The sequence below is a fragment of the Moschus berezovskii genome, chromosome 21 (assembly GCF_049115385.1).
Source record: "Moschus berezovskii isolate FMDL1 chromosome 21, NW_MosBer_1.0, whole genome shotgun sequence".
Taxonomy (NCBI): domain Eukaryota; kingdom Metazoa; phylum Chordata; class Mammalia; order Artiodactyla; family Moschidae; genus Moschus; species Moschus berezovskii.
In genome coordinates this window covers 35,417,123-35,480,984 of record NC_142480.1, presented here as the reverse complement: position 1 = coordinate 35,480,984, position 63,862 = coordinate 35,417,123, and the positions used below count along the sequence as shown (strand labels likewise).

General features: G+C 52.0%; 2 protein-coding genes and 1 pseudogene across 3 annotated transcripts; all 3 read right to left on the bottom strand.

Moving 5' to 3' along the window:
• Window positions 1–3,274: 3,274 nt before the first annotated feature.
• On the bottom strand, window positions 3,275–26,796 carry LOXL1 (lysyl oxidase like 1). 2 transcript variants are annotated; one of them, XM_055418175.2, is made up of 7 exons: window positions 25,278–26,785; window positions 11,204–11,312; window positions 8,859–8,996; window positions 8,259–8,415; window positions 7,566–7,661; window positions 5,655–5,770; window positions 3,275–3,619 (listed from the first exon to the last, which is right to left on the bottom strand). In XM_055418175.2, the coding sequence occupies exons 1-7, from the start codon at window positions 26,419–26,421 to the stop codon at window positions 3,613–3,615; spliced, it is 1,767 nt and encodes a 588-aa protein (XP_055274150.2). In that variant the 5' UTR covers window positions 26,422–26,785; the 3' UTR covers window positions 3,275–3,612. The 2 variants fall into 2 exon arrangements, with proteins under 2 accessions (XP_055274150.2, XP_088685639.1); XM_088829513.1 differs by lacking the exon at window positions 8,859–8,996 and having other exon boundaries at window positions 25,278–26,796.
• A 13,938-nt stretch (window positions 26,797–40,734) lies between these two features.
• LOC129550129 (protein FAM204A-like) lies at window positions 40,735–41,772 on the bottom strand (annotated as a pseudogene).
• A 16,245-nt stretch (window positions 41,773–58,017) lies between these two features.
• LOC129550076 (mast cell protease 2-like) lies at window positions 58,018–59,127 on the bottom strand. Its single transcript, XM_088829710.1, has 3 exons — window positions 59,089–59,127; window positions 58,539–58,784; window positions 58,018–58,161 (listed from the first exon to the last, which is right to left on the bottom strand). The coding sequence occupies exons 1-3, from the start codon at window positions 59,125–59,127 to the stop codon at window positions 58,018–58,020; spliced, it is 429 nt and encodes a 142-aa protein (XP_088685836.1).
• Between the last annotated feature and the right edge of the window lie 4,735 nt (window positions 59,128–63,862).

The window sequence follows — 63,862 nt, the reverse complement described above, 5'->3', positions numbered from 1 at the left end:
TGAGGTCACAAAGAGTTTGACACGACTGAGCAACTAACACTCACACTTCGGTTGGCACCGTTGTCAGTGGCTAACAGTTCAGGAAGTTAAACGTCATCGTCATCACCATTAGTGGTCTTCTCCTGCTTGGTTCTTTTCTCTCTCCACCCTGGGAGGTACTTGTGCTCCCCCCACCTCAAGGTCCAGATCTGAGGGGGCTTCTGTGAACCAAGGCATACTGTGGGGTGATGGAAAGAAAGTGAAGTCGCTCAGTCGTGTCTGACTCTTTGCAACCCCATGGACCGTAACCTACCAGGATCCTCCCTCCATGGGATTTTCCAGGCAAGAGTACTGGAGTGGGGTGCCATTGCCTTCTCCAGGGCATCTTCCCCACCCAGGGATTGAACCTCCAGGTCTCCTGCATTGTAAGCAGACACTCTATCGTCTGAGCCACCAGGGAAGTCCTGGGATGATGGAAGTTTGTCCCAAATGGGAAGAGAAAAGGAGGGAGTAGTTAGGGAGGTTGTGGTGGAAGCAGGCAGAGGAAAAATGGCCAGACAGCTTCCCCCAGACTTGGGAGGTGGGGGCCTGTGGCTCTGCCAGTAGCAAGGACAATGTCCTGCTCCTGGTGATGCCCTGAGGGTGTGTGAACCTCAAGGGACGTGCTGAGTGGTGTCCTTGTGCCCAGGCTTTGCAGGAAGCAGAGATACCTGCCCTCGAGGATTCATTCATCAAGCCTGCGTGCAATGGCTAGAGGGGACTGAAGAACACAGGGCCCCTCTCTGATGTCCTGGGCCTTTTGAGGCTTCTAGCATGAGAATAAAATGACTCAGGGCATTGAATTTCCCACCTGGTAACCAGGGGCTCAAAGTGGATTAAATTAATTTTTTTTTAAAGAATGATTTCACTTAGCTAGGGCAAATGAGAACCAAACCCTGCTTCCCCTGTCCTCCATACCTTGAGTTTCTCTGTTGAAGCTTTTTTAGGACTGTCTCATTCTTAGAAAGTTCTGCTGCAATTTCCAGGGTGATGTGTGTCAGGTGAGCCCTTGGGTCCCGAGTCCTGGCTGCTCTCTTGACCTGAATCCTTGTGATTCCCCAGTGAAGCTTCCAGGGTGTGGGCAGTGCCTCTCATTCTCCTTAGCTGGCTGGTGCCCACCCTGCCCACAGGCATTGCCTGTAGGACTCAGTCTCGGGGACAGCAAGAAGTTTGTGGGGAGGTGGGGCTTCCCAACAAAGGCTGTAGTTGGGTGTGTACCCAACTTGGCCACCGTGAGGAGTAGCTGTGTTGGGACCATCCCTGGGCATGACCAGCAGGGCTCAGAGGTCTTGGAGGGTGGCTAAGGGGGCCTTGGTATCTTGAACATGAAGGGGAGATGCTTAGTGGGAGCTGGGGAGTGACACCCCTGCCCCAAGCTGGAAGGGCAGGTGTTGTTAACCTCACTCAGTCTGAAGCAGCAGGGCAAGCAGGAACCTTCCTCAGGAGGCTGGCTTCAGGGGCGGGCATCAGGTGTGGGGCCAGTGCAGATGCCGAGGGACTCCCAACGCAGAGAGGAGGGGCTTGGCATACAGGCATTGCCATGAACCAAGAGGGAACCCGTCTGGCACCCAGCCCCTTACCACCCAGCAAGCCCCACGCTGTTTTCTTGGAAGGCGGCTTCCAAGGAATAAGCTTTTTTTGGTTCAGGATTGAAGGTGGTTTGAGCCTTCTCCCCATCTGTTCCTCCTGCCACAGTCTCGCTCATCCCCACCCTTTAGCACCCCCCCAGTCCCCGTCCCCCAGGAGCACTGCGCCTCCCCAGGAGCCTCCCTTGAGCATCTGCTGAAGCCTGTGGCCTCAGACAGGCTCCTTCTCTAGGCTTCAGCTTTCTGACCCGGCAATTGGGGACTCTTGACTCTGCCTCTTGGGACCTTCTGACAGTCCGGAATTTGGTGACCTTGTCTGAATTCTCCTTGCCCTCCTGGGGGCACCTAGGAAGGAGAGCGGTGGGGCTGGAATCAGGACACAGTCTCGGCGGCACACAGGGGTACAGGTTGTGGCAGAATGGGACTCCTGGAAGGAAGGCTTCTGCCTGCATCCCTTCTCAGTCCTGCCGTCCATTTCTAGATGGAGAGCGGCAGGGCCACAGCCCTCACCCCGAGTTGGGAAAGAGTCGAACCCTAGCAAGACTTTGTGAGGGAAGGCGAGAGGGGCTGCAGCCGCATTCCACTCATCCTCTGCCTGGGCTAGTGAATGGCTCAAGGTCTCCAGTGGGCTGGGGCCAGGGCCTTCTGGAAGCACAGCATGGCTTCAGGAAGACTGCCCTCTCCACCCTGTCGAAGTGCCTACTTGCTCCGGGGGTCCTGAGATATGACCAGTGTGAGAGCCAAAAGGGGGGACCCCCTTCTCCTTGGAGGACTCTGAGTGCAGCAGGCGGGGGAGACCACAAGGACCTGGAGGCATGGTCTAACATCCTGCTGCTGGCCTGCAGGAATAGCTCATGGACTCGCCATGCCACACGTGGGCCAGGCAGGAAAGCATTCCCATTTTACTGACGGGGACACTGAGGCCCAGAGGTGTTGCAGGCCTTGCCCAAAGTCACATAGCCCTGGAACTCATAGCCCTGGTTCTTGGACCAAGTTTCTTTCCCTTTGTCACTACTGTCAGTGCCCTGGGAAGGAAGGGAGCTGGCAGGAGGCAGGTGGGTGCAAAGGTGATCCAGGGGCTTGTCGGGGGAGGAGCAGGGGCAGGCACTTCCGGCCTGGATCCAGGGTCCAGAAGCTCAGGGTACTGCTGCCAGGACAGGAGCGAAATGGCCACCGCCTCCATCAGCCTCTGCCAAGTAAACTCTTCTCCGTTCCTTTCCTGGGCTCCACCACTGCTCCCAGAGGCTGTCTCACTAGGTAGGGAATGCTTTCACATTGCGGGGTGCACCCCCTCAGCCCCTGTGAGCAGGAACTGTCTCTGACTCCAATGTGCACTCAGTTCCACCACAGGCTGGGCATTCAGTAGGCGCTCAAAATGCAAGAAGGGGGCAGGTGGCTGGTGGAGGGGGTGACTGTGTGAGAACAAGGGGCGGTGGGTGGTGGTGGAGGATGAGATGCCGGGGGCCGCTCCCCATGCAGAGGGCTTGGCGCCGAGAGACACCCTATGGGGCTTCCACCGGGGGCTCGAGGCCTCTCGGTCAAGCTGTGGTCCTGACAGGGTGGTGGCTGCCCTTTCCACATTCTGCTGCGAAGGATGGATCCCAAGCATGTCCCCTGAGCCCAACCCAGCTCTGGTCATCCCGGCTGGCAGGCCACATGCAGAAAACCACGGAGTAGAAAAACCTTGTTTTATTCAGCCCAGGCCTGGGCAACCTTACTCTGTGGTATGGCCAAAATATAAAAAATAAAAACCAACAACCAACAAAATAACGTGGTAGGGGAGAGTTAAGTACACGGTGGGGCCTGGCATCCGGAGTCCCTGTGGTTTCGGTCCCCGTTCGCTCCCTGAGGCGGGCAGGGAAGGATGCTCCTGCGCGTCCAGCTGCCCCTGCCTGTGAGTGGGGGCTGGGCCCCTCGGGCCGGGCCCGTCCTGGTGGGAGGCTGCCTGGGGAGCAGGGCCTGCTTTGGAAGGTGGGGAGGTGGGCCGGCTGTATACATCTCCCTGGGATCAGGATCTAAGGAAAGAAAGAGAGCAGGTCAGCGGCAGGCTGAGGGGCAGGGAGACCTCCCTCGACTGTCAGCCAGGCTCCCCCCCACCTCCCCAGCTGAGCGCTTCCCCTCCACTCCCCTCAGTCATGGGGGCTCAGGGAAATGGGCCTTGTACCCCCAGCTCTAAGAAGAAGGGTTTCGCGGGCTCCCACCCAGGGCGTGGTCATAGCAGCACACTGCCCCATGCCCTGAGCTCCAGACTGTTTTCTGGGCCATTAGCAGAGCTGCTACTGTCTGGAAATACTTTCTTACTTCTTCTAACTCAGTACTTTTGCGGGGGAAGGCCTCCTTTTCCCTCTTGAGAAACATGATTGAAACCCACAGGCGTCAGTCCCGTGGCCTTTCTGGGAACGCTGTCCAGCTTCCTGTGCGCTGGCCCAGCCGCCTGCCTGCGGTCAGGGTCGCGGAGACGCGCTAATGAGACCTGAGCCTCTCCAAGCACTTATGTAAAGGGCTCGGAAGGAAGGGCCTCGGCATTCCCGGTGCCCACAGGCCCTGGGGGAGCTGGAGAGGGTGTGGGGCAGCTGCTCTGTCCACCCTGCTGAGAGGCCCAGCTCACGGTGCCTCCCGGAAAACAGGGGGCTGTTTGGATGCTCCTTCCCCAGCAGCAGGAAGGACAAGAGGGCGTGTGGGCTCCCTGCCTCCCTTGCTCCCCGCTCAGCCCCCTTTCCTCTCGTATGGCTCCTGCCTCCTTCCCGCCCGCCCCTGCTACTCCTCCCCTCAACTGCTTCCCAGAAAACCTCTACTGTTTAGGTGACCCCTGGACTTGTAATGGCTGAAAGAGACAAGCCCTGAGGAGCAAGAAGGTGCTGGAAACCCAGGCCTGCCAAAGGGCTAGGTTGCCAGGGATGGGGCAGGAGTCGGTCGTTCCCAGGTCACTCCGTGACCTAGATAATTCTGATCTAATCCCACTAATGAGGAACAGAATCTCTGAATTGAACCAGAGGCTACTGTTCTCACAGTGCGGTGAGGGGCTGTGAACAGTTAGCTTAGTGGTAGCAGCCAAGGGTGAAGCGGCTATCTGTAAACACACACAGAGCCCTCACATACCAAGCCCTGACCCTGGCCACATGCTGAGCCTTAATCCTGGTCACACACTGAGCCCTAATCCCGGTCACACTCTGAGCCCTGACCCTGGTGACAGGCTAAGCCTCTCATATCTGTGAACCATTAATAAGCAGGCATGTTTGGGGAAAAATGCTTCTCTGGGCCTTGGAATCCCTGCCAGTTGTCCCCTAGCTGATGGACTACTGCTCTAGAAGACTATTCTTTTTTTCTTTATTTTTTAAATGGAAGAGAGTTGCTTTGACCTGATCAAGCATTTAAAATTCACACAGAGTGCAACTGCACTTCTTAATGAGTTTGTGAGCAGGCAGTCCCTAGTACTTCACATGAGGGATCAGGAGAGAGGCTGAGGGCAGCTGAGGGGCCACGCGCAGAAGGTCCGGGCACAGAGATTATCAGCTCCCTCCACAACGGGGCCCAGGGGCTGATGACCGATTAGAAGTGACTCCAGCCAGAATCGCTTCTAATCTGGGGCTGCTTCATTCAGTCCACCTGACAGGGACACTGAGGCTCACATAGCTGCCATTCAGTGAGCACCAGTGTAAGGGCTCTGAAACACGCAGAGACATCTGTCAGGCCTTTCAATCCGCCTCACAAGCCTGCGTGGGAAGTGTTGAAGAGAAAAGATCAGAGAGGTGAGGTGAGCTGCCTGAGGTCACAGAGGGAGGGAGTCACAGAACAAGCCCTGCACCTCCTCGATGCCTCCTGCTAGTCTCCAGCTGAGAGACGGGGCCACGCCCCAGATCAGTGCCTGCAGCCCGAGCGCCTCCCCCATCCTGAGCACTGAGCACAGACGAGCCGTCTCCTGCCCAGCCTGTGGGCTGGTCCAGCTGCAGCCATGCGTGGCCATCAAGGTGACCCACAGGGCAGGCATCCTCCGTGTTTCAGGTGGCCCTGCCTGCTCCTCGAGTAGGAGCGGGGTGGGCGAACACTTACTGGACAATTTTGCAGTTTGTTGTAGAAACGTAGCGACCTGTATAGTGGATGTTGCATCTCACTACGTTGTTGGTGAAGTCAGACTCCAAAACGATGTACTTTGGGTTCACATGTACCTGGAGAAGGAAGGGAACAGATGGAAAGGGATCTGATCAGGGGGCTGTGCTTCACCTGGTCGCCAAGGAAGGTGGAGAGGCAGACGGGCAGACACACAGGAGACGAAAGAGAGGGAGACGAGGAGATGGAGCCAGACCACGCCAGACCAAGAGACGCCCTGACGCAGAGACGGGAGAAGCGGCAGAGACACCGAGAGAGGAAGGAAGAGAAGCTCAGAGTCAAAGAAAGCGCCATCAGATCGCCCTTCTTGGAAGACAGGAGGCTTCCTCAGCCAGGGCTCAGGACAGGGGGCCCGGCACAGCGCGTTCAGAGCCACTGCCCCAGGGAGCCCAGCAGTGAGTGAGGGGCTGGGCAGGGATCCCTTGCCTGGTCTCCCTGACTACGAAGCCTGTACCCTTTCACCAAGCATGCCCATCTAGATGATCCACTGATGGCCTATCTGATGCCAGGTGGCATCTCCTGGCCTGGAGCCCAAGGCACCTGACACTCAACTGAGATGATGAACCAAGCATAACCTGGCTGAAGAGGAGCTGTTGGGACACGAGGAAGTCTTTAAAATGTTGGACTGACAGGGGAGGGCTTCATTAGGTTAGGCCACACCCAGCCTTATCTGCAGAACATTTAGGAAGCGATGCAGTGATGTTGTCTTTAAGTTACATTTCTTAGAGGCAGGAACTGGGCATTACATGTCTTGAATCCTTGGAACCTAGAACTCAGAAGGGCTTTTGTGTGAGTTTGTTAAGTGGATGAATGAGGGAAGAAAAAAGATACCCTAAACAATGCTGGCCCCTGGGTGAGGCTGAGCAGAGGCCTCACCAAGCCCAGTGAGAGGTGCTCAGGACGGGGCTGCAACCAACAGCTTCTGGGTTGCTGGGTTCTGAACGCAGCCGCCTAGCAACCCATCTTTGTGCAGGTTAAAGCTGCTTTCCAGGCCTACCTTCTCTGCTCTTCTTTTACTCCAGAGTAGAGAAGAGCCCAAGGAGCCCAGTACAGTGAGCCCCACCCTGGCTTTGCACCTGCAAGAAAGAGGCTAAGATCTGGCTTCCCCAGGTGAGGTTGTGATGACCTGGCCCCTGCCCAGCCTGCATGGAGGCACCACGCTGGGTTCTGTGCCCCTGACGTGCTTTTCTACTTGTGCCCCCAACCAAGGGGCACTGGGGTGACTGGACGTGGAGGAGGGGTTCAGGCCAGAGGGGATGAAGCCCTTGGCTTTGTAGGGGGTCCTGTGAGGAGCTGTGTCTCAGGGAAAGGCAGTGTCCTCTCCCAGATGGCACAGAGCCTGCCCTGCCCACATACAGGGGGATGGACTACATGGCTCTCCAAGTCCTCTATCACTTACGGAAGAGAGTCACCCCCTCCTCCAGCATTACCACACCTGGGCTGCAGTTTCCCTGCGTTTTTATGGGAAGAGGCTGTGTCTGTCTGAGATTAAGACCTTCAGACGTGAAGTGCAGACCTCAGGGGACAGCATTAGTTGCAGAGCAACAGGAGTGTGAAGGAGAAGCCTTAGCCGGGAGATACTGGCCTCCCCTTTCCCCTGCACCCTGGGTTCCAGCTTCAACTACTGCTTCCCAAACAGACTTAACTCTTTCACTTCTGTTCACTTGACCCAGAATCCCCCCGGCCTCCTAGACCCAACTCAGGTCCCTACTGCAGGAAGTCTACCATGATTGCCCCATTTAGAGTGCTCTTGACTGCCTATGAAATCTAACACCCAGAGGGTGTACACCAGAATGTGAAGCTTATGTCAGGGGTGGGGACATCAAGTTGGAGGACTGCCTCCAGGGGCCCTACCTTGAGGATGTAGTTCCCGGGCTGTACATCGGTGATGTCAATCCACTGGCAATCGATGTCTGCGTTGTATGTGTCATAGCAGCCTGGGCTCAGGCCCTAGGAGAGGGGACAGGAGCAGAGGTTGGGGTGCGGTGCACTCCTCAGAGAGCCACCCCATGCCCACTTCAGCAGCCTGGGGCCTCCTTGCTCTGTGCTTCGTCCTGACCCTGGGCCCCCGGGCCCCCGCCCCAGGTAGCTGCTCAGCATGGCTCTGCCCTGTACTAGGCTCACTGGGCAGATGGACCAGAGCAATGAGAGATGTAAGAGCCAGAAGGAGGGGTGAAATGAAGGTGGGGGGATGCTTGGGAGAGATGCATGGATGAATGGACAGAGAGGCAGGGAGGCAGGATAGATGGACGCTCTCTGGACAGAAAGATGGATTTGGGGGCCCGGTTAGGCAAATTAAGCCATCCAGACTTCCTTGGAATGTTCCTTTTCCTTCCATGAGCGGACACCCCTGGAAATGGAGGTGCAGGGCAGGCCCCGAGGAACCCTGTGGTGGCCTCAGGACTGGTGAGAAGACTCTGGAGGAGCTGAGTGGCCAGGAGCCTTGGCACTAGCCCGTCTTCAGGGTGACCCAGCCTCCCATCTCCAGGCAGCTCTGCCCCATCCTCTGGAGCCCGACCCCGCCTCCCCAGCCCGACCTGACCTGACCTGTGTGTGAGAGGTGCAGGCATAGCGCTTGAGGTTGCCGAAGTCACAGGTGCTGTCCTCCAGGCAGAAGCTGGCCTTGTGACCCTCGGCCACCTTCTTGCCTGTGGCTGCGTCCAGCAGGTCGTAGTGGCTGAACTCGTCCATGCTGTGGTAGTGCCTGGGTTGGGAGAGGGAGCAGGAGAAGAGGGCTGAGTCGGCCCTGCCCAGCCTGCTCCCCTCCCGAGATGGTCCAGGTGACCCTGCCTCCTGACCAGCCTGGGCTTCTGGGCCTGTGTCCCACAGGCAGCATCTCTGGTGTCCCCGAGCCAGGCACCCTAGGAGGGCACCTCCTCAGGACCCCTCACTCCTCCCTGGGCTCCTACCTATAGTGGCCTCCCTTGGGCAATGCCCTGCATTCTAGATACTTCCATCTCCTATCCAGACCGATCCTTCAATGTCCCATTTTCCAGCCTAGCTTTTGCTAAGGCTCCACTGAAAAGTCCTTGTCCCAGTGACGGATTCTTGGCAGAAAACACCTCACGGGGCCCTCCCCCAGCACCGCCCCTGCCAGAGCACTCGTGGGGTGCAGGGTCCGGGCCCAGGAGAGGGGCGGCCGCTCACTGGTGGCAGCTGTGCCACTCCCAGGTGTGCCGCGGCCGGTTCGGGAGGAAGTCCGCCGTGCCCTGGTTCTTCACACGCTGGGGGAAACGCAGCAGCACGCGCACATCGTAGTCGGTGGCCTCCGGGGCGTAGGCTGTGCTGTGGGGACAGGTGGGGAGACCGGAGGGGGCTCAGGTACCAGCCAGAGACACCCCGCACGGGCCGTCTTGTCCCTGAAGGTTTTCAAAGCTGACCCCTGCGCTGCAGCCAAGGCTTAAGCTGCTGCCCCTCTCTCCTGGCCGCCTCCTCCCCTCTGCCATGCGGCTGGAAGCTGCCGGTGGGGACGCTCTAAAGCAAGGCCTGATAATGACCCTCTGAGGATCCCTGATGCCTGCTTATGACTCTCAGTTGGGGACAGTCCCTGAGCGTGGTGGCTCAGATGGTAAACAATCTGCCTGTAATGCCGGAGACCCAGGTTTGATCCCTGCGTTGGGAAGATGCCCTGGAGAAGGGAATGGCTACCCTCTCCAGTATTCTTGCCTGGAGAATCCCATGGATAGAGAAACCTGGTGGGTTACAGTCTATGGGGTCGCAAAGAGTAAGACACATCAAAATCTTCGGAGGGCTTTTTAAAAAACAAGCTTGTCCAAGATTCTGACTTCCCCCCTCCGCCTACACCCTGGGTTCTAGCTTCAAATACTGTTTCCCAAACAGACTTAACTCTTGCACTGATCTGTATTTTTGTCTGTTCTGTTCACTTGACCCAGAACCCAACCAGCCTCTTAGCCCCAACGCAGGTCCCCTCCTCCAGGAAGTCTGCTGGGATTGCCCCACTTAGGGGGTTCTTAACTGTCTGGGAGATCTAACAACACTGCCTCCAACACACCCTGAGCCGGGCCTGTGTGAGTAGGCCACCTCTCACTGATTGTGTGGCTTCAGGGCCAGCTATCTGACCTGTTTTGTTGGGGGAGCATTGGTTGCAGACTGCCTGCTCACAATTCACTTGCTGTCCCCCAGTTGCCAACTGAGATGGGCCTTGTGAGGAGGGAAGGGAAAAGAGAGAAAACTGGGAGGCAGCAGTGAGGGGACACATGCCCACACCCCCCGTAGGTAGGAAAAAGGGCTGACTGCAGGCTTCCCCCTCTTCAGCTGACTGCGGATAGCTGTCTTGGCCAGCCTCAGGGGCACTTCCCTAGCAATCATTAAGGGCTGGGCCCTGAGGCCAGAGGCAGGAGGTGGCCAGTCATGGGGATTAGCTCTCTGTGAGAAGATGTCTGGACACCAGGCGCTGCAGGCTTCTGTCTGCCAGGATGTAAGTCCCTTGGCCTTGTCTGAGGGAGACTTGGAATTTGTCTCTGTCTGCATTGGAACAGAACATCCTCCTTCCCTGTGTTCAGCTAAATCCTGCCCTTCTGTTGGGCTCGGCACACCGTGGGAACCCATTAGGGTCTGGGTTCTAGGCCCAGCTTGGCCACAAACCCGCGGTGAGACTTGGAGCGAGTCCCTGCGCTCGTCTGAGTCCCGCCTGCAGTCTGTGAACTGGCACAGGTCTGCGGCCCACGCTTTCGGCCATCTCCGAGGGCCCTGCCGCTCCAGGGCGTCGGTCCTGCTGCATTTTCTAGGTCTGTATCCCACGCCCAGCCTCCACGGACGCCTCAGCCCCTGCCAACCTCGCCTTCCTCTGGCCTCGCACAGCTCCGGCCTGCCAACCACCCCTTCCAGCTCTCCTCCAGCTCCTGTTGCTTGGGTCTGGGTGAACGGCTGCCTTCTTCAGCTAGATCAAAAGAGCCCGGACGGAGCCCCGGCGACCTCCTCCCCAGCCCGCCTAGGGGCCTAGGTGTGGGCACACGGGATGTTCCATGAAGATGGGAGTAATGGTTTGGTTTTGACTCAGAGTCCTCAACGCTCAGCCTCAGTGGACAGCCATGGAGACTGAGCTCCTGTTCTCTGTAGCACCAGCAGTACCACGGGGCTCTGTTCCCAGGTACGAGGCCTGAGTGGGCAGCCAGTTGAGGGGCTCACATGCGGTCCTGGACCTCTGCCAGCTCTCACACTGTGTGTGGCCAGTCTGTAAGCAGACAAGGAGCTTGCACCAACATGTAAATCAGCTACATCACTCATAGAGCCCTTATCTCTTCTGTCTCCTGCATTGGCAGGCAGGTTCTTTATCACTAGCGGGTGTGAAGATGAAATGTCATTAAGTTCCTTGCAGGGTGATGTATACATAAAAGCTGGATCTCCCCATTCCCTTCCCCACCTGAAACCCTGGGGGCAGACAAGGCCCACCAATGAGAAGGCCAGGGTGGTGCAGCCTGCAGGCAGGTTCTGCGTGACTCCCAGCGACTGTCCGCACTTCATCTCCTTACCTGGCCAGGCACTTCTCCTCCGCAGCACAGCGCAGGGAGTACAGGTGGGCTCTCTGGACGTAAGTGGACGCTTGCACGTAGTTGGGGTCTGGGACCAAGTCAGGGAGACCTGGAGTGAGGAGTGAGAGAGAGAGAGGAGGGAGCAAGAGCCTGGCACTGAGGAGGGTCAGGGTTAAAGCCCAGAGACCTCCCCAGCCCCAGATGTCCTTGGTCATTCTCAGTTCTCTACACTGGCTGTCACCTCCTCCTGGAAGCCTTCCAATATGTGTGTAAGTGAGCTGTGTTACATGAACCATTCTCTCTAGGCTCAGGTGTGGGGTCAGGGAGGTCAGGGAGTAGGGGCTCACCTCCAGAACCCCATACTGTGGGGACCACTGACCACTGGGAGAGTGGGGACTTCAGCAGGATTGGGGAGACTAGGGGGCAGATTCGGAGAACCAGAGAAGACAAGAGTGCTCTCGGCAGGGGGTGTAGCATGAACAAGGGCCTGGGGGCAGGACCGGTGAACCAAGCAATTTCCTGATGCAGACACTCCCCGTGGTGTCCTTATTTCCCAGGGCACCAGCCTCCAGACACTCTCTGCTCTTCTCTCCGCTGCAGCTGGCTTTCTTCATGAACTGCCAAGAGTGAGCCCTGGGTTTCCAGCCCTCAGTGGGTACCAGAGGCTCCTGGGCAGAACCAGGTGAATGGCGGTTGGCAGAAGTGAGGGTGGCCAGGAAGGGATGGGCTCACAGGAAAACACGTCCCTGGAACAGGCTGCTGACAGGGCAGGATTCTCGGCTTGGGCGCCCAGCCCGCCTTGCTCAGGATTCCTTTCATCCTGTCATTGGCCCCTAGAGCGGACCACACCTCGTCTGCAGCCTCTGGCCTCCAGTCTGAGGAGGGCCTGGGGCCCAGTGCCCAGGGGAAGTCTGGAGTCTTGTCCAGTCCCTGGATCACCTGTTCCTCCGGTCAGGCTGTAGCCAAGGGTCTGTCCATTCTGTTCCCCACCCCCACCCCCGTACATAACTTCATCCCAGTGAGTTATTAGGACTAAGAAGAAGCCGAACTCAGGTGTCCAGACCCTAGCCACACGGAATAAAGAATGAAAGATCTTGATGGTGGGTGTGTGGAAGGGGTGGGGTGGGAGGTGGGCAGGGGGACTCCAGAGCCCTGGGCTCCGTCCCAGCTCAGCCACCAGCTTAAAGGGGAATGGGCCTGGGCCTCCACGTCCCCTCCCTTCCTAGGTTGCTGGGCTTCTGGCAGATGAATGATAAAATGAAGCTGTAAGCTCTTCTTAGCTTCTTTCAAGCCCTCTGTTTTTGGGGGGCAGGCATGGTGAGGGGGCTTGAGTCATGCGGACAGGCTTCTAGCCCCTTCTTCTTGCTGCCAAAACCCTCTTGTCAGCTTGCAGGTCCAGAAGATGAGACAGAAGAGGGGGATGCTGGCTTCTGAGCCTTTCCCAGAGGTTTCTGCCTGCCTGTCACCCCTCACAAATACATCTCTGGGGCTCCCAGGCCTTACCCCTGCCCACCTAGGGCCCAGGCCTCAGGCAGGAGCAGCCAGTGTGATCTCACCTGCTTGGAATGAAGAGGAAGTGTGGAACACAGGGGTGGGTGGGGATGCGGTGGCTCTGGCTGATGGGGGCTGTCTTGGCCAGCCGCGGCCGTTACTCAAGCCCCTAGGAATGCTGCAGTCATTTCCCCAGGGAGCGTCAGGCCCCGAAAGCAAGGGCCACCTCCGTATCAAGCTGTTTCTCACTCTGGTCCATAGAAGCTTGTGGGTGGGGGAGAGGGGGCGGTGAACAGCCAGGAATGGCTCCCCTCCCATGACCAAAGAGCCTTTCCCTCAGCAACATGTGGTGGTGGGTCAGCCGGGCCTGAAGCTGCATGAGACCCACATTTGGCACCAGGCAGCCTGCCACCCCCACCCCAGGCCCGATTTCAATAAACACTGCACAGATGACTCTACAAAGCTTTCTGGCCCGACCCTTCCTCTCAGTCCAGGGAAGCTGGAAGAGCCAGCTAAGAGGCTGGGGGTACTCGGGGCTGGTGCACTCCTGGCCTCTGACTGTGCCTTGACTCTGATCACATACTGAATTCTGATCCTGGCCACACACTGAACCTTGCTCCTGGTTCTAGGCTGAGCAAAAGATGCCCATTTTCCTCTTACTGTTGAGGAAGCTCAGGTTCAGGCAGGTGCCTCCTGCTGCAGGAAGGCTTCTCTCATTGGCAGTGACATTTCAAGCTGCTCATGCTTCTGCCTCACTGCTGGATTTCATCATATTCACCTGTGTCTGCTCCCCTCCAGTCTGTACTCCAGAGGGCAGGGCTCAGTCCCCACTCACCCCCTCAGCATGCTTCAGGGCTGACTGACTGTTAAGCTCTCAGTCTCTGTCAGGCAAGTTTCTTTAATGATCAGTAGCTTCATACTTTACTGTTCCACTCATCCAAAGCGTGCTCCTCACCTTGTCTCCCTCAGGAAATCACGGCACACAGTGGTGCTGGGGGGAAGAGAGGCTCCGAGAGGGCAATGAATTTGCCCACAGTCACACAGCAAGTCAAGGAAGCCCCAGGAAGAGCTTCCAGGTCCCAACCTCTCCTTCTAGGGCTTTACGTGTTATTTCTTCTTTTTATAAAAATAATTTTTTTTTTTAAGTTATAATTTACACAGAGTCAAATGCACAGATCTTAGGCATACAGTTTGATAAGCTTTGACAAATGTACACAGGGTGTTAGAGCCACGACAATCATGCTATGGTCTGTTTCCATCATTCCTAAAAGTTCCTCCCTGCCCCTTCTCAGTATATCCTCCCTCCCTCCCTCCTCCCCAGGAAACCACCGCTCTGCTTTTTAATCATTTTAGATCAGTTATGCCTTTTTTTAGAACTTAAATGGAATCACCCTGATCATTATTTTATGTTGTTCTGCATCCCTTGACCATCACAGGGGTTCTGTAACTCCCCTAATTGGCTCCCCCTGGTCCGCCCTCCTCCACTGTCACACCTTCACTGCTGTGGGGGAAGCTACTGGAAAAGACAAGAGTCTAGGCTGGGTCCCCTCAACCCCCTTAAAACCCCCCACTGAGGTCTCTGGGAACAGCAGGCCCCCTCCCTCAGCTGGTATGTTTTCCCAGGAAGGAACAATGCCTCCTTCTCTGCTGCTCTCCCAGGAGGCATTCCATCAGCAGCCAGGCCTGCAGGCTTGGGCTTTCAGCCTCTCCATAGGGGCCTGGGTATGTGGGTGGGCTGTGTGATGTTGGAAGGGGGCTGAGGGAAGGCTTGAGTGGGCGCTTGTGGATGTAGGGGTAGGGGTTCCGGTTTATTACCTCTGGCTTGTGGGGTACATCCAGGCCCTCCAGACAGAGTGGCCAATGTTGCTTAAAGTCCAGTTCCAACCAGACTTGTGCTCACCTCTCTTCCCCACCATCCTAAGAAATGTGCACTTTAAAAGGAAGATCCTGGTCATCGAGTCATCAGAAGGCAGGGAGAACCTTCAGTCATGGGATGTAATTTTGTGGGGGTGGAGCTGGGATCTCTTATGCAGAATGTATGGAGTCAGCCAGCCTGTGGATCTGGCACTGGAGACACTGTAAAGTAGTGCAGTGGGAAGTTTCTCTGGAGACACTTGTTTTTGTAAGGGCAGAGAACTTTATAAACTTTTATACATGCAGAGAAATGAATTCTCATTTCATGTCACTGGTTTGTGCAAAGCCGTTCTCATAATTAAGTGTTTTTAACCTTCACCCTTACCCTGACCCTTAGACATGTCTTTGAACATCTGTGTCTCTGTATAAAATTGGAAGTGGGTATGCATCCGTGAGGTATACAATGACATTATCTTATGGGTCTCATTCTGTCTCTTGACTTCTGGTCAGTGCTAACTTTTAAGATATGTCAAGTTCATTGCCTGTCACTGTGACTGCGATTCCACAGTTTATACCCTCCATGACCGATCTAGCCAGTCTCCTGGGGATGGGGTTGACCCCTCAAAGGCTGGGCGATGGGCTTGCTCAGGCTACCCAGGGAGGCCCGGTCACCTTGATTGTCCTGCCGTCCTTGCCCAGGAGGTAGGCAGGAGCCTGACTTCGTACCCTACCTTCACAGGCCTTCTGCGAGGCCCTGGGTGGGTCTGGCCCCTGTCTATGCCTCACTGCTTCCATTAACACAAACTGACTGTTCTCCACCTCACTCAGGGCCAGCGGCCCCTGTGAACACTCTTCCCCAGAAACAGTGTGCTGGCCACAGGGGTTCAGGCTGCACAGTCTGGACTGGGATTGGGAGGACACGGAGTCAGAGGGCGAAGGCCCTTGGGATGGTCAAAGCTACGCTACTCATCTGGGGAGGGGCTGGGTGTGAGTGAACCCAGTCCCAAGGCCATTCTGCAGGCAGCCTCTGGTCTAGAGGAAGTCCCTTGGCCTTGGGGACCCCCTTGGACCCTCCAGGCTGGGAGGACACAGAGTGGAGGGACAAGCGCCAGCGCTCGGCATTCCCGCCCTGCCTCTGGGGTTTCCTCTCTGTGGGACCCAGGGCCCCTTCACACTGCCTCTTGGGGGTCTGATGTCCTCCCACCTCACCCGGGCTAGGCCTGGAGCTGCCAGCTGGCCCCCACACCAGCCTGTGGAAGGCTGAGGACTGTCTTCCTGCTCCCTGGCAGGACGCAGCTGGGGCCTTCTGGTGGGAGAGAGTCCAGGAGGCAATATCTGCCATCTCGCCCCGCGCCTCGTGTTCCAGGTCCCGGCCCTTCTTTAGGCTCAGTTTCCCCACGTGGATGGTGGGGAGATTAGAGTAACCGTCCCTTGAGAGCAGGTTTGATGGCTCCATAAACACTTGGAGATTAAAATATTTTTCAGGAGCTATTCAGGCCATTCCCCAGCTTTGGGCAAGAGCCCAGGACCTCTCACAACCTCTGCAGACGATATTCTAGCTGCCAGGAAATTCTCCCACCGTCTGACCTAAATCCTTCCTGCTTTAGGAGGAATCTGTTCCCTCCTGCTCAGCGGTTCCTGGCGGCCGCCCAGAGCGGCGGGTCTGAGGTTACATTCCCTCCACGTGCCTACACCTCACCTGTTTTCCTCTTGGCTTCCTCTTTCCTATGAGTTCCATAAACCTCGTCTCCTTTGAAATCCTTCTCCCCAGCTTCCTGCTCACACGAAGCAGCTGAAGGCAAATGGAATGCCAAAGAGCCCTAATCTCTCAAGCCTGGGGCTGGAGGATAAACAATGTCCAGCAGGAACCGGTCAGTGGGTTGTGAAATATGTACAGAGAGGGATGTTTTGGCCCAAGTGGCCCGACTCCAGAGCAGCCCCTCGGTGGGGAGAGCAGGAAGCTCAGAGAGCATGGCCTGGAATAAGGATGGGCCGGGAGGGCCTCCGGGGCGGGAGCTGGCAGCTCTGGGTCCTAGGAAATGATCATCTAATAATCAGGACATTAAACTGTCGGTGCCACACACCTGGGTGACCAGCAGGCAGGCAAGGTTCTGCAGGATCCACTGTGGCCCACCGTGAAGGGCAGTACAGTCCAGGCAAAGGAGCTAGGATGGTCACTGAGCCTAGCCCAGTGACTTCTGTGGCTCCCCATCACCTACAGAAACAAGGTCAGATTTCTCAGGGTGGCCGCCAAGGCCTTCTGTGGTCTGACCTTAACCTGACCTTCCAGAACTCTCAACCCTAAGGATCAGGAGGAAGCTTCTAGCACAACTGACCTTTTCTGCTCCTGACCTCTGACCCCACAGCGCCCTTGCCCTGGGATTCTCGCTACACAGATACACACACACACATATACCCTTATACGGGGTACGGTCTTGAGGCCCCAAAGCCTACCTCGCTAGCCGTCCTCTGCCACCACCCAGTGCCCCCCCTTCCTCCTTCTTCTAGCACCCATCTGCTGCCCCCACCAGACCGGGAGAGGCAGTCCAAGGGCAGCGATGGCCTCGCTACTCCGGGTGACTGTTCCAGACTCAAGAGGAGGGCAGGCGTGTTCGTTCAATTGAGCAGACTACCCAGAAGTAGCCGGGGCGGAGCTGGAGGAGGCCACCAGGGGAGGTGAGCTTACCTGCTGCCTCCTGCCGCCTCCTCACACCCCTGGATCACTCACACTCTTCCCAGCGTGAACACGCCCACCCACCCCACCCACAGGCTCCCTCTTGCAGGCCCTGCCTAGTGCCCTGCCCCCACCTCTAGAAGGCTCTGCAGATCCCGTGGTCTCCAGGGTTCCCTTGCTGCCCTTCAGACCCTTCTCAGTGACCTGAACTTTATATCTTTCTTAGAAAACCCATGGACGGCTCATCTCAGCTTATGGTGACTTCACCCTTTCAGCCGCACAGGACACAGCCCTTTCCCTTCATGCCTGACCCCTCTCTTTCTCTTACACCCCACATCTGATTCATCAGGAAAAGCTCATCAGCTCTATCTCCAAAATATATCCTGAAACTGACTGCCCCCCACCTCGCTGTTATCCCCCGGCCTGGCTGCTGCTATCTCAGCCTCAATCTCTGTACCAGCCTCCTCTCAGACTCCCCCTGTCTGCCTCCACGCAGTCCAATCCCAGCATAGCAGAGAGACCCTGCTTAAATGTCACTATAGTGGCTCCCCCATGAGTGGAGAGTCAAAGTCCTCACAGTACAGGACCTCCATGGTCTGGACCCTGTTACCTCTCTGACCTGCCTTCTATAAAGCCCCCACAGCCATGCCACGCTGCTCCAACCACGCTGGAACACACCTGAAAGTTCAGGGAATTCCTACCTCAGGGCCTTTGCACTGGCTGGCTCTTCTGTCTGGAATGCTCTACTGGCAGATAGCTGCATGGCTCACTTACTTGACTCCTTTAAGTCTTTGCTCAAACGTCACCTTCGAAACCCACCCTGACACCTTTGCAAGCTCTCCCAACACTTCAGAGCTCCCTGACTTTTCTCTTTCTCCACAGCACTTACCTTCTATTATTTATTATGTTCACCCATGAAGATACAAGATCTACAAGGACAGCAATTGTGTCTCTTTTCTTAACCTCATGAATGCGGTTAAGCGCTAGACCAGCACAGTGAAGGCACTCCACGAATATTTGTTGAATGGCTGCATTTCCTCATGAGATGGTGTCTGCTCTCCTCAGCCAGCCTTCTGTGGTCTGGCCTTAACCTGGCCTTCCAGATTTCTTAACCCTAAGGAGCAGAAGGCAGCTACTAGCACAGCTGACCTTTTCTGCCACTGACCTCTGACCCCACAGCACCCTTGCTGTGCAGGCACTCACGCACCCTTCATCGGGGCACAGGCTTGAGGTCCCAAGGCCTACTTTGTTAGCCCTCTGCCACCACCCAATGCCCCTCCCTTTTCCCTCTTCTACTGTCTGTCTGCTGCCACCCTGCTGTGGCCCAGGTCTCTCTGCACAGCGTGTTCTGAGACCTGGAGAGCTGGCAAGAGAAGGAAGTGGACCTGGACCATAGCATCCTGCCTGCCTGAGCTGAGGCCCTGGCGAGAACAGGGATGGGTTCAGGGTGCCCCTGAATTCCCTGGGCCCCAGCTTGGGGCCTGGCACCTGCACGCCCTCAGCGAGCCTGAGGACAAACACCAGCCTCCCACAAAGGGTCTGTTGGCACTGCCTATGGGAGCACATCCTTCATTATCACGTAGAGGCTGGGACTGACTCCAAAAGCCCTTTCTTTTCAGAAAGGATTAGCTTTGGGCCTGGAAAACCATGGTTGCCATTGGCCCACGACAGGGAGGAAGGGCGGCTTGTCTCCTGAAACTCAGGTGGCTGACGCTCCTCAGGCCTCGACTTCCCCCGAGCACCCTCCTGCTCTGGTGTCCTGATGCCCTTGCTCCATTTTCAGGTGATGCTGAGATGCCCGGGTTCTGGGTGCCCGTCAGTAAGGGGGAGAGGGACCCAGGTGCAGCCTGGGCCTGTAATCCTGAATCTAGACAGCAAGGCCCTCTGGCTCCAGCCGCCTGTGGGGAGGAGGCTGTTAGGTCAGGGCAGGGGAGGGACGGGACCAGCCTCTCCTTCCGGCCTCCCTCCCTCCCGAGCAGGCTGCTGCTCCGCAGGAATGCTGGGCACAGAATTGGAAGCAGGTGTGGGCTGCTCGGGCCGACCACCGGCTCCTCCCCGCCCTTCCTCTCCTGCCTTTCCAGCCACTGCCCTGGGGAGTTTTCCATGTGTTCTTGGCTCGGACAGGAGTCGCGTGGACTTGGGCTGGGACTACTGGGGAGAAGTGCCCCATCAGAGGTGAGATGCCCCTTCGGAGGTGAGAGGGAATTGAGATGGGGGCACCTAGAGTGGGAGAGAGGGGAGGGGGCGAAAGGCTAGAACCCCCTGTGCCGGCCCTGGCCAAGTGCGGCAGTAGACTGGTACCTCTCAGGCCCGAAGTGCCTTGCTGGGCCGCCATCCCAACAGGCTCTGTGGGGCCTGCGAACTCAAGGCAAAAAATCCAACTTTTTGTGTCTTACGGGGTTTAGATCTGAGAGATGAAGGTGGAGATACCCTTCCTTGAGGGGCAAGAGCAGAAGGGGAGGTTGGAGCGGTTTGGTGAGGGGAGTCAGCCTGGATCTGAGCTTGGCTGCTGATGAGTTCTGGGACCCTGGATGAGTTACCGAACTTCTCTAGCCTCAGCTGCCTCCTCTGTAAAGTGGGGATGATAATACCCCACAAGCTTGCTGGGAGGACTAAAGGAGGAAACAAAAATCTGGCATGGTGTCTGGGGCATACTGTGCATGCTCAGTTGCTTCATTCGTGTCTGACTCTTTTGTGACCCCATGGACTATAGCCTGCCAGGCTCCTCTGTGCATGGGATTCTCCAGGCAAGAATACTGGAGTGGGTTGCCATGCCCTCCTCCAGGGGATCTTCCCGACCCAGGGATCAAACCTGGGTCTCCTGCATTGCAGGAGGATTCTTTATTGTCCTAGCCACCAGGGAAGCCCTTGATACACGTTAAGAGTTCAGTAATATCAGCTGCAATTATAATCATTTAAAACGGGAGCTGTCTCTTCCTCCAGGGATAGTCCAGTTTGAGAGCAGGGGGAGAGATGTGACCCTCAACTGGCAGATATGAGAGGAGACAGGAAGTCTGCCTGCAAGGAGGCTGTCCCCAACACAACTTGTTTGTTCCGACACCAGTGACCTCCGATTGCCAAACAGGAGAGCAACAAGAGGACCCAGGCCCTCTGTCTGACCCTTTACCCCAACTTCCTCGGCCTGAGACTCCATTTCTTTCTGAAGGAGCAACTTGGGACAACTTCAGGGAAGGAAGAAGGCGTGCTGAGCTGTGATTCTGCCTAAACCAGCCACCAGTTAAAGCAATCGTGGGCAAGCTGCTTAACCTCCGAGGGCCTCAGTTTCCTCATCTGCAATATGGGAGTAATAGTAACAACAAGGGTTGTTATGAGGATTGTATGTGTGCTCAGTCGTGTCCTACTCTTTGCAACCCCATGGACTGTAGCCCGCCAGCCTCCTCTGTCCATGGGATTCTCCAGGCAAGAATACTGGAGTGAGCTGCCATTTCCTTCTCCAGGGGATCTTCCTGAACCCATGTCTCTTACGTCTCCTGCATTGGCAGGTGAATTCTTTACTACTAGTGCCACCTGGGAAGCCCGTTATGAGGATTAAACGGCTCTAACTGTAAATTTCCAAGAACAGAGTCAGGTGCTGTCCGCGTGCTAGTTAAACATTTTGGAGTCTGGACTGGAGATGATAGGGCTTCACGCTGACAGCACAGTGCGAAGGTGTCCTTTGCTTCTGAAGCTGTGCACACTCTTTCTCATCTCACTCCGTCACAACCAGTGCTCACTGCCCAGAGCACAGTAGGAGTCAAGTGTCTGCTAAATGACCAAACGCATGTGAGAGGTAAGCCTCAATACGTGAACCCAGGATGGGGAGTCATACAGACCCAAATTCTGGTTTCACTACTAACAGGTCATGTGATAATCAGCAAGTGAACCTGCCACCTTATCTATGAAATGGGATGGATTATCAGTATCTGGCTGGTGGGGTTGCTATGGGAATAAAGAGAGATGATGTACAAATATAAAGTGTCCAACATACGCTAGCAGATTTATTCCCCCTGGAGGTGGCTGGCGGAACTGGGGTCTGGCTCGCAGGTGGCTTGAGGGTGGGGTCCCCTCAGTGTCACGAAGACATGACAGGCTCAGTGTGAAGTCTTGGCTCCACTGCATCCAGCTGTGAGACCTCTCCGGGTCTCAATTTTCTCATCTGTGCCACTGGCCTATGATCCCCACATCTCTAGGAGGCTGTGGGGTGAATGAAACTGCACATTGAGGCCACTAAGCTCAGCGGGTGCTCCTCTGCAAATGGCTGGAGATGTGATCACCATTCCTGCCTGGGGGCTCTGACTCTTGATGTTTGCTGGGTGGAGGCCTGCCCTGTCTGCCCTTGCATCTCCTTCAGGCCTTGTGGAGGTGGGTGGGTGACTTGAGTCAGGAAGGAAGGTCCCAGAGGGGCAGGGAGCAGGGGGTGCAGCAGGGAGCCCAGGCTGCTCTCTTGGGCGCAGGAGGCTGGATGGAGAGAGGTGCCTCAGGTTCTGGAGCAATATGCTAAGGCATTTGCGATTTTGTGCTGAAGGCCTTGGGAGCCCCAGAACCTCATTGAGCAGGAGAGTAATGTGGTGAGCAATGCCAGGGTGTATCTGCCTCACATGTAGGATGGACTGGAAGAAACCAGGGAGAGGGCAGTCACAGCTCCAATTGGCTGTGTGACGATAGGGCTGGAGGAACCAGGCCAGGCACGGCTGGCACAGCCATCAGAGGTGCCCTGGGAGGATGCCCTCCAACTGGCTGTCCTCCCAGGGTGGCTGCTCCACCTTATTTTCACAGGTGGCCAGAACCAGTGAAACAGGCCGGGGGTGTAAGTGGGAGCCCTGGGAGAAGAGGCATGGTTTTCTAGGGCCTGGAGTCACCTTAGTCTGCACAAATATCACCAGATCAGAGGAGCTGAGGCTGTGGGAAGGTGGGAACAGGGACAAGGAGGTCAGGAGGAGAGGGCCCGGTCATGGGAGATGGAGGGGCACAGCTCAAGGGGTTCAGTGAGGCCTGGGACGCAGGCACCCCCATCCCCAGGCCTCTGCCTGGATTTGCTGGGACAGTCAGGCCAGGTATGTGATCTGGGCTCCTGTTTCCTTGCCTTCCGTCCAGTTACACGTTTCAGAGACAACGGTATTGCAGGAGCCCTTGGGTCCCCCTCTCCAGGGTGGGAGGGAAGAGGGTACAGGCACCCGAGGAAGAAACCAGGCTCTGGACAGGCGCTTGGAAACCATCCAAACGTGGAGGCCGTGGGCGGTGCGCACATGTGTTTGGTATTGTGAGGACATGTCCACGCCCGTACACGCACGGGCTGCCAGCGCCCAGCCTCAGACCCCTGGGTGTGCGGCCAGGAGGAATGAGGTCAGCCTCAGAGAATCCGCCCTGGACTCCCACACCAGGCCTGGGGGTCTGATCTCAAGCACAAAGCTTGGCCTTCCCCGAGCCGGGATTTTCCACGGTCCCAGCCTAGCAGGATGGGAAGAGGATCAAATGATGGAGGAGAAGGTACTGCTCCCTCTCTGGCCTCTCTGTGAGCCTGGATTTAGCCTGCACCCCCACCCACACACCATACCCCCCAGGAATAGGGAAGGGGCACTTGGAGGGTGCTGACAGCTTGCAGCAATACTTGGGGACCTACTCCTCCTAGAAGTCCTCCCTTGTTCCTAGTCCCTGACTGGGGAGGCCTTTCCTCTGGCTCCCCTACACCACCACCCTCTCCCCACCCACCCAGTGCCTGCCCGATCACAGCCCTGAGATGCCCCCTCCTCTATGCCTCCCTCGGGGCAGGGCCTGGATTCAGCTTGGCATCTCCTTCAGGGGAGAAATGTCTTTAATCTCAAATGAACACTGGGGCTCAGGGGCAATGGCCAAAGGCCCTCCTGAGCACCAAGCACCTCCACTCCAGACATGGCCTTGCCCTGGTCAGTCTCCCTCTGAACCTTAAGACCTGACAGGCCACAGAAGGGCCTTAGAAAAACCCACTGGCTTGGGGCACAGACGTCGAGTCCAAGGCCTGGCTCTGCCAGTACTGCTATTTGAGGCCTGGTTTTCTCCTCCGCCCAGAGGTGGAGCGCTTCTGGCTGAGCCCCACTCCGCGGTCTTGCATTCTAAGAAAATTTACCACAGCAGTTTAGTCTATAGGTAAAACGTGCTCTCCTCCACAGAGCTCTAGCAGGGGCTGGTGCAGAGTGGTACCACACACCATTGCAGGGCTGCTGCAAGTCCTGCGGAGGATCAGCTGCAGATGAGGCCGTGAAATCCTTCATCACATCATAGAAGGGCCCTCCCTCTAGCTCCTGTCTTGAGCACCTGCAGGTTCTCAAAATGGGATTCCGCATCCCAAGTTGAAGGCTGTGCCTTGAATGTGAGGGAGAGCTGGAGCTAAGTCGCTTTAGTCGTGTCCAACTTTCTGCGACGCTATGGACTGTAGCCTACCAGGCTCCGTGTCCATGGGATTTTCCAGGCAAGAATCCTGGAGTGGGTTGCTATGCCCTCCTCCAGGGCACCTTACTGACCCAAGGATTGAACCCACATCTCTTACATCTACTGCATTGGCAGGCAGATTCTTTACCACTAGCATCACCTGGGAAGTCCTGGAATGTGAGGGAATGAGTATTACCATTGGGGACACTTCCCTCCCCTAGCCTTGGGCTCCAGCAGCCCACAGAGAGACCAAAGTCCCCACCCCTGCAACCCAGCAGCAGCCTTTCACCCAAGGTCAGTATGGCTGGAGACAAGGATGCGTCCCCATGTGGACAGAGGCAGAGGAACAAAGGCTGGCGGCGCAGGATCTGTGCCCCTGAGCCCCTCAGTGCTTAGCCCTCACCTGGTGGGCCTGGCACAGCCACCCTGGTGTGGAGCAGAGAAGCAGGAGTAATGCATCAGGAGTATTAATTGCAACCTGAAAGAGGCAAGGCTGACATGGAACGCACACGCATTGGGGTCTGAATGGAAAACCTTGACCAAAGCTGACTGTGGACTTGCAGAGACAGGAGCAGGAAAGGGAATTCTAGGAGGGCAGAGGTTAGGTCAATGGTCATTCAGCCCTGGCCAGACCACTCGTGGGCCCTTGCCAAGGTAGCCTACAGCGTGTGTGTAGCTGCTCATCTGAAGAAGGCAGGCCGCCCCTTCCACTGTGCAGATAGCTTTCCCAAGACTAGGTCATATCTTCAACCTCCCCCCACGCCCCCATCCCTGTCCACAACTGCCTCCAGAGACTCTTCCCAGCCTGGGGTGCAAAACTTAAGAGGGCACCTAAAATCTCAGCAACTAAGGGAAGTAATATTTGAGGCAATATTTAAAAAAAATCATCAGTACTGCAAAAAAAGAAATCTGATGACGAAAATATCAAAATTTCAAATAAAGACAGATCGCTATTGCTAATTTTCAGTTTTTCCCTGGCTTGAATACAGTCTGGCATGGCACCATTACTGATTCTATTTCAAATTTTGATATTTTGTTCATCTTTTTTTGGCACTGATTTTTTGATCTAAAAATGCACTGAAATATTAAGTAGATTACTAAGTTTTCTGGCGCCCAGGCCAGTGCCTCACTTGCCTCTCTAGTCCGGGCCTGGCAGTGTCCCCTGAAGGAACCCAGGGTGGTCCAATCTGCTCTCCTGTCAGGCCAGACCCTCTCTTCTAACCTCCTGTTCATTCACGCCAAGCCCACCTATGCCCAGTGACCGGGAACTTGTCACACCTCCGGAGGTGTCCCCGAAGCCTTTCTGATCCGGATGTGTCACCCTGTGAGGCTGGCAGAGGGGCACCTCCAAGAGGAGGACGTGCCCCAGTGGGAACGAGCGAGAGGCGGGGAGAGGGGCTCCTTTATATGTCCTCAGATGACCCAAGCGTCTCTTGCCAAAGCCTGTCCAGCCCCTCCAACCCCTATCCCCCCAGGTCAGAGCCTTGGCCTGCCTGGCCAAACCCTGGCGCCGATGGGGATGTGCGGCCGGTGGCGAAGGCCTGGGAAGCACTGGGGCTGCCAATGGGGGCGAGGGTGGGGGTCCTGACTTAGCAGGCGGGGGAGGCCTTCTGTAAAGGATGGACGAGGCCCCCGCCGGGACGCACTCACCTCGACCGTTCTGGTTGGGCCTGTACACGCTGCCCACGCTCAGGCGGCCCTGCTGCGCGCCGTTGCGCTCGGAGCCCGGCGGGGGCGCGTCGGAGCTGCGCACGGGCAGGTAGGGAGGCTCCAGCACGCGGAAGGGGGGCTGCGGCTCCACGGCCCGCGGCGGGCTGTAGGCCTCGGGCGGCATGTTGCCGTAGGGGGGGTACCAGCCGAGGCGGGGGTCGCCGCCGCCGTACGTGCCGCCGTTGGGCTGCGCGGCGTCGGGGCCCGGGTCCGGGTAGGCCGGCTCGAGGCCCGCGGTGCCCTCGTGGTACAGGCTGTGCGAGTAGCGCCGGTCCAGGCCGTCGGCGGGCTGCGGCGCGTACGGCCTCTCCGGGGCGGCCGGATAGAAGCCCTGCGGCGGGTACTCGGGCTGCTCCTCGCCGCCGCCCGCTCCGTACTCCTCGTAGCGCGCCCGCGGCTGGAAGGGGTAGACGACGCCCGCCGAGGCCACGGCCGCCGCGCCCAGGCCGCCGCCCGCGCTGCGGTAGTACACGTAGCCCTGGTCGTAGGTCCGCGTCGCGGGGTCGTACGTCTCGTACTGGCTGACGAAGGGCGCCTGCGGGTAGGGGAACTGCTGCTGCGGGAAGGAGGACGGCTGGCGGTAGGTGCTGGCGAAGGCCGAGGCCGAGGCCGAGACCGAGGAGGCGGAGCCCCCGTGCCGTTGCTGGGAGACGGAGGTGCGGGCCCGGGCCATGCCCGCGCCGTCCCCGACGGCCACCTCGCGCCAGTTGTCGGGCACTTGGCCGAAGCCGAAGGGGTGCCGCGCTTGGCCGCGCACGGTGTCCGAGCCGACGCGCCCGGGCAGGGGCAGGGGCAGGGACGGGGCCTGCCGCCGCCGGAGGCCCCCCTGGCTGCGCCGCGGAGGGGCCTGGGGCGCGCCCGCCAGCAGCACCCGGGAGTTAGCCTCGGAGCCCTGAGGCCCCGGCGGCAAGTACTCCGCGCCCGAGTTGAGCAGGCTGTACACCTGACCGTTGTTCTCCCACTGGATCAGCTGCCGCCAGCGTCCCGGGTCCGAGCCCTGCCCTGGCGGCGCCTGCTGCCCGTGCACCAGGACGCAGACGCAGGCGCCCCACACCAGCGGCCAGCCGGTTAGGGCCAGAGCCATGGTGGCCCCTCTGCGGAGGCCCGGTGGACCGAGAGGCTCTCAGGAGTGGCCCCCCGTGCGTGCTTCTCTTCCCACGGCCTCGAGGACAGGACGGCTCCTTGCCCGCCCCAGCTCTAGCTTTGTCCATCCTGGCCTTGTCCCGAGCGGGACGGCTCCTCCGATGACAGCATTTCGAGGCCAAGGGGGTCAGGGCAGGGCAGGGGCGGTGCCCAGGGCTGCACGAGGCTCTCTGTAGGGCACCGGGCAGGCAGGGCCGCCTGGGGGCCTTACATGGCCAGCCTGGCTGTGGCTGGCCGCGCTGGGCTGGCGCTTTCCCACTCTGAATGAATAAGCAACAGGCTGGGAGCTTCGGGAGGTTTTTCGGGCAGCCTGGTCCGCCTGCCGGGGCCGCCTCCGCGGGGCCCTAGGGCCCGCCGGGTTTTAGCTATGTGGTCTGTCCCACAGCTGCCGCGCTTGCTCCCTCAGTCCCTGGAGCTCCCAGCCAAGCCGCAGACCTGCCTCTAAGCAAGGGAATGCAGTAGGGAGTAGGAAGGAGGCCTCTGGGGACTCAGGCCTGGTGAGTGGGGCCCTGGCAGGCATAACAGGGCTGAGGTGTCCGTACTACTCTGGCCGTTTCTTTTTGCTTTGGACCCAGCATCCTGGTTTCTTATCTAGGCTTTAATGAGCCCCTGACTCCTGTCTACTCCAGCCTCTGCCCAGGACACCTGGGCTGCTAGTCTCCAAAGCAGTACTGAGACTTCCTCTTTGTTGGTGGGCCTTCTAGGGGGATATGCTGAATTCCACCCTCTTGTGGGGAGAGGCTGAACCACTCTAATTCAGGTCATCAGGTGCGCCTTCCTTCATCGGGCCTGAGCACAAAGAAGGTGGGGCTCCAGCCTTTTCCCTCTTGGCACACCCCTGGGCCTTACTCTCCTGGTCTGTAGAATGGAAGTTTGCCTTCCTGCTGAACAGAACTTGTGAAAACATGGGAGAGATCAATTTCCTGCCCATCCTGTCATGCATGTGTGGCTTCTGTCACACATCTCTGAAATCGACATGGCCTAGAAATAGCCTGAGTGTGTACCTGGATAAAATGAAATCCAGGGGCTGTCTTTGATGTGGGCTAGGAGTCATTGGGCGGAGAAGGCAATGGCACCCCACTCCAGTATTCTTGCCTGGAAAATCCCAGGGACGGGGGAGCCTGGTGGGCCGCTGTCTATGGGGTCGCACAGAGTCAGACACGACTGAAGTGCCTTAGCAGCAGCAGCAGCAGGAGTCATTGGGAGGCACTCTGTGCTGTTTGCATGGAGCAGCAGCAAAGAGGATTTGGGAGAATGGGCCTACTCCAGTTGCTGTGGTTAAGTTGCTGGATAAACTTGGGCAAGTCTTTTCCCTGTTCTGATTCAGTCACCACATCCGATCAGTGGAGGGTTAGACCAGATGGTCTCCAAGAGGGCTTTGGCAGGTTCTCTGTTCTCTCAGCAGAAATAGGAGGGGCCTCAGAAGTTTGAACACTTTGGAGTCTAAGAAATGTCTCTGAATGCCTCCCCTAGGCTGCCTTCTTCAACCCTGGTCGTGGGAACTGGAGGGCAGAAATCCCCCTCTTGGGCTTATACATCCAGGAGGAAGAACCTGCCCTTAACTTGGTCTCTCCAGATTCCCCTCCTACTTTGGAAACGCCTGGAGACCACTTTGGGAGGAGACAGCCAGAGTGGACATTTCTCAGAGACCCTGGGCCCCTGCTTCCTCATCCAGCCTGCTTGTGCTCCCCCATCGCACCGTGCTTCAAGATGACTCAGTGCAACCATCTACCCTCCTTGTCCAGCCAGTGACCGCTCAACACCAGCCCCTCTGCTCCCTCATGTGGGGTTTGATCTCAGTCTCTAGACAGGACTCCTGCAAAGAGCAACCCATTTGGTGCAGGACCTCGAGCCAGATGTTGAGGGCCGGGACCGGCAGGGTTAAGCCTTCCCTCCCTCCAGCCTGCCCCCCTGCAGTGCTGGCCTCAGCTGCTTGGAATCCCTGGGGTCCTGTAGGGCCCTCCCGACAGCCAGATGGGCAGCAGCGCCAGGAGAGGAGGAGGAGGAGCAGTGGAAACAGGCCCCAGGGTACCCCCGGGCAGGGAGGGGAAGGGAAGAGAGGAACAGAGGGAGGAGAGAGGATGGCTGTATGGTACGGGAGCCCCACTAGCAGAGTGGAGAAGGCTGGACCCTTCTTCTTGAGCCAGGCAGGGGGACAGGGCTGCCTCGGGGCTTTGGAGCTGTGGGGAGTTCAGGGCACAGGCCATTGTGCTCAGCTGGCCTCTGCCTGGGAGCCAGCTCTTGGCGTGAAACCCTACCCAGTGCTGGCTCCTGCTCCTCTTTCTTTTTTCTTAATAAGGTCGAATCAGAGTGAGTCAGAGGAGCCAAGTTTCCTGTTAGGCTCTGTTTGAATAAACTCAGCTCTGAACATAGCTTGGGCCTCTGCACAAGCTCCTGGGGCCAGGATTGTAGCCCTGCCAGCCATCTCTGCTGAGACTGGAGACCTGGGGTCCTGGCCTGGCCCCCAGACACTCCCCCGGGAAGCCCGTTAAGCTCTCAGAGCTTCAAAGTCTTCAGCTATAACTTGGGAATAATAATACCTTTCTCGTGGTGTATTTGGGAGGATGAAATAAGAGGATTATGAAGAGTACCCAGCACAGTGCCAGGCATGTGGCCACTATTTTTTTTTCCTCCCTCTGGACTGATGAGAGAAGGGAGGGCTTCATCCCCCAGGGTGTTCCCCCTTCCCCATTTTCTCTGTCCCTTTCATCTTTTTCATCTGTCTTCTTGTACCCAGCCCAGGGCACACTCCTGGGGCCGGTCCTCTCCTCCTTTCTACTCCCTTCCTTGCCCTCCTTCTCTCTTCCAATCTGGGTCTCCCAAAGTGGCTGATTAGACCCTCTTGGATCTCTGAGCCCAGAAGAGCCTAGCTGGATCCCCCTCTGCACACACAGGACAAGGCCTTGACTGAGTAGCTAGAGGTGTCCTGACATCCTTTGATTGGAAGCAGCAGAGCCGGGGTCTGAGAGAGACCCCGGGCAGGCAGCAAAGGATGCAGAGCTGGGGTCAAATGAGGGCTTCGAGTCACCAGGCTGGGCTTGAGCCGTCTGGAGGTGAGGGGCGGGTGGCAGGCAGCTCCTCACCAGGCCCTGTTCCTAGGGGCTGGGTTCACACCCACAGTTTTAAGACCTAGCCCTGTGGTTGAGGCTTGTTGCCAGTCCCTGGCACTAGGAACCAGGCGCAAGGGTTCTTGGAGGGCTGGGGTATAGGGCTGCAAGAGCTTGTTGGTAGTGTGTGACTTTGTTAAGAATCTAATATGTTCTGGACGGGGCTGCTCCGCCCCTGAGCTTCCCATGGGACACAGCCAGTGTCTTTTGATCCTGTGCTGGAACTCTAGGCTCTGGAAAATCCGGAGGGAGTGAGGAGGCTTCAGACCCAACCAGCAGAGGGTTTGGGAAGCCGAGAAAGGATATGAGCCATGGGATGCCTTACTGCTTTGCAGAGGAAAGGACCAGGAGGCCCACTGTGGGTCAGAATGTTTCTATGGCTGAGGGGAAAGGATGAGGCAAACTCCGGGTGTCCCTGCCCTCTGTCCCCTACCTGGAATGGGGCTGGGCCTTATCCACCCACTGTGATCCCTGGCTGCTGAGCCTAGGCCCCTGACAAAGGCTCTTGATGGGGTTTGTGCAGACCTGGGGGTGGAAGCCCCAGCCCAGCTGGCAGTGAACTGTGCAGGCCCCTGCTGCTGCTTCTAGAAATTGGGCCGAGGAAGTGCTGAGTGAGGAGGCCTGGCAAGCTGGCATAGAATGCGCTGACTCTGCAGCAAGAGGACCACCAAGTGACCACTGCCAGCTGGGCCCTGCGCCCACCCCTCCCCTGCAGCCACATCTGGTGCAGTGGTGGGGGAGGCAGGGGGGCTTCGGAGGTCCCCAGAGCCAAGGCAGCCGTGGAGGGCCCCGCAGAAGGGGCCCTTTGGTTTGGAAGTGCCTCTCTTCAGGGCTGGAACTCTGGAGAAGCCCGGAAATGGGGGAGGTGAGGTCAGAGCCTTTTGGAAGGACAAATGGGGAGGTGGGGCAGGGCAAGGGAAGGAGCCCACCCTTCTAGGACCCAGGGGAATTCAGTGGCTCTGGCCACCTCCCACTCTGCTTTTCCTCCTATCATTCTGGGGCTCCCTCCTCCTTGGTTCCCCAGGGAATTGGAAATACCAGAGCTGATACTGCGGATCTGGTCATCCAGGCAAAGCTCTGTGAGGCAGGAAGCCTCCTCGATCCCTGGATCCCCTTGGCCTCCAGTCCAGCCAGCTTCTCCACTTCCAGACTTTCTCCTAGTCCTGAGGGGTGGGCAGGGCTCTGGGTGTGGCTGCATGGTAACATTCCCTGTCCACGTCCCATCCCCCGCCCCCCCCCCCCCACGCCACCGGCCCCCACTCCATCCCAGGGTCCAGAGCTGGCATGGTCAGGGAATGTCATGATCACAGGGATGGAGAAGGGGTCTCCTGCCAGAGGCCTTCCTTGGGTGGAAGGATTTTGCTGAAGTTGTTGGTTGGGGCCTGCTGGGTAGGACAGCCCCTGGTGTCAAGATTCACGTTGGGGTGGCTCTCAGCCAGCATGCAGTGGGGAGGAGGAGGTCACAGAGTCCCCTCTCCAAAGGAGAGAACTGGCAAGACCAAGCAGGAGGCCAGTCCCTTGGGCTGCAGCCTGGCAAACCCTGGAGAACTGGCAGGGAAACTGAGGCAGGAGCCCAGGGGTTCTAATAGCAGCCTGGCAAGGCTAAGGGAAGATCCTCCTGGAGTAGGAAATGGCAACCCACTCCAGGGTTCTTCCCGGGGAAATCCCATGGACTGAGGAGCCTGGTGCTACAGTCCGTGGAGTCCCAAAGAGTTGAACATGACTTTGTGACTAAGCCAGGCTAAGGGAAAGCTCTTTTCTCTCTCTGCTTTTGTTTTCCTGCCTCTATATCTTTAACTTCTATTTGGTCTTTCTGGGTTTCTTTATCTTTTATTTTCTTCCTTTTTTCAGAGTATGCCTTTTTTCCCTCCTTCATTCCTTTTCTCTGTCCCCCTGCATTTCAGTGGCTTGCAGTCTCTACTCATTGTTTCTATTCTTTTTTATCTCCCTCACTCCGCCTCACCTATCTCTCTGAATTATTCCTTCACGAGTCCACTCGTTCAGTCACCATGCCCCCTGGGTGCCTTCTGAATGGGAGCCCTGTGTTGGCTGGGGGATCCCCAAAGAGCTCACACTCTAGTGGGAGCGACACACGTAAGCAGACAAGGACAGAGCGGCTAGTCCTGAGTAGAGGTGCGTCTTTAGGCTGACTCTCTGACCTTTGAGTCACCCAATGAACATTAGTTGAATAAATGGATGAATGGTGAATTTCTATGTTCTTTGACTGTTTTCTGTTGTAATGTTCATCTGCTTAGTATTGATTTATAAGATGTAGTATATATAGCATCTTTTCGTTTATCACTGTTTTTGTCATGTAGTGTGCAAGTAAGTTTGAAGTTTGTCATTGGCATCTGTAGTTTTTATGCTTTCCTGATATATTGAAGTGCTTCAGTTTTAAGCTGTCATATTATTTGATTTTTCTGTTATGATCTCAGACTTTATTGTTATATGACCTTTGCCTTCACCAAGAATGCATACATTTTCAATTAAATTTCACGATTTTATAATTTAACTTCACCTTTATATTTTACTCTGTTTTATTTTTGTATCTGGTGAGAGGTAAGGAAACAACTTTAAAACAAATTAAGCCACTGTCTCTATATGAATGATAAATTAATCCATAAGTGAATTCCTCGTGATCTGAAAGGCCATTTTATCACATACTGAATAGTTTTCTGTTTGACTGTGCATTCTATTCTGTACCGTTGACTTATCAGATCATTTTTACATTGAGATCACCTTATTTTAATAGTTGTAACTTTTAAATAATGGTTATTAACTGAACATACAAATCTCATTTATTTATTTATTGGCCATGGCTTGTAGAATGCAGTATCTTAGTTTCCTGACCAGGGATTGAACCAGTATCCCCTGTAATGGAAGCACGGGTATTTTAACCACTGGACTGCCAAAAATTATTCTTAGTGCTTGTCATTTAGGTGAACTCTAGATTTTTTTTTTCCAAGTTAAATACAAAGCAAAATGTCCTTTTGAAAATTGGAATTGTATTAAATTTATAGATTGATGTAATGGTAAATAACTTCTTTGCAACACTGAGTGTTTCCATTCAGGAAAATGGTATATCTTTCTATTATTAAGGTCTTTTTAAATTGTTGTTCTACAATAAAGTTTTATAGATGAATATATATTTGTGGTGCATCTTTTATGAAACATGGCAATGACATCTGTAGTTGGCAGCTTCTGAAATGGTTCTCAATGATCCTTGGTAGTCACTCCTTTGTATAATCCCCACCCTTTATGTGTGGATTGGACCTAATGACTTGCTTCAAGTGACTAGAATGTGGAAGAAAGGGATAGGATGTTACTTCTGAGATTAGATTGTGAAAAATTGTGACTTCTGTCTTGCTGGAGATCTCTTTCTCTCTTAGGCTCTCTCACTTGCCTTCTCTAATAAAACCAGCTTCTATGTTTCGAGCTGCCTTATGGGAAGCCCATGTGGCAAGGAACTGAGACCCTCAGCCCAACAGCCATGGGAGTGAGCATACCTACTTGAACCTTCAGATGAGACCGCAGCCTTGGCTAACTGCTTGATTATAGCTTTGTGAGGGACTCAGAGGCAGTCAACTCAGCTCAGCCACCCCACAGATTCCCGGCCCACAGAAACTTGAGATCATAAATTCTGTTGTTTTAAACCACTATGCTTTGGGGGTAATTTGTTATGCAGCAATGGATAACTAATGCAGCATCTTTACTTATTTAATTTTTGCTTAATGTTTTCCAGTAAGTTATCAGGAAGTAGAAAAACATGTTAACTTTTCTATAGTTATTTTATAACTGGCTAGTTTACTAAACTCTTCTATTCTGATAATTTTGTATTCCTTTTCCTAGTTTTTCTGGGTCCTATTTGCAAATAATTATAATTTAATCTTATTTTTTTCTAATTGCAATGGCTAGAATTTTTATATTTAGTGTTGAATAACAAGACAGTAGAAATCTTTATCTTCTTCACATATTTGATGAGAATGCTTTTTGTATTTCACAGATTTGGTGTTGGCTGTGGGTTTGAGAGCTAGTATTTTTTACCATGTGAAACAAATATACTTCCATCTCTAGTTCACTAGAGTTTTTTTGAAAGAAAATTAGGAACGGATACTGAGATTTACCAAATATCTATTCGGTGTGTAAAATGATTTTTTTTCTCCTTTGACCTATTGCTGTAGTTAATCAGTTTCTTGCACTTTTGATATAGCATTATCTGTGCATTCCAGGCGTGTTTACTCATGGTGTATTCTTTTCATAGTTCTAGATACTTTCACTGTAAGTATCTTTGCCAAGACATCTTTGCCACAAACATTTGATCACATAACTAAGCTGGCCATAAGACAATTTTGCCATAAAAGTTTAAGAGGAACATTAAGAAGGACAGAAACATGAAGAATGAATAATGAAATATAAAAGACTTTATTTTAAAATACAAGATATTTGAATACATTTAAAATATGTGTTCAGTTCAGTTCAGTTCAGTCGCTCAGTCGTGTCCGACTCTCCGCGACCCCATGAATCACAGCACGCCAGGCCTCCCTGTCCATCACCAACTCCCAGAGTACACTCAAACTCATGTCCACAGAGTCGGTGATGCCATCCAGCCATCTCATTCTCCGTCGTCCCCTTCTCCTCCCGCCCCCAACCTTTCCCAGCATCAGAGTCTTTTCCAGCGAGTCAACTCGTCGCATGAAGTGGCCAAAGTATTGCAGTTTCAGCTTTAGCATCAGTCCCTCCAATGAACATCCAGGATTGATCTCCTCTAGAATGGACTGGTTGGATCTCCTTGCAGTATAAGGGACTCTCAAGAGTCTTCTCCAACACCACAGTTCAAAAGCATCAATTCTTCGGCAATCAGCTTTCTTCACAGTCCAACTCTCACATCCATACATGACCACTGGAAAAACTATTGCCTTGACTAGACGGATCTTGGTTGGCAAAGTAATGTCTCTGCTTTTTAATATACTATCAAGGTTGGTCATAACTTTCCTTCCAAGGAGCAAACGTCTTTTAATTTCATGGCTGCAATCAGCATCCGCAGTGATTTTGGAGCCCAAAAAACTAAAGTCTGACACTGTTTCCACTGTTTTTCCATCTATTTCCCATTAAGTGATGGGACCAGATGCCATGATCTTCGTTTTCTGAATGTTGAGCTTCAAGCCAACCTTTTCACTCTCCTCTTTCACTTTCATCAAGAGGCTTTTGAGTTCCTCCTCACTTTCTGCCATAAGGGTGGTGTCATCTGCATATCTGAGGTTATTGATATTTCTCCGGGCAATCTTGATTCCAGCTTGTGCTTCTTCCAGCCCAGCGTTCCTCATGATGTACTCTGCATATAAGTTAAATAAGCAAGGTGACAATATACAACCTTGACGTACACCTTTTCCTATTTGGAACCAGTCTGTTGTTCCATGTCCAGTTCTGACTGTTGCTTCCTGACCTGCATACAGGTTTCTCAAGAGGCAGGTCAGGTGGTCTGGGATTCCCATCTCTTTCAGAATGTTCCACAGTTTATTGTGATCCACACAGTCAAAGGCTTTGGCATAGTCAATGAAGCAGAAATAGATGTTTTTCTGAAACTCTCTTGCTTTCTCCAAGATCCAACGGATGTTGGCAATTTGATCTCTGGTGCCTCTGCCTTTTCTAAAACCTGCTTGAACATCTGGGAGTTCACGGTTTACATACTGCTGAAATCTGGCTTGGAGAATTTTGAGCATGACTTTGCTAGCGTGTGAATGTAGATTCATAGAAATACTACACAAAGAACTGATTTCATTTTGTGGATTGGGCCTGTTTGCGCCTGTCTTCCGGGTCTTCCATTCGTAGTGTTTTATGCGTTTACTTGTTGACTTGTCTTCTCAGTTGACATCACTCTTTTTCTTTCAGGCTAAAATTTCTTCCTTCACTGGATGAGGTATCTGTTCCTAAATCCTGGGATGTGTATTTATACCTGAGCTCTGTAGTGAGCTGTGAAGGCCTCTATACTGTCATTAGCTCTTGGTGTAATGTCACCTGTCCATTGATTGTCACTCTAGATGTGTGTGGGAAGAGTGGGCTCAACTGTGCCTGGAAGGCCTCTTTCTCCTCCAGTGTAGTGTGTTTCAAAATAAGAAACCAACTCTTGGGGCAAATCATTGTCTTCAGTCAGCTCCATAAAGCCATCAATAACGTTGCTAACTGGAAGAAATGCTAACACACTTCAACCAGCGGAAACCAAGCTGTCAAACCCCAAACTGTCAACCAGTTATTTGATCTTTCTCATAAAATTGCCTCACAGCCCTTTAGTTCCAGGGCAAAAATGTTTGCAGCAAAAAACGCTTTCGGCGAAGATTTCTGTGGCAAAGATGCTTACGGTGAAGACTCTGGACACATTCTTTTAGTATGCTGTTGGACTGGGTTTGGACTTTAATCTGATTGAATCTTTGTTGGGACTTTACGTCTGTGTGAAAGAGACTAGCGAGTGACTCACTCGTGCGTTGTTTTCCTTTGTGCCATTGCTCAGCTTTCAGTGTCAGGGTTATTCCAGCTTTATAGAAAGAGCTGGGAAGTGTGCGAGTCAGGGTCCTGGCAGGAAACGTTCTCCCCACTGCCAAATGGTTTAAACAGAGAGTCTTTATTATTATTATTATTAGTTTTTACTTTTAAAATATTTATTTATTTGGCTGCCCCGGGTCTTAGCTGTGACACTCGGGATCTTCGACCCTCGTTGCAGCATGCGTTAGTTGCAGCTTGTGAGATCTAGTTCCCCCACCAGGGGTCAAACCTGGGCCCCCTGCATCAGGAATGCAGAGTCTTAGCTACTGGACCACTGGAGAAGCCCCTAAATAGACGTTCATGAAGGGAGTCCCTGTAGAAGTGTGGATAAGGTGAAGGGGACAAACGAAGGACAGTGAGGCACCCAGAGGCTAGTACCGATGAGGAGACACCACCAGTCCCCAGGGCTGGCTGCAGGGACGAGGGCGGAGCCTGGAGCTGACACCTGGGAGAATAGGTCCAGGCAAGTGCTGAGGTTGGAGGCACTGCTACCACCGGAGCGGTTTGTGGGGTCAACCCCCTGGGGCTTGGGGCCAGACAGGCAAGGATGTGGTTTCTGCTGCGGTTTCTGTCTCGTGATCAGACTCTGACGGAGACTAACATAATCATATGCCTGACAGGGTTTTAATATTCACTTCCACATCTATGCAAAAACTTCCCCGTACTGATTTTTGTTGTTTGCTATGATCTTGCTCTGTCCATGGGGATTCTCTAGGCAGGAATACCAGAGCGGGTTACCATGCCCTCCTCCAGGGGATCTTCCCAACCCAGGGTTTGAACCCAGGTCTCCCACATTGCAGGTGGATTCTTTACCATCTGAGCCACCAGGAAAGCCCAATGAAGATTAAGGTTTAGGTTCTTGATGTCTCATTCCATGAGAGATAAAGTGATAGGTAAGAAGTGGATTTATTTAGAGAGAAACACACTTCACAGACAGGCTGTGGACCATCTCATGAGGAGAGAGGGGCCTCAAAATATGGTATAGGTAGCTTTTATGATGGAGAGGGCAATGGCACCCCGCTCCAGTACTCTTGCCTGGAAAGTCCCATGGATGGGGAGCCTGGTAGGCTGCAGTCTGTGGGGTCGCTGGGAGTCGGACATGACTGAGCAACTTCACTTTCTCTTTTCCTTTCATGCATTGGAGAAGGAAATGGCAGCCCACTCCAGTGTTCTTGCCTGGAAAATCCCAGGGACGGGGGAGCCTGGTGGGCTGCCGTCTATGGGGTCGCACAGAGTCGGACATGACTGAAGTGACTTAGCAGCAGCAGCAGCATGATCTTGCTTATTCTGATTCATCGCTGCCTGCTAAGAGTGCATCCCTGAATATTTTCCCCCATGAAACATTACACATGGCACAAATCCTAAGTTCTGGAGTACAGGCAAGTTTCTTTCAGTTGTCTTCAGGCATGAGCGCCCCTGGCAGATGGTGGGAATTTTAGGTCACAGCTGCAATCTCACAAAATTCTGTAGAAGTGTGGTTTCCAAAGTGTGTTCCATAGAGCACCCATCTTTCCACGAGGTCAGTGGAAAAGGGTTTCATTGCTAAATAAACTTGGAAAACTGTGCTCGCTAATATTACTGATTTCACAAATGCTTTCCAAGCCCTGAGAAAGCCTCAGTATAGGATCTTGCCGCACTTCATTCTGCATCTCCCAAGTCAGTTTTATGGCAGACGCTTTTTTCTCCAGCATAACTGGGACACGGGACCCTTTGCCGCAGTGGTACGGTGCTTGCACCTGGACACCTCTCCTCAAGCAACACAATATGAAGAAACTGTATAAAAATAAAATAACTGCATGCATATGCAGTTGGGACAAATTCTGGACAAAAGATACAAAGAGACCAAAAACCCAACTGCCATTTTTGAAGAACCTGGAGCAAAACCAGTGTGTCAGGAGGAAAAATAGGGTACTGCGCATGCCCGCTGCACTCAGCATCATCAAAGGAGTGGGTAAAACACCTAAGCCACGCCTCTGGCCTGACCCCTGGACACATCCCTACCCTCATTCTGTATAAGGAACAAATTGCCACCCTGATTTATGGAGCAAGCGAACAAGGGAAACTTGCTTGTTCTTGATCTCACTTGTTGCAGCAAGGGCCCCAATAAAGCTTTGTCTGAATTTCTTGTCTGGCCTCTAGTCAATTTCTGTTGATTGGGGAAGGCCAAGAATCCTGGTTGGTAACATAAGTCCTTCTCAACATTTCATGGAATGGAATTGCTGCCGGAATGTTACAGACATTTCTGCCGTCTCCCCCTCTGTGCGGCTGCTTGTTAAGATTTCTTTGTTGTTGTTCAGTTGCTAAGTTGTGTCCAACTCCTTGTGATCCCAGGGACTGTAGCCCGCCAGGCTCCATGACGTTCTTCAGGCAAGAATACTGGAGTTGGTTGCCATTTCCTTCCCTGGGGGATCTTCTTGACCCAGGGATCGAATCTGTGTCATGCTGAACTGTGTCACCTGCATTGACAGGCAGATTCTTTACTGCTGAGCCACCAGGGAAGCACCATAGAATTATTTCTTTATCCTTAAAATGGACAAAATCCTGCATGGTATTTCTAAGTTTTTTTTAAAAAATTATTTGACTTAGATCAAAAGGAACCTTTTAAATGTTTAAGCTCAGGCTTCCCATCAGGAGTGTCATCTCCTTTTTTGATTCTTGCTTTTGTTTCATTTGCTCAGTTTCTTCTTTGGACCTGTATGTCTACTGTGGTCTCCCCCTTTGTTTTTATTCCTTTGGGCTTTTCCTCAGCCTTCTCAGAGGACTTAGGTCTGTCTCCACATTTACAGATTCAATCTTCTGTAGTTTCGATTCTGCCCATTACCATCATAATGCAATTCTAAATCTGCTGCTGCCTTTGTAGTTTCTTTACAGACTTTTCTTTTCTTTCTGTCTGTCTCTCTCCTATATGGTTTGCCTATGACTTCCACCTGCCTCTCAGCCAGCAGCCATCTCATTTCATTCTTCCCATTTGTATTTCAGCTGTCCTTTCTTAGAGTTTGTGTTTTGATTACATGAAATGCATACAAAGCAGATGTGATCCGAAAGTTATTTGTGTATCTGTGATAAATCAGCTTCAAAGGAATGGTTTGTCTTTGCCCTTTGAAGAACTTGTTCTTTCCCTTCATGATACAGAATCTTTTCAAAGATTCTGTGTTTGCAAGCATATGTGTGTGCATGTGGGTGTGTGTTTGCTTTTACTCCTCCTTAAAAAAATGAGTGTTTTGTTAAATCTTATTATTTTCCCCCAAACAAGAGGGGAAGAATTGGATTCTTTTTAGCTCACCATTCACCTGGATATTTTTCCAGGTCCTGTTATCTTTTAGGCTGAAGAACTGGTTAATGCCAACTCATGTCACCAACTGGCTGTGAACACAAATTATCTTTGTCATTATGTGCCCCCACTCATCTCCAGAGTTGACTTGCAGGTCTCACTAGCTGTAGGGTGTGTGTGTGTGTGTGTATCTATTTGTCCTGTTCTTTCTCTACTCAAGTAGAGCCTTCCAAGGGCTATTACCAACTCAGGGATCTAGTTAGGGGGAAGGAGTGGGACTCGGCAGTGACCCAGTGGGGAATCTTGCATCTGCACCAGGGGCCAGTGATATGCCAGGCTTCTCCACTAGGTAATTGATGCAGCCTTGACAAGGCTTGAACTCACCCTGTCAAGGAAGAGGAAACGTGGTATCAGGGAGAAACTGATTCAGGGAGGAGCTTCCTCCCAGTTATACACTTGACCTAGCAACCACATGCACCCCAAAGCCTTCCAGTCAGCTCCTCCCAAATGCTATTGATCCACAGCCCCGAAAGAGCTTCTGAATGACATATTCTTGGCAAGCTCCACGTCCCACCACCTGCTCTCCAATTCAGGGGCAGTTGACAAACACTGCCAGGATCTCATCTACTTATTAATCCTGAAGGAAGCTTACCTTTCTCAGAAACTGGTGTTGTGAACCCCTTGAGGGGCCTCACTTCAATCCTGATGGTGCGTGTTTTCTGCACATCCCCAGCGTTCCTGCCATAGAAATGTGCTTTCCCTGGCTTCCAGGCTGACTCAGGGCTTGCCCTTATTTATTTATTTTTAATTAAAAAAAAATTTGAGGGGGCTTCCCTGGTGGTCCAGGGGTTAAGAATCTGCCTTCCAGATAGTATGGAGATTCCTTTATTTTTATTTATATATATTTTTTTGATAATCAACTCCCAAAATTTATGCTTATTTTTTCTATTTCCATCAAATTTCTGACATAGTTAACATAAGCAGGAAAATCTTTTTTAGTGAACTGAGCAACTGAAGACTCGAGTGAAGCCTCAAAGGTCTTGAAGAACTCTGCTGCTGCTAAGTCACTTCAGTCGTGTCCGACTCTGTGTGACCCCACAGACGGAAGCCCACCAGGCTCCCCCGTCCCTGGGATTCTCCAGGCAAGAACACTGGAGTGGGTTGCCATTTCCTTCTCCAATGTGTGAAAGTGAAAAGGGAAAGTGAAGTCGCTCAGTCGTGTCCGACCCTTAGCGACCCCACGGACTGCAGCCTACCAGGCTCCTCCATCCATGGGATTTTCTAGGCAAGAGTACTGGAGTGGCTTGCCATTGCCTTCTCCGCTTGAAGAACTCTAGCAAGTCACATATATCCCATGTTGCTTTTGGTTTCCCACCTCTTCTTTGCTTCAAATCCCCAGGCAAGTTTCTTCTTTTTTCGTGCAGCCTGTGAATTTTCAGCCTCCTTTTTGGCTTTCACAAAGTTGTGGCAGGCAATAGCTTTGGCAATTTTTACACCAAGTCGTGATCACGCGAAGAACGTACACTCATTTCAGAAGATTTGAAAGCACAGCAGAGCATCACGGTGGGGCTGACTCACCTCTCGAGTAGCTAGCTGGTTGCTGAGTTCCTCGGCCTTCTCAATGTTCCACTCTTCCACAGCTTGGTCTATCCTCTTTTCAAGTCCCGACTTTTCAACTTTTTTCCTTTTAACAGGGGGGTCAAATCTCTCATTGACTCCAAAATACTGGGTAAGCTCCTTCCACTGGGTTTCACTCGAAGACTGTTCACTATGAGATTCTTCTTCATTCTTCAATTTACCTTTTCTGGAGCGTTTTCTTTTTTTCTTTTCAGATCTAGAAGCTGAAGTTTTCTGTTCAGAATGCTTTTTATGCAATTCTTGAAATTTATTCTGACCCTGGCAGAGACACGCAGGCACGGACTTCAATAAGAACATGAGAGAAAACCTACATTCCACATATTTAAGGGAATTCCAGAGGGACGCTCTTCACATGCATTTATATTTGCCTCTGCTTCAGTGTCTGGTCCATCTGTAGGCACATCTACGATCTCTGTCTTTTTAAAGGTCCCATCTTCTTTATCCTCTTGTAAGTTAAGTTCAGAGCTCTCTAATGTGGTATCATCATCAGAATTCAATTCAACATCACTTTCATTTAGGCCAGGAGGTAGGAGCCCACTCCACATCTTTTCTTGCCGACTCTCAAATCAACTGCAGCTCGTTTCCGGGTACGGCAACTGTAAACAAGAGCCCGTGTCCCGGGTCGAAAGCCTTCTCATCCCGTCTCACTCCGGCCGGGGTGGGACGGAGAGCCCCTCTCCCACCAACAGGACGGGGACTCAGCCGCGACGCCGCGTCAGAGCAAAGCGGAGGCCAGTTTGGCCGACGCTCCCACGGCCCGGTCAGAGGCTTTGCGGGCCTGACCAAAGGCTTTACGGGTTTGGCCGAGAGGCTGTGAGGCCGCCAGCGCTTGCTCTCTCGCTCCCGGCACCCTGTCTTCCCTGGGTCCGTCTCCCCGGAGCACAAGAACCAGCCTCGCAATCAGCCGCACTTAGCTGCCCCTGGAGATTCCTTTAAAACTAGGAATAAAACCACCATATGATCCAGCAGTCCCAATCCTAGGTATATACCCTGAGGAAACCAAAACTGAAAAAGACACATGTACCCCAATGTTCATTGCAGCACTCTTTACAATAGCTCGAACATGGAAGCAACCTAGATGTCCATCCACAGATGACTAGATAAAGAAGTTGTGGTACATTTACACAATGGAATACCACTCAGCCATAAAAAGGAACACATTTGAGGCAGTTCTAATGAGGTGGATGATCCTAGAGCCTCTTATACAAAGTGAAGCGAGTCAAAAAGAGAAAGATAAAAATTGTATCCTAACGCATATATACGGAATCTAGAAAGATGGTCCTGAAGAATTTATCTACAGGGCAGCAGTGGAGAAACAGACATAGAGAAAAGACTTATGGACACGGAGAGAGGGGAGGAGAGGGTGAGACGTATGGAGAGAGTAACATGGAAACTTACATTATCATATGTAAAATGGATAGCCAATAGGAATTTGCTGTATGGCTCAGGAAACTCAAACAGGGGCTCTGTATCAACCTAGAGGGCTGGGATGGGGAGGGAGATGGGAGGAGGTTCAAGAGGAAGGGGATAGATGTACCCCCTACAGCTGATTCAGGGCTTCCCGTGTCGCTCAGCTGGTAAAGAGTCTGCCTGCAGTTCAGGAGAACCGGGTTTGATCCCTGGGTTGGGATGATCCTCTGGAGAAGGAAATGGCAACCCACTCCAGTATTCTTGCTTGGAGAATCCCATGGACAGAGGAGCCTGGCAGGGTTTGCAAGAGTTGGCACAACTTGGGGACTAAACTGCCACCATAGCTGATTCATGTTGAGGTTTGACAGAAAACAACAAAATTCTGTAAAGCGATTATCCTTCAATTACGTATTCTCCCCTTCCAGTGCAGAGGACATGGGTTCAATCCTTGCTAAGGGAACTGAAATCTCACATGCAGTGGGGCAGCTCAGCCTATGCACCACAAGTAGAGAGAGGCCCAGGCATGCAAGGAAAGATCCCACACACCACAGCTAAGACCCAAAGCAACCAAAAATAAAAATAAATACAATATTAAAACAATTTTTAATATGTTTATTTAGCTTTCCCTTCTTCTATATTCTTTTGATAGCTGGGCTCTGGGAGGAAGGAGAACCCTGCACCAGCATACCTGGATGCTCTGTGGGACTTGTCCTGTCCTGGATGCAGCTAAGACCCAAAACTGAGTATGAAAGACACCAGGAACCCGTGTGCCTACCTTCACAGAGCCTCCAGTGAGCGGCCTGGAGCTCACAGCATCTCCCCTCTGCAGGGCTTGCAAGGTGGCTGGACTGGCTCTTCTCTCATCAGCACCACGGCTGCCCACAGTGACTGGAAGAGGAGTTGGCACGGGGGAGGGTCATTTGCCATGTGGGGAGTGCAACGCATGTGGCAGAGGGTCTGCTCTTCCCTCTTGTGGGGGAGATGGGGAGGAGTGCTTTTCCTCCCCAGGGCCACAGGGAATCTCTTGTAAGGAGAGACCAGCATGTCCTCCCCCAGGTGGGTGTCTGCTTTGTCTGTAGACTCTGTGGTGAACCTCCGGCTGAGAGGGGAAGGGGAAATGAGAGACAGATGGCCGGTTGGGGAGAGAGCGCAGAGGGAGGCAGCTGAGCTCAGACTGATGCTGCTGCTGCTGCTGCGCCCAGGAGGGCCTCGCTCACAGGCTTCAAGGAATGCACAGGCCTTCCAGAGGGACTTGGCTTTCTTCGAACAGAGGATGGGTCGAGTAGCCAGAGAAGCAGTGACAGTCCAGCCCAGAGAGGACAGGCTTGTGAGACTTGCTTCCACACCCCTCTCCTGGCCCCCCAGTCTCAGAGATCTCCAGAAGAGGGAGGAGGAGGCTGGGTGTAGGGCCAGCTTCCCCTTCACCCTGGGCCATGCAGCTGGGGTCTCAACTCTGCTGGAGGAGGCAAAGTGGTCTGAGTGTTGACTGCAGAAACGAGACCATCCCAATAGATGAACGTGGCTGGGGAGCAGGGCGGTGCAGCCAAGATGCCATTAAGATCCCTGCCACCCAGTGGGACATGGGCTTTCGACAGGACACAGCTGGGGTGGGGGTGTTGGTTGTTAGAAGACAATTTCATGTTTATACTCCAACAGATTGAGACTCTGCAATGAATGTGCTACACTTGAAAAACCCTTAAAAGCAACAGGGGGAAAAAACAGCCTTGGAATATTTTGGGGGTAGGGAATGTATAGAAGTATGGCATGGGAGCTTCTGTGAGTGAAGAAGAAAAGAGAAGGCCATCGGCAGGGGACGGAGAGGGTCAAGGAGCGGGTCTTTGTCCTTTTGCTTTCAAGGGACAGAAGTCCAACTCATGCTCGCTTCTGCAGAAGTGGGGCTTTATAGGGGGGATCTTGGAGCATCTCACGGAGTCCAGTAGTTGAGCTGGGGGAGGGGAGGTGACACAGATGGGTATGAGTGACAGCCAAAACCAGCTCTCTCCCAGTCCTCATTTTTTGCTTCCTGCTGTAGGTCAGTCCTATTCTTTTCTCTCGCTATACACAGGTTTGGTCCAACAGACAGAAAATATGGCCACTCACAGCTTCCAAGCATTGTAACATGGAGATTCTGTCCCGAGAACTGACTCTCGATGTCCCCAAGTCTAAAATCCCAGAGGATGACCTCACTGGCCAGGTCAGGACAGTGGACAGTCAGCCTGGCCGGGAGGGCAGCTCCACAGAGGAGCAGGGAAGGCCCCTCCCAGGAGAAAGAGGATAGGTGCCGTCAGGCAGTCACAACTGGTGTTCCCGGTGGAAATCAGACTGACACCGTGTCCTCTGTAAGGAGGGGGTTGTGACGACCCCACCATCCCTCCACCTGCCAGGGTGCCATGCAAGCTGCAGAGGTTCTGATGGTACTGTGGCCTTCAGCCTTCATGAAACCCATGGCAAGGGAAGCAACCTCAGAAATCATAATAGCTGGCATTTATTGACTGCTTACTGTGTGCCAGGCCCTGGGCTGTGCTCTGTATGGATTTTCATTGAATCCTCAGGGCAGCTGTATTATTTCCATCCATATCGAGGTCAAGGAGGGAGAGGTTAAGTTGGAAAGGTTAGGAACTCAAGGCCCTGTGGCTGGTGGAAGCCAGTCTTGGCCCTCTGCCCAGGTCTGTCTGGCTTCTAAGTCCACAAGTTTTTACCATTCAGCTCTCCTGCCTCTAAGACTGAAGGTCTGGGATGTAGCATTTCCAGAGAAAGCAGAAAAGTCTTCCAGGCCTGGGTTATCGTTCTGTCGTGTAGACCTTCAGGCATCACAAGCAGAGCGTGAGAAGCTTCCTAGGGACTGGTTGTGTTACCACAAGGTCTCCAGGAGGTCATGATGAGCATCTGAAGAGGTGATGGCTGTGAGCAGCTGCCGTGGTTGATGGAGGGGCTACTGAGCTGGATCCTCCATCCTGATGGTTTTGAGGACAGAATGGGTCCAGGCTCCATTCCTCCCTTCTTATTTTGTCCCTCATCTTTCTCTTCCCTTCCGTTTTCCCCTGTTCCTGCACTAGAGGGAGGGGAGTTTCCCCAGGCACCCAGGGCTTATTACTCAGGCTCTAGTCACTGACTCACTGGGAAAGACTGAAGGGGGGAGAAGGGGACAACAGAGGATGAGATGGTTGGATGGCATCACATGAATTTGAGTAAGCTCCCGGATTTGGTAACGGACAGGGAAGCCTGGCGTGCTGCAGTCCATCCATGGTGTCGCCGAGTCTGACGTGACTGAACTGAACTGAACTGAGCTAGACATAGGCTGCAGGCATCGCTGTTGTCAGCAGAGGGCGCCAAAGCCTCTTCACACATCCGAGGCCCAGGCCTGGCCCAGGACCGGAGAGCAGAGAGGCAGGCTGGCAGGGGGTGGTTATGGCATGCCTCCTGCCTTTTCCTCTTGCCTGTCATCCTGTCCTCTGTATGCCTCTCCGCAGAGCTGATAAATGTGCACATGCCTTCCTGTGCATGTGTGTGCGCACATCTGGTTCTCCCTGTGTCCAAGAGGAAGGCCAAGGTCAGGGCATAGGGACAGGTACTCTGTCCATAGCAAGCCACTGACTTTATAGACTTCAGTAACAACATTTTCTGTGCAGTCATTATAATTCTTGTTTCTGTCCTATCATGGGACAGGCCAAAAATGACTGCATGAAGAGAGGGGACAGAATAGTTATCCAGCTGTCTGTCTGTACCAGGTCTTGACTAGAAGCTTTGCACCTATTATCCTGGTTGGCCAGTCCCAACAGTCGTGTAAGCCAGGCAATATTAGTCTCATAATACAGAAGAGGATGAGGCAGCTCAGGGAGGTTAAGCAACTTGCCTGAGGTCACACAGCTAGGAAGTGGTAAGATTTGAACCCTTGTCTCTCTGATTCCAAAGTCCATGTCAGTTTCACACTTAAAGCTGCCTTCTCAAACTTGTGGTTTCCTGACATGAAGACATCCCCCTGGCCTCTACCTCCCCATTACCCCAGCAAAAAAAACGGGCTTGAGAGCAGTCAGTGAAATTCCAGGAGCAGCAGCTGGCTTGTGGCTGGAATGACTGACAAATGAATGTTGATACATAGAGTGGCGGCTTCTGGGATTCAAGGAGTCAGGGGCTATATTTAGCTGTTAGCTGTGGGCTAGTGAGCTGATGGGGAGTGAGGAACAAGATTGGCTTGGAGGAGAGAAAGAGAGAGAGGAGAAGAATGAATGGGATGCCTGGCCTGTCTCCTCGCCCTCAGAGTTGGGTCTCTGTGGCCAGCTCTGTATGGAACCATAGCTGGTAGAGGTCTCTTCATGAAGGGAAGCCCCAACTTTATCAGGGCTGGTGGGACAGAAAACATGACTTGCCAAGGAGGATCTGCCAGGCCTTTCAGATTGTCTTCTCCACGTACGTGATATTGGTCCATGAGCCACTCCAGCTGGGGGTGTGGGGGTCCATAGACTAACATCGGTGCAGCTCAGCTCCAAAGCACTGCAACACCCCCTGGATGGGTTGGGGTTAGGTCTGTTCCTTAGAGTCGTGTGACCTCAGGTGCCCCCTCACGGGCCAGAACATCCCTCTCCTTTCTCACAAGGGGACATTAAGGCGCTTTTTCTGGTGTGCCTTGGGTTTGGTTTCCCCAAACAGTCTGCTTCCCAGAGGAACAGAGAGAGAGGTCCCGGCCTCCTCCTCAAGTGTCTGTGCTTCTGTCCCCCTCTGCCCTCCTCCTCACCCCACTGTGTCCCCTCCTTGGGTAACTGATGGGGCTGGTCCCTTCCCTTCTCCTCAAACCGCTCCGCCCCTGACTCCTACCTCAGATTCCACTCACTCAAAGGGCAAGGCCGAGTGTACTAATGATTTGCGTGGTAGACCTTGAAGAGGGTCTCATACCCCGACTTGAGACGCATTTCTTTCAACCCTTCTCCCCACTTAGGTCCCCATTTGCCTACTCAGATCCTTCAAGGTGGACAGCACAGAGGCCACCAGGCACCAGGGTGCAGCTTCCCGAGAAGGCTGTGGAGAGTTATAAATAACAATGACACTTTTCTGTGTAGAAGTAGCGCCATGGGGTGGGGAGGGTAGGGGAGGGCAAATTGGGAAAGGAGGTTTGACACATATACACTAGCTCCGTGTAAATTAGATAGTAGTAGTAAGCTGCTGTCGGAGAAGGCAATGGCAAGCCACTCCAGAACTCTTGCCTGGAAAATCCCATGGATGGAGGAGCCTGGTAGGCTGCAGTCCATGGGGTTGCTAGAGGTTGGACACGACTGAGCGACTTCACTTTCACTTTTCACTTTCACACATTGGAGAAGGAAATGGCAACCCACTCCAGTGTTCTTGCCTGGAGAATCCCAGGGACGGGGGAGCCTGGTGGGCTTCCATCTATGGGGTCACACAGAGTCGGACATGACTGAAGTGACTTAACAGCAGCAGCAGCAGTAAGCTGCTATATAGCACAGGGAGCTCAGATCTGTGCTCTGTGATGACCTACAGGGGTTTTGGGGGGGTGCGGGGGCGGCTGAGAGGGAGGCTCAAGAGGGAGAGGACAGATGTGTGCTTGCAGCTGATTCCCAGGTGGTGCTAGTGGTAAGGAACTCACCTGCCAATGCAGGAGACGTGAGAGACACGGGTTTGATCCCTGGGTTGGGAAGATGCCCTGGAGGAGGAAATGGCAACCCACTCCAGTATTCTTGCCTAGAGAAGCCCATGAACAGAGAAGCCTGGCAGGCTACGGCCCATTGGGCTCACAAAGAGTTGGACATGATGGAAACAACTTAGCACGCATGCATGCATAGCTGATTCACGCTGGTGTAAAACAGAAGCTATCACAACACTGTAAAGCAATTATGCTCCAGTAATAAAAAAAGAAAAGAAGTAGCGCCATAAAAAAGAAGATGTAGTCCCTTCTGGGACTCTGAGTCTGAGCAGCTGAACGAGAGGCCCCAAAGCCAGAGCGCAGGACACCGGCCTGTGCCTGATCCCTACCCTGGCCACACTGCAGGTGACACATGGCCAGTTAGTTACTTCCCTTGCTAGGCCTGGATTCCCTTGCCTGAGTTCTCTTCCCTCCAGACCACACTGCCTTGAGGAGAGGCGCAGGGACCCCCGGGACAGGCCCCAGCAAGTCCACACAAGACGCCGTGCTGCCCGCTTGACCACCCCATGGATTCTACTCTGAGTTTCCCCTGGGGCGCTGGAGCTATAAATCCACAGAGTGGAGCTATAAACCTGGAGCACGAGCTATAAATCCACAGAGTGCTCCGATTTCAGCTCACCTGGGGGCCGTAGCTTGCTGGGGACAGAGCCGGTAAGTGAAGGCACTGGTGGCTTTCTGAGGAAGAAAAGAAGCTCTGGTCTGTAGCAGTTGCCAACTTCCATGTAATAGATGCTGCCCCCCACCCCCCGCCATGGCCAATTTCAGGCTCCCAACATAAAGCACAGAGGGCCGAATTGGGAAGAGATGTGGGAATGTGGAAATGTGTTTTTCTGAGTCAGCACCAGCCCATTTCCGCACTCCACCCAGCCAGGGGACGGGCGTGAATCCAGGGACCCTAACCTCAAGGATGTGGTGGCTTCCGCCGGGGAGGAGCCCGCGAGCAGACCCCTAAATCTTTGTGTTCCTCCCACAGGTCGACTTAACAAGGGAGAATAAAAGCTCAAGAGTGCATTTGTGAGTGAATCTCTTTCCAAAACAATCAGACCATTTGGCAATTTAATCGCCTAAATATTTTTTACCTAATTTAAAAACTGCTCATCCTATAAGTAATTGGACCACATGTTATTGAATTTGAGGGATTTGGTACCTAAATTGGGGGCTTCCCTGGTGGCTCAGTGGTAAAGAATCTGCCTGCAATGCAGGAGAACTGGGTTCGATCCCTGGGTCAGGAAGATCCTCTGGAGAAGGGCGTAGTAACCCACTCTTTCTTGTCGAGAATTCCAGGGACAGAGGAATTCTTGGGCACGACTAAGTGAATGATTAAGCAGCAGCAGCAGCAGCAGCAGCAGCGCCTGAACTGAAGAAGCAATCAAGCATTTGCATCTTTGAATTGAGTAGCTGATTCACACTTGGCTGGGGTTGGGGCAGGGGGACCTGGTTCTCTCGCGAGCTGCCCTGGCTCACCTGGAGCCCAGTATCGTGGGAGCAGTTTCATGGTCAGCTCGGGCTGAGCCTCTGCGCCCTCCTTGGCCCTCTGGTGCTGCTGTCCGTGCTCATCACTCCCCAGGTCTCAGCTCTGCCCCTAGATTCTTCCGTTTCTGCCCTTGACTTTCTCCATTTTGGTCCGGCCTCCTCTCCTTTCTGCCTCTGTCTCCATTTACCTTACCCTGCTCTGTCTGCTTCCCTTCTTCGTGCTTTTTGTTTGTGTTTGCTTCATGCCCCAATGTCTCTTCCCTTCTTGTCTCTGCTGTCTGCTCTTCCTGGCCTCTCTCTCACACACACACCTGGCCCTGTATTCTAGCCCCAGGCCCTCCTTCTTTTGGTTCCCCAGCTGCATGCTGGTCCTGCCCACATCCACCTTGGCACTCTGTGGCCTGATTGAGCTCCCTACCCCCGCTGATCTGCCTGCCTCTTGAGGGAAGATCAGAGCCAGAACCTGTGCTGCGAACACCCCACCCACACCCCCCTGCACACACACACACACTCAGGATTTCATTATACCTGGGAGCCACAGATGGTTGGGGTGGGGATGGGGCACAAGCAGTGGAGGCTCTCTGAAGAAGATGAAATCCTTGCTTGGTAGCATTTCCAATTTCCATCGTGTAAATACTCTCATCGTGGCTGGTTCCAAGTTACCAATGTGATGATGATGTGTTGGGAAGAGATGCACAAGTTGGTTCCTCTGAGCCAGTGTGAGCTGATTTCAGCATACCAGCAGGTAATGGGCTGGAAGGAGATTCCACAGGACCTGGCAGGGAGCTGCTAACAGAGCTGACCACTGAGCAGCCCACTGCAGCCTTCCCAGGGTGAGGTCTCACTGGGCCTGATGGGGCTCAGCCATGGGCTGACACCCGACTCCATCCTGGCCACTACTTCCTTGAAGCTGGCTTCACCGTATGCTCACTTTAGGATGGGGCAGGGAGCTCAAGGATTGACCTTCATAGTCACCAAGGAAGGCTTCCAAGATGAAATGCCTAAATTGAGCTTAAGGCAGAGGTACAAGAGCGTATAGAAGGGCATTACCAGCAGAGGGCATGAGCCAGATTCTGTGTGTGTGTGTGTGTGTGTGTAGGGGGCAGGGACGTGGCATGAGCCAGATTCTGTGTGTGTGTGTGTGTGTGTGTGTGTGTAGGGGGCAGGGACGTGGCATGAGCCAGATTCTGTGTGTGTGTGTGTGTGTGTGTGTGGTGTGTGTGTGTGTGTGTGTGTGTGTGTGTGTGTGTGTGTGTAGGGGGCAGGGACGTGGCTGCTGTGGGTGGTATTGGTGATCACGAGCAGTTCAGTGTTGCAGTTCAGTGTTGCCAGAGCATGAAGTTTGAGGCTGGAGGCGAGAAGAGGTGCAGGAGAGGCAGACATTGGTCATGGAGAACTCTGAAGATGGAGTGAAAGTACCTGGTCTTTTCCGGAAGGCAGTGAGGAGATTAAGGTGATCTGTTGTCTTAGTTTGGTTTCCAGACCTTTAGACAAGGATTTGGGTGAAGTCATTTGTTTTTCAGGTGATTCCAGGAAGCAGGTGAGGGATAGGGAAGTAGACAGGATGGAGATAAGTGGAGAAAACGTGTGTTACTGAGCAGGCTACTGCTGTGGGCAGTCGGGACCCCAGCTGAGTGGGGTCCCTGTGAACATGCCCCAGAACTGTCTAACTGAGGGAGTAAAGCAGGGGTATTAATCCACCGTGACTTGTCCCTTGTTGGTGGAAGGTTTCTCTTTGGGTGTCAACACCCTGGCGTTCCAGTCTGACACACGTGGGGTCCAAGTTCAGTCCTGAATCAGACAATGCTCTTATGAAGAGAGACAAGAGGGTCTGGGTCCCAGGCCAGGAAGCAGCAGAGAAGCCTGTTCTGGCCAGAGCCTTTGGATGGATGCTTCTGTATCAGGTGGCACCGGGGTTGTTAGTGACTCTGGGGAGGGCGTTTCAGAGGGATAAAGGGGCAGCAGCCAGAGAGAGCTGACATACGGGGAGAATGAGAGCTGGTACAGAGAACACAAACTACTCCAAAAAGCACAGATAATGGGGGAGCTGTTGCGAGGCCTGTGGGGCTGGGGGAAAGGTGAGCTACACTTGGACAGGGGAGTTGCTCAGAGCCCGGGGGAGCAAGCAAGTGGCCCAGCGGGAGCAGCCACATCCACTCTACCCACTGCCAGACCTGGGCGATGGAAGTGGGTGTGGAGCCTCCCCAGAGTCCTCCAGACTCAGATAGAGTCCTCCAAACTCAGCCTGGGCACCAGCTGACACCTTTCACTTGGCTCAGCATGACCAGTTCTGCATTTATTGGATTGATGGGAAGGAGACAGGCCTCTCCTCTCCAGGGGGAGCAGACCCCACGTTAGGCATCAAGGTGGTGAGAAAAGGAGAAGGACCTTCCTGTCTGCTAGTCTGGGAAAGTTATACCTGTGCAATGACAGATACAGGCAGTGGACCGGGGCAGGTACCAATGGAAGAGTCAGGGAGCATGTAAGTTGGAGAGGAGACGGCTGTTCTGCCTGGGTTGGGGCAGCCAAGCCTTGAGTGATGAACGCCATTTAGAGGTAGAGAAAAGAGGGTCAAGCATTCCTGGACCTCAAATACTTCCTAGCCTGTTTACCCCTTCCTGGTAACTGAGTATCACATACCTTCAAGATTAGGGACCTGCTGCTTACAGAAGCCATCCTTTCATAGCCAGACCCCAGTCACCATCTTTTGATGAATTAGACTGCCTTTGCTTGGGGATTGACACACAGGATGTTTGGAAGGAGTTGAGGCACGTCACACTGGGCCTCCAGTTTAAAGGAAGAAGGCTGCTTTCTTAGGTTCAGTTTCTTGGTGTTGTAGGCTGAATAGCAGCTCCCATCCAAAGATGTGTGTGTTGTGTGCTCAGTCACTTCAGTTATATCCAACTCTTTGCAACCCTATGGATTGTAGCCCACCAGGCTCCTCTGTTCATGGATTCTCTAGGCAAGAATACTGGAGTGGATTGCCATGCTCTGCTCCAGGATATCTTCCCGACCCAGGGATCAAACCTGCATCTCCTGTATTGCAGGCAGATTCTTTACCCACTGAGCCACTTCGGAAGCCCCCGCCCAAAGATAACATCCCAATCCCCAGAACCTGGATGTTACCTTACTTGGTAAAAGAGACTTTGCAGATGTGATTAAATTAGGATTCTTGAGATGGAGAGATTACGCTGGATTATCAAATGGACTTCAGTTGTCATCCCAAGGGTCTTTATGAAAGGGAGGTAAGAAAGTCCAAGGAGGAAGTAGGAAGCAGAGATTGGAGTGATATGAGAAAGGGGCCACCAGCCAAGGAATTCAGGCAGCCTCCAGAAGCAAGAGAAGACAAGGAATCAAATTCTCCTCTGGAGACTCCAGGAGGAACCAGCCCTGCCTATACCTTGACTTTAGCTCAGAGAGACTGAATTTGGACTTCGGGCCTCCTGAGCTGTAGGAGAATAAATGGGTGTCGTTTGAAGCCATCTTTGTGGTGATCTGTTTCAGCAGCTAGAGGAAATGAATATGCCTGGGAGGCAGACTTGGGGATAAAGATTTGCATGTAGGGGTTTGAGTGAGGAGTGCCCCTCACCTGTGGGGAGTGAAGGAAGCAGAGTTGGGCAGACCAGGCTGCTGAAATGCTATGGAGTCACAGATAGTCACTGGCTTCAGAGCATCCTTAAAATTCTCCCACAGGTGGTCCTCCCAGCACAGCCTGTGAACACTCCTGAGGATGTCTACCCTCCCTATCTTCTTTACTGGGTATCCTGGTACTGTGTCCTGCGGTTCCTATGCTCTGCAGGGACTGTGCTGAGTATAGGAATAACAGGGATAAGATCACGTGCTGAGCATTTAAGCCGTTTCAGAAAGTACTTTTGTTTCTCTGCATTTTTCATTATTTTGGGTCATTTGCAAAGCTATAGAAATCATTTTAAAGCGAACAGGTAAGTCTTTTGTTTAATTACAATTCTAACAATTATCTCCATTTCAGAAGAATTCTGTCTAGTTTTCTCCCAAAATGTATAGTACTCCACACTATTTGCAGTCACAGTGAAAGTACATTTTTGAATATCCTGCTTTCGTCAAGTCACATTATACTGGGTTTTTGACTAGATTTGAAGTTAGGACTCTGAAGCTCTGAAGCAGAAGGAGCAGGAGTTGTAGGCAGTCCCTCAGTGGCTGTGGAGGTAGCAGAGTTACTTCAGACGGGGGAGCCAGGCAGGAAGGCGGGTCTTTCTTGTCTCCTATAAAGTCTGTTTGATGAACTGTAGCCTGGAGAAGGCAATGGCAACCCACTCCAGTGTTCTTGCCTGGAGAATCCCAGGGACGGCGGAGCCTGGTCGGCTGCCATCTATGGGGTCGCACAGAGTCAGACACGACTGAAGCGACTTAGCAGCAACAGCAGCCTGGTGTTCACCTGTGGCACTCGCCAGGTTTCCTGGTCCTGGTTCCAGTGGTAGGCGGTGATGAGCATCAAGTACGTGGCAAAGAACTTCAACAAAAGTATTTGTTGGGAGGCCTGGCTTAATTTCGAAAATTCTGGCTAGCATTCTGTGGAAACCTGGGGTCACTCTGGTGTTAGTGAGGTTGGGTCTCAGGTGCACTCAGAGGCGGCTCTAGGGCCAGGTTTGGCTGAGGCCCAAGGGTCCCCTTCCTGGGCTGGAGAGGCCGTGTCCTATACAGGCGTCTCATTCAGTGGCCCGGGACCTTTTATTTAGTGCGGGTGACTTAATTAGACTGGAGACTCTAGAGAGCTGCAGGCTCATGAGGCTTCCCACTTTGTCCTAGGACCTTGGGCACAGGAGAGTTCAGTGATTTTTTAAAGTCACAAACATGATTTTGTTGTCGGTCAGAAGCTGGAAGGGATAGAGACTGCCAGGAGCCATGGGACTGGAGAATCAACTTTAGGGACACCTCTGATGAACTGATATTGGTTTATCTGTGATATGGCTCCTTTGGGAAAGAAGAAGGTGGATGAAAAGTTAGAATAGGAGGAGAAAAGGAGAGGGCACTGTCTTCCATGAAGCGTGGCTCTGTTAGTTGCTGCAGCTTTCGTTGGGGTTAGATGGAATGAGGAAAGTTCAAAGCCATGTTGCTGTGGGTCCCAAGTTTTGGGAGGAAAATGCTTTCACCAAGGGAGATGGTAAAGGCTCTAGGAACTGGAGGTTGTGACTATCATCTAGCCATTTTGGGCTCCTCATATTGGTAGACCAACAGGCAAAGAAAGGAGGTACTATGCTGGCTGGAGTAATTGACCGTGATCCCACGGGAGGCTAGGATTCCTGCTGTACAAATAGGGAAGAGGAGTATGACAAGTCCAGGAGATTCGCTGGGGGTGATCCTCGTACTTTTGTGCTCAGTGATAATTTTAAATGGGCAGTGGCAACCACTCAAACCCGACAAATAGAAGGCAACTGAAGACTCAGCCCCCTTCAGGGTTAGAGGTCTGGGTCAGCAAACATACAACCCAGACTGACACAAACATTGGCCAAAGGGGAGGGAAATCAAGAATGGGCAGTAGAGGGGTCAGATGAGATATATCAGTTAAGACCTGATATCAGCTGCAGCAGAGGAGCCTGTAGCTTGATTTGCCAACCCTCCATAAGTCTTTTTAGGAGACTGATTGGTTATTGCCTTGAAGATTTGAACTTGTACCTTCCCTCTCAGGAAAGAAGGATGGGCATCTTGTTCTCAGGCAAGATCCAGATACTGTAAGAAGGCGCAAATGGGACTTCCCTGGTGGTCCAGTAGGAGCATCTCTGAGTCACCGGTTCAAGGGGCCTGGGTTCAATCCCTGGTCAGAGAACTAGATCTCACAGGCTGCAACTAAAGATCCCATGTGCCTCAACTAAAGAGTCTGCATGCGGCAACTAAGATCCCACTTGCTGCAACTAAGACCTGACATAGCCAAAATAAATATTCATGAAAAGAAAGTGAAGGTGGATTTGGGTGGCATCAGAAAGGCTTCATCAGGACCATTTTGTCTACTACCTCTGATCAGCTTGATCAGTTATAATTCCCAGTTCACACCATTCCCATGGGTATAAATCCCAGGCCACCATTACTTTTGCTAAAGATAACATCCATGCAAGGCACTAATTGACAAGGAGACCACCATGTCTGTGCACTGGCCCAAGGGATTCCTTGAAGGCTTAGATTCTTTAGCAGCATCCTGAATGGGCTGAGTGATTTCAATCTGGAAGTGCAAGGGTATTTACTCCCCACAGAGCCAACCTTGACCAACGGGAGAATGAACAGGTGTATGTGCTTATGTATGGGTAGGTCCACATATGGTATTGAGTCAGCAACAGTTAGAATACCCGGGGTTTAGAGCCAGCATATAAAAGAAATAAAGACAGTTGTTAATCCTAGCCTCTAAAATTATAGTATTACCATAATTATTTGATGTTAATTATTTCCAGTTTTCTTCCTATGCATTTATCAACTGCTTAACCATAATTACAAAAATTGAGATTCTACTATAGAGAGATATTTATATTGTTTTAAAAAGCATTCTTGCATTGCATTTTCCTACATGAGTCAATCTTTTGAAATAAATTTTTAATAAATTCAAAATATTCAGTCACATGAATTTACTATTTAAACTTTGTTTCATGGCTGGAAAGCCAGCTTTCTATTATTGAAAATGCTGAGATAAAAATCTTTATTCGTAAACATTGATGTATATCTCTGATTATTTAGTAAAGATGACTTTCTGCAAAGGGTTCACTTAATTGAAGGGATTCAGCATCCCCCCAGAAGCGGGGAGTGGCGTTAGCCACAGGCTTCCGTGGTGTGTGTTCCTGTCTTGCCCGTTTCTCTCCTTCAGCCAGCCCCTCACCTGGCAAGAACTGGAGGCCAAGCAGGCTCTAGGCCTCAACTTCCTGCTGGTTGGGAGCAGCCGTTTGTGGCTGTGGTTCGTGCAGGGCTTGTGATGCTGTCCCTCCTCTTATCAGCTCCACCTATTCCTTTTGCAGAGGTCAGTGACACTAGATCGTCTCTGCATCTCACATCACAGCTGCACAGATGGTAGATCTTCTCTTATCGAGGTGGACCGTGAGGAGGGCCCAGTGTGAACGAAATGCATCTAAACCTGAGGTTCTCAACTGAGGCTGATTCCTGCCCAGCTCCTTCACAACTTGCCCTCCTCCCCCACCCCACCCCCGCAGCTACCACCATGGCATCTCCCTTGGAGGACATTTAGCAAAGCCTGGAGACATCTTTGGTTCAGAACTTGGGGGAGAGGGGGATGTTGATACTGGCACCTAATGGGGAGAGGCCAGGGATGCTCTAAACACCCTACGATTCAGCATGTTCGCAGTGATTCTGAAGAGCCCTAAAGATGACTCAGAGATGCTGCTGAAGGCAGGGAAGGGTCTGCTGTGCTCTCTTGTTTAGGGTGGACGTCGGGGCCCGGCCACTCCAGGGAGCCCCTTGCTCTTCTCTCTCTCCCTGTTGTTCTTCGCTGAGTTCTCTCTCTCTCTCTCACACACACACACATGCGCGTGCGTGCGCACACACACACACACACACACACACACACACACCCTTTCAAGGCTTCTGGAACGCCTGATGCCGGGAGAAGAGAGAGGAGACACACACTCAGGTCCGGAAGCCAGGTGTTCACTGAGATTTATTGGGAATTCTGTGACAGAGGGGCCTTCCTGAGGATTAGGGACATGACGGAGCTTTAAGAGGAAAAGCAGAGGCAGATCCAGGGTGAGTGGCACAGAGAACCTGCCGGAGTCCTGCTCCGGTTTCCCCTCAGGCTGGCCCAGTTCAGTTCAGTCGCTCAGTCGTGTCCGACTCTCCGCCACCCCATGAATCACAGCACGCCAGGCCTTCCTGTCCATCACCAACTCCCGGAGTACACTCAAACTCATGTCCACAGAGTCGGTGATGCCATCCAGCCATCTCATTCTCCGTCGTCCCCTTCTCCTCCCGCCCCCAACCTTTCCCAGCATCAGAGTCTTTTCCAGCGAGTCAACTCGTCGCATGAGGTGGCCAAAGTATTGCAGTTTCAGCTTTAGCATCAGTCCCTCCAATGAACACCCAGGATTGATCTCCTTTAGAATGGACTGGTTGGATCTCCTTGCAGTATAAGGGACTCTCAAGAGTCTTCTCCAACACCACAGTTCAAAAGCATCGATTCTTCGGCGATCAGCTTTCTTCACAGTCCAACTCTCACATCCATACATGACCACGGGAAAAACCATTGCCTTGACTAGACGGACCTTGGTTGGCAAAGTAATGTCTCTGCTTTTTAATGTGCTATCAAGGTTGGTCATAACTTTCCTTCCAAGGAGCAAGCGTCTTTTAATTTCATGGCTGCAATCAGCATCTGCAGTGATTTTGGAGACCAAAAAAATAAAGTCTGACACTGTTTCCACTGTTTTCCCATCTATTTCCCATGAAGTGATGGGACCAGATGCCATGACAGGTTCCAGGTTAATTCTCTGTCAGGACCTCGTCGATCCAGGGCCGGTAATGGGCAATCCTGGTGAAGATGGCGGGCGGCTTTGCATTGGCCTGTCCATAGGAGACAATGCCCTGGGCCACCCCAGCACACAGCAGAGGGCCCCCCGAGTCTCCCTATGGGACAGAGAAGGAAAATAGAGAGAGAAGGTGAGCCAGGGAAACCACCGCCTCCTCCCTGTGATCCAACTCTGAGTTGGTCAGACCTGCCATCAGGCTCAGGAACACTGGCTCCTCATGAGGTGGTATGTCTCGGATGCTGTTCCCTTTCCTTCCTGGCACCCCTGACCCTGGGCGGCACCCCTGACCCTGAGTGGACCCTGGTCAGAGACCCCATGGGGCTGAGAGAGGAGGATCTGTAGAGGGACAGTCCCAGTCATCAGACCTGAGGTCTCACACTTTGTCACTGGCTGACACTCCAAACTCCGTCTCCTTCCAAAGGTGTCTGCACCCTGGACGGTGATTTGTGGGGAAGACTGTAGTCTGAGAATCACCTTAAATGCAGATTTTGTGCTCTGGGGATTGCCCACACACAACTGGAGATTGTAGTCAAAAGTAGGAAAGTGGCTGCAGGCCCGGGGCTCCACGAGTGACTCTTGCAGAGTGCTGGAGGCCGGTTCCTTCACATCTGTTTCTCCCCAGCCAGCCACCCAGCACATTCTCCTGGGAGGGATGAAGGTGAACGGGGGTGGAAGGGGGAGTGTTCCCACAGCAAGGGTCAGATTGGCTTTCTCCTTCAGCTGTGAAGGAAATGAGGGCTGTCAGTGATGGAAATGGGCGTGGGGATGGGTGGAGGCAACCAGGGAGGGACAGGGCAGCTGCTTCACCTTAGAGCCAGTCGCAGAGGCTGAGCTGAGGGGTGCTGGTGAGAGGCAGGTTGGGAGAGTGTGAGGGTAATGGGACCTGAAGGGGAAGCCCTGGAGGACAGGGAGCGGGGAGGGAAGCCCTGGAGAACAGGGAGCGGAGAAGGAAGCCCTGGAGGACAGGGAGCGGGGAAGAAATCTCTGGAGGACAGGGAGCGGGTAGGGGAAGAAGAATGTGCACCTTCAGTACAGGATGTCGTGGAGACCAACAGGGCGCCATATTCGGGTGAGGGAGCTGTTTTATGGCTTCCAGCCTCCGCCGTGTGTCTTCGTTCTTTTTTTTTTTTTTTCTTTCCTAGTATCTTTTATTTTTTTATTTTTATTTTTTAACTTTTTTTTTTTATCTTTTTTTTTTTTTATTTTACAACATTGTATTGGTTGGTTTTGCCATACATTGACATGAATTCGCCCCAGGTGTACATGAGTTCCCCCTCCTGAACCCCCCTCTCACCTCCCTCCTCCCTTTATCCTCCCTCTGGGTCATCCCCGCACACCAGCCCCGAGTATCCTGTAACATGCATTGACCCTGAACTGCTGATTTGTTTCACATATGACAACATACATGTTTCAATGTCATTCTCTCAAATCATCCCACCCTCACCCTCTCCCACAAAGTCCCAAAGACTGTTCGATACAACTGTGTCTCTTTTGCTGTCTCGTATACAGGGTTATATTTCCATCTTTCTAAATTCCATATATATGTGTTAGTATACTGTATTGGTGCGTTTCTTTCTGTCTTACTTCACTCTGTATAATAGGCTCCAGTTTCATCCACCTCATTAGAACTGATTCAAATGCATTCTTTTTAATGGCTGAGTAATACTCCATTGTGTATATGTACCAAAACTTTCTTATCCATTCGTCTGCAGATGGACATCTAGGTTGCTTCCATGTCCTGGCTATTATAAACAGTGCTGCGATGAACATTGGCGTACATGTGTCTCTTTCAATTCTGATTTCCTCGGTGTGTATGCCCAGAAGTGCGATTGCTGGATCATATGGCAGTTCTATTTCCAGTTTTTTGAGGAATCTCCACACTGTTCTCCATAGTGGCTGTACTAGTTTGCATTCCCACCAACAGTGTAAGAGGGTTCCCTTCTCTCCACACCCTCTCCAGCACTTATTGCATGTAGACTTTTGGATAGCAGCCATTCTGACTGGTGTGAAATGGTATCTCATTATGGTTTTGATTTGCATTTCTCTGATTATGAGGGATGTTGAGCATTTTTTCATGTGTTTGTTAGCCATCTTTATGTCTTCTTTGGAGAAATGTCTGCTTAGTTCTTTGGCCCATTTTTTGATTGGGTCATTTATTTTTCTGGAATTGAGCTGCAGGAGCTGCTTATATATTTTGGAGATTAATCCTTTATCAGTTGCTTCATTTGCTATTATTTTCTCCCATTCTGAAGGCTGTCTTTTCACCTTACTTATAGTTTCCTTTGCTGTGCAGAAGCTTTTGATTTTAATTAGGTCCCATTTGTTTATTTTTGCTTTTATTTCCAATATTTTGGGAGGTGGGTCTTGAAGGATCCTGCTGTGATTTATGTCGGAGAGTGTTTTGCCTACGTTCTCCTCTAGGAGTTTTATAGTTTCTGGTCTTACATTTAGCTCTCTAATCCATTTTGAGTTTATTTTGGTGTATGGTGTTAGGAAGTGTTCTAGTTTCATTCTTTTACAAGTGGCTGACCAGTTTTCCCAGCACCACTTGTTAAAGAGACTGTCTTTTCTCCATTGTACATTCTTGCCTCCTTTGTCAAAGATAAGGTGTCCATAGGTGCGTGGATTTATCTCTGGGCTTTCTATTTTGTTCCATTGATCTATATTTCTGTCTTTATGCCAGTACCATACTGTCTTGATGACTGTGGCTTTGTAGTAGAGCCTGAAGTCTGGCAGGTTAATTCCCCCAGTTCCATTCTTCTTCCTCAAGATTGCTTTGGCTATTCGAGGTTTTTTGTATTTCCATACAAATTGTGAGATTATTTGTTCTAGTTCTGTGAAAAATATTGTTGGTAGCTTGATAGGGATTGCATTGAATGTATAAATTACTTTGGCTAGTATACTCATTTTTACAATATTTATTCTTCCAATCCACGAACACGGTATATTTCTCCATCTATTAGTGTCCTCTTTGATTACTTTCACTAGTGTTTTATAGTTTTCTATGTACAAGTCTTTTGTTTCCTTAGGTAGATATATTCCTAAGTATTTAATTCTTTTCGTTGCAACAGTGAATGGAATAGTTTCCTTAATTTCTCTTTCTATTTTCTCATTATTAGTGTATAGGAATGCAAGGGATTTCTGTGTGTTGATTTTATATCCTGCAACGTTGCTGTAATCATTGATTAGCTCTAGTAGTTTTCTGGTAGAGTCTTTAGGGTTTTCTGTGTAGAGGATCATGTCATCAGTGAACAGTGGAAGCTTTACTTCTTCTTTTCCAATTTGGATTCCTTTTATGTCTTTTTCTGCTCTGATTGCTGTGGCCAAAACTTCCAGAACTATGTTGAAGAGTAGTGGTGAGAGTGGGCACCCTTGTCTTGTTCCTGACTTTAGGGGAAATGCTTTCAGTTTTTCATCATTGAGGATAATGTTTGCTGTGGGTTTGTCATATATAGCTTTTATTATGTTGAGGTATGTCCCTTCTATTCCCAGTTTCTGGAGGGTTTTTATCATAAATGGATGTTGAATTTTGTCGAAGGCTTTCTCTGCATCTATTGAGATAATCATATGATTTTTATTTTTCAGTTTGTTAATGTGGTGTATTACGTTGATTGATTTGCTGATATTGAAGAATCCTTGCATTCCTGGGATAAAGCCCACTTGGTCATGATGTATGATCTTCTTAATGTGTTGTTGGATTCTGATTGCTAGAATTTTGTTAAGGATTTTTGCATCTATGTTCATCAGTGATATTGGCCTGTAGTTTTCTTTTTTTGTGGGGTCTTTACCAGGTTTTGGGATTAGGGTGATGGTGGCCTCATAGAATGAGTTTGGAAGTTTCCCTTCCTCAGCTATTTTCTGGAAGAGTTTGAGTAGAATAGGTGTTAGCTCTTCTCTAAATTTTTGGTAGAATTCAGCTGTGAAGCCGTCTGGACCTGGGCTTTTGTTTGCTGGGAGATTTTTGATTACAGTTTCAATTTCCGTGCTTGTGATGGGTTTGTTCAGATTTTCTATTTCTTCCTGGTTCAGTTTTGGAAAGTTGTACTTTTCTAGGAATTTGTCCATTTCTTCCAGGTTATTCATTTTATTGCCATATAATTGCTGATAGTATTCTCTAATAATCCTTTGTATTTCTGTGTTGTCAGTTGTGATCTCTCCATTTTCATTTCTAATTTTATTGATTTGGTTCTTCTCCCTTTGTTTCTTGATGAGTCTGGCTAGTGGTTTGTCAATTTTATTTAGCTTCTCAAAGAACCAGCTTTTGGCTTTGTTGATTTTTTCTATGGTCTCTTTTGTTTCTTTTGCATTTATCTCTGCCCTAATTTTTATGATTTCTTTCCTTCTGCTGACCCTGGGGTTCTTCATTTCTTCCTTTTCTAGTTGCTTTAGATGTAGAGTTAGGTTATTTAGTTGACTTTTTTCTTGTTTCTTGAGGTGTGCCTGTATTGCTATGAACTTCCCCCTTAGCACTGCTTTTACAGTGTCCCAGAGGTTTTGGGTTGTTGTGTTTTCATTTTCATTCATTTCTATGCATATTTTGATGTCTCTTTTGATTTCTTCTATAATTTGTTCATTATTCAGCAGCGTGTTGTTCAGTCTCCATATGTTGGCATTTTTAATAGTTTTTCTCCCATAATTGAGATCTAATTTTACTGCATTGTGGTCAGAAAAGATGCTTGGAATGATTTCAATTTTTTTGAATTTACCTAGGCTAGATTTATGACCCAGGATGTGATCTATCCTGGAAAAGGTTCCGTGTGTGCTTGAGAAAAAGGTGAAATTCATTGTTTTGGGGTGAAATGTCCTATAGATATCTATTAGGTCTAACTGGTCTATTGTATCATTTAAAGATTGTGTTTCCTTGTTAATTTTCTGTTTAGTTGATCTATCCATAGATGTAAGTGGGGTGTTAAAATCTCCCACTATTATTGTGTTATTGTTAATTTCCCCTTTCATACTTGTTAGTAATTGTCTTACATATTGAGGTGCTCCTATGTTGGGTGCATAAATATTTATAATTGTTATATCTTCTTCTTGGATTGATCCTTTGATCATTATGTAGTTTCCTTTTTTGTCTCTTTTCACAGCCTTTGTTTTAAAGTCTATTTTATCTGATATGAGTATTGCTACTCCTGCTTTCTTTTGGTCTCTATTTGCATGGAATATCTTTTTCAGCCCTTCACTTTCAGTCTGTATGTGTCCCTCATTTTGAGGTGGGTCTCTTGTAGACAGCATATATGGGGGTTTTGTTTTTGTATCCATTCAGCCAGGCTTTGTCTTTTGGTTGGGGCATTCAACCCATTTACATTTAAGGTAATTATTGATAAGTATGATCCCGTAGCCATTTTCTTTATTGCTTTGGGTTCAAGTTTATACACTCTTTCTGTGTTTCCTGTCTAGAGAAGATCCTTTAGCATTTGTTGGAGAGCTGGTTTGGTGATGCTGAATTCCCTCAGCTTTTGCTTATCTGTAAAGCTTTTGATTTCTCCTTCATATTTGAATGAGATCCTTGCTGGGTATAGTAATCTGGGCTGTAGGTTATTTTCTTTCATCACTTTAAGTATGTCTTGCCATTCCCTTCTGGCCTGAAGAGTTTCTGTTGAAAGATCAGCTGTTATCCTTATGGGAATCCCCTTGTGTGTTATTTGCTGCTTTTCCCTTGCTGCTTTTAATATTTGTTCTTTGTGTTTGATCTTTGTTAATTTGATTAATATGTGTCTTGGAGTATTTTGCCTTGGGTTTATCCTGTTGGGGACTCTCTGGGTTTCTTGGACTTGGGTGATTATTTCTTTCCCTAT

Coding starts and splice junctions, on each gene's coding strand:
- LOXL1 (XM_055418175.2), bottom strand. CDS start 26,421: ATGGCTCTGGCCCTAACCGGCTGGCCGCTGGTGTGGGGCGCCTGCGTC. Junction 11,313..25,277: donor GCCCAACCAGAACGGTCGAG/GTGAGTGCGTCC, acceptor TCCTCACTCCAG/GTCTCCCTGACTTGGTCCCA. Junction 5,771..7,565: donor CCGGGAACTACATCCTCAAG/GTAGGGCCCCTG, acceptor TTCCTTCTCCAG/GTACATGTGAACCCAAAGTA.
- LOC129550076 (XM_088829710.1), bottom strand. CDS start 59,127: ATGGCGCCCTGTTGGTCTCCACGACATCCTGTACTGAAG. Junction 58,785..59,088: donor CACGACATCCTGTACTGAAG/GTGCACATTCTT, acceptor TTTCCTTCACAG/CTGAAGGAGAAAGCCAATCT. Junction 58,162..58,538: donor GCACAAAATCTGCATTTAAG/GTGATTCTCAGA, acceptor TCTGTCCCATAG/GGAGACTCGGGGGGCCCTCT.